The sequence below is a fragment of the Eleutherodactylus coqui genome, chromosome 7 (assembly GCF_035609145.1).
Source record: "Eleutherodactylus coqui strain aEleCoq1 chromosome 7, aEleCoq1.hap1, whole genome shotgun sequence".
Taxonomy (NCBI): domain Eukaryota; kingdom Metazoa; phylum Chordata; class Amphibia; order Anura; family Eleutherodactylidae; genus Eleutherodactylus; species Eleutherodactylus coqui.
The window spans coordinates 76075433-76147521 of NC_089843.1; positions in this window are offsets into that span (position 1 = coordinate 76075433).

The window sequence follows — 72089 nt, forward strand, 5'->3', positions numbered from 1 at the left end:
AAGCATGATCAGGAAATTATACCCAGGTACACGGGTAGACCATTTGGGGGTGTTCTGGGGCCTGTACCTTCATGACTTTGGATGTGTTTTAATCGGTTGCCCTACCCGATTCAGAAAATATAATTCATATTGGGCTAGGACCTTCACATGACCAATAATCCTTATTAAGAGATTTTTCCCTTAATCTGACTCTTGGAGCCAGGGTGTCTGTGATAAATACTAGAAGTGTCAATCCTCATTAGCAGGGGGTAATTAGCATCCTCCTGTCATTGGCTAACTTTATTGTCATCTAGACAAAGGACTTCCTGAGGCCAAATACATATCTGAGACCTTTGCAGATTTGAGGGTGGAAGGGGGAATTAGAAATATTGAGGAGTTACTCTTTCCCAGTATCCAGAGCGTCAAGTTGCTATGGACAGTTGGGTGACACTATATCAATATGCTTATACCACGGTAAGCATGGAAAACGTGTATTGTTTTGGGAAATTAAAACATTATGTAAGTTGTATTTAGGTAACATATTCTAAAATGTCGGGCTGAGTGAATACAGGTCATCTACTGATCATGCCCCTATTAGCACCATAGCCTCATTTCAGCAATAGGTTCAAGATCTGAATTTATCTATGGGTAATTCTTTCTCTCACACTCTAAAAACATAATGAATGCTAATAGGTTAATTGGCTTCCGATAAGATGATCTCTAGAGTATATAAGAAGTAAAGAGTGTATATTTGTACTGTATAACTAGTAAACATGCTGGCCCATAGCAAAACGTGGAATGGTACTTGGACTATCTTTACTAGCAAGTAAAGTTGTTGACATAAAAGATATCCTTTTTTAGCCTCCCAGCAATCCTCATTAAGATTTCTCTGTCCTTTCCACTCATCAGTCCGTCATCCACAGTAATCTCTAATTGCAACTGATCTCTGAGTTGACATGGCTGTGATTAACTACTGGGTCCCATAGAAGCTGCAATGTCTGCTACTCTGGCACTGTAGTTGCACCAGAGTCTTGCATATTTATATACAGTAGATAATTTCCTACTTTGCAACCAGCAATATGCCAGGTCATGGTGATAACTACATATAGGTGGTCATTATCTACAGCATATAGTTGCATGAAAAAGTTAATGGACCCTTTGGAATTAATTTGATTTCTGCATTGACTACTAATAAAACGTGGTCTGATAATTATTATCTAGGTCACAATTATAGACAAACAATCTGGCTAAACTAATAACACAACAATTGTACATTCCATGTTTCTTATTGAGAACATTGATTAAACATGAACACAGTGCAGAGAGAGAAAATAACTGAACCTTCATATTAATGACTTGTCCAAGAGCTAATTAGCAAAAGGCATTTTTAGTTAAGGAAATGAGTTTGGAAGTGTGCATTTCACAAGTGCTTTGCCATTACATGAAGACACACAAAGTATGGTTACTGATAAATCTGTTCTTTTAAAGAGAGATTTGTTAGTTTGAATCATGCCTCAGTAGTGACAACTTTCAGAAGACTATAAAAGATGTGTTATAGAGATGCATGACAAGGGAAATATCTATAAGGCCACTTCCACATGGGCTATAACGATATGGACGCTAGAAAATCGCAGCGATATCGTATTGGTGGTCTGTGTGATATTGCTGCAATTTCTAGTGGCAATATCGCAATTTTGTGATGCTACAAAGTCCCCGGCAGTTGCCTTCAGGCAACTCTTCTGGTCAGGAATTGGAAAATCCCCGCCTCCAGGAAGCGCTGCCTCTGATTGGCTAAGCACCACAGCGCTCAGCCAATCAGAGCCAGTGCTCAGTGAACCAATCACAGCCATTCAATGAATGAATGAATGTCTGTGATTGCTTCATCGAGAGCTGGCTCTGATTGGCTGAGCCAGCGCTCGAGAACCAATCACAGCCAGTGCTTCCTGGAGGCCGGGAATTTGATCCTCCAATCAAGGTAGGGCTGCCCGCTGTCTACAGAAAAGTGTCCCGTAGCCTCAGGGGAGAAGCGCACCAGAGACGACAGCACCTGATAGGTGATGTATATATATATATATTTTTTTTTTTGGATGCACATAAAGCTTATTTAAGGGTTTTGACAGTAGGATTTCCTACTGTCAAAGTTGCATCACACCGCATGAAAACCACAAGATGCAACAAAAAGGAAGGGTCCATAAGGAAACATAAGCTACAAAATATTGCAAATCGCAGCTGTATAGAGCAGGCCACTATTTTGTAGTCTTGCAATGTCACAGGCTACAAATTATCGCTGGTGTGAAAGAACCCATAGGAAAGCATGGGCTTCACATACATGTGATTTGTCACACTGTTGCATTGTGACCAAATCACGTGAGAAAATCGCCTGTGTGGAAGTGGCCTAAAAACATTGCTATAGACCTGGTGGTACATCAATCCATGGTTATACAAATTATCTATAGATAGAGAAAACTACTCTCCCTAGCAGTGGGCATCCTGTTAAGATCACTCCAAGAGCACAGCAGGCAATCCTGAAAGAGATAAGAAAGAACCCCTAAGGTAACAGCAAAAGACCGACCAAAGATCCAAAATACTGTAAAACACTTTTGTTCACATGTTCACTATTAGAAAAACACAGAACAAGAATGTTTTTCCTGGAAGAACACCACAAAGGAACTCACTGCTTCCTGAAAGAACATTGTGGCCTGTATCAAATTAGCCCAAGACAACCCACTTCTGGGAAAATATTTTATGGACAGATGAGACAAAAAGTGAAACTTTTTAGCACAAATTCACAGTGTTATGTTTAGTGGGAAAAAAACACTGTACACCAACACTTCATCCCTACTTTGAGGCATGGTGGAGGGAGAATCATGTCTTGAGGCTGTTTTGTTGCTTCAGAGCCTGGACTTCTTGCGATCATTGAAGGAACAATTAATTCTCAGATGTATCAAAACATTTTACAGTCGAATGTAAGGGCAGTAGTCCAGGACCTCAAAAAGAAAAGATGTTGGGTGATGCTACAAGACAATCACTCAAAGCACACATGTAAATTAACTAATGAATAGTGACATGAGCTGAAGAGAGCTGTGCAAGCAAGGCATCCCAGAAATACTGATGAACTGAAACATATTTTCTCAATGTTATGCAATTCTTACTTGCAGGTGCAGGAAATGTGTTGCCAGAGTTGTTTGCTGCAAAAGGGGATCTACAGGTTATTACATTTAAGGGTTCACTTACTTTTTCTCCCTGAACTGTTGATGTTTACCCATTGTGCTCAATAAACAATATGAAGCTGTTTGTGTTTTATTAGTTAGATTGTGTTTATCTATAATTGTGGCTTAGATAACAATCAGATTAGTCATCAATTGAGAAATCCAGGTGACTCCAAAGGGTTCACTTTTTCTTGCAAGTGTACATAATTCCCAATATTTTTATTAAACTTGTATTAAGCAAATAAGAAACAAATATACATTTGTTAATGTGATTTATTATTCCCATAAACAGTTGTTAGTGTGATAATACCAGACAGAGTGGGCGTCCGCCGTTCCATGTGCAATATGTAAGACATAGATAACTCAGAAAAAAAAATAGACAACACTTCATTAATTTGTCTGGGAAGGACGAGTTCAAATTTTGTCACAGCATCAGCTCTTGAGACAAAAAGTCTCAGGCATCCATTATATAATTTAATCCTGACATAGCACATTAAGACCTGAGAAATGAGGACTATTATCCTGTAAAGTCAGCAAAATGCAATGGAACTAAAAACCCTGCTTGCATTTCAGTGGCCATTTTCACAGAGTTTAACTGCTGCATCAAACCATTTCGAGCCCTAATGTGAGGACTTACAAGAAAAGCATTATACAGGTTATTGTGATCCAAAACTGTGGGGTTGCTAAAAATCAGTCATTGGCTTCCTAAAGCGTTAATGCATTTAGTGATGGCACTTTACAAATATAAATTGTGAATCAATTATGTATAATGTCTTTAAGTAAATTAATGTTGATGTTATCTGAATAATCTCACCAATTAGATATAGAATAGCTTAGATCAGTGTTTATAAGCCAAATACCCCCTAGAAATCACTTAAAATTACCCCAAGACCATGATCATGCACTATTCAGCCTATTAAATGCACAGTACACGTACTTAGAGTGAGATTTCTTAATTGGTTCCCATTATGTTCTCATGGCAACCAAGCCTTGCTTGCAAACCGCACCCCTCCAGAAGTACGCTACAATACATCGGGTATCCCTATGCACAGCTATCCTGAAGCCCTAGGTCACATCTCACCTCCAGCTCACCACCAAATTTAATGGGCAAGCGACTTCCAGTCTCCAGTCCACCACCATTCCAAGTATAGAAGGTTGGAATAGTTTCTAACAATCCCCAATCTTCCAAATGAAACAGGCCCCAGGCCAAGCTATTTCACATCCCAACAGCAGCTTCCTTAGGCAACACACGCTGAACATCCACACTCCCCATATTGGCAACAAGCATCTCCTTTTATTTTCTCCCCATTACACCTTCAAGTATCTCTCTGTCACAGAGTGCTGTGGCAGCACATCAGTGTCATAATGTACACTTCTTCATCAGGACAAGGACCTACTCCACTATCCATACCTCTGTAGATGGCAGCTAAGATTGGCTTTCTACAGCCAGCCACAGTAACTTACTATAGAGGCGCCACAGGACAATGCAACCTGCAAAGTAAAGACAACATAAATACAGTATAATCAATATATATATACACACACACAAGGCAACAGGAATTAAAGTACTGAGTAGTTCCTCAGATAACTAATCGGCCTATTTAAAGAAATAGACAACAATTTGTGATAAAAATGTAACATCAGTGTACTGGTTTCGAGAGGAAGCCGGATGCAAATTGAACCATTCAAGTCAAGTAGCCTCCATTACCAGCGAGGGAAAGGAAGTAAAATGATATGACTGTTAAACATTTATTGGATCAGCCCCCTTGTTAGCTGGTATCTTGGTTGCAAGTGAGGTATTTGCTTAATGGAACAAGGGGAAGGTTCAAGGTGGAAATTATAAAAAGCTATGCTAAGCAAAAGGTCACATTTCATAAGGTATGCCTCCTCTTCAGGGAGGCATACCATATCTCCTAAACAAAACCCCTCAGTATTCAGCCTGATTACATGCTTCCTGTCCTACCTATTGCAATCCCTGCTAGCCGTAATCAACCGCCGCCTGCAGTCACACCGATTTGGCCACTATACAGCTCAAATTGACCAATGTCTATGTGTATAGAATCCCTCACTCTCCACCTTACCCTACTGTGCACATCTCCAGCCCCTTTACCTTCTGTATCCCCCCATTATTTGTAGTATGTAAGCTCGTTGGAGCAGGACCATCACCCCTACTGTTTCTATCAACTGATTACTTGATGTAACCGTGGTTTTGTTTCTCTTCCTCCTGTTTTGTAAGTGCTGCAGAATATGTTGGTGCTATATAAATACAGATTATTGTTATTATAAGATCAACCCTGCAGCTGGAATGTGCTTCATTTTTTCCTATCCACCCTCAGGAACACAAAGACTTTAGAATGCCTTGCAAGGCCTCCTGCACACAAGCAGGTCGGACTCCGCATCCAGGATTCCCACAGCAGAGTTCAACCTGGTGCCCGGCCAGTGATCCCTGTGTGACTGCCTGCACACGTGCGGCCAGACCCCCATGCGGGATTCCCGCAGCGGAGTTCGACCCACTGCAAGGCCTGTCCGGCGTTTTCATTGTCTTCTTCTGTGCTGCTAATGTGTTGAGCCGCACATGAGCAGTACACGGGATGCCGCACCATCTCTATGGTGATGACGGGGCCTACTGTGCTGCGAATGTGCCTACCGGTGCATGCGCGGTTATGAGAACGCCGCTCCGTCACCATAGCGATAACTTGGCTTCTGCAGCCATTCTGCAATGATGATTGCAGAATGGCCGTGACACGGACGGCTTCGATTGACTTCAATGGAAGCCAGCCACGTGTATCCTGCGGCAAATCGCAGCATGCTGCGATTTCCTTCCCGGGGGCGGAAAACAGCAATCGTTTTCTGCTCGTGGGCAGGAAATCACGTTTTTCCATAGAATACTATGGGCTGGATTTGCTGCAAAATCCAGAGGCTGAATCCTGCTCTGGATTTTGCAATGGAAATCCCCCCGTGTGCAGGAGGCAAAAGTTGTAGGTTTTTATGATTCTCCATTTTATTTTCATAACTGTGTATTTGTATGTCATTTTATTTTGCCTTCTTTCTGTGATTTTGTAAGCACTGATTTTTTTTTATTAAAGCTTAAAACTTTAATACGCTTAGTCCTTGTTGCACTGAACCTTAAGCCTATGATAGTGTTAACTCTTTGACTGCTAGCGAGCAGTGTGTGAGTACATTTGGGGGACTTCTGGCCTCATATTTCATGCGCCATGACAGAAAGAATCTGGGAGTGTAATGACTGTGTTGGAGGGTGGTTTATGCTCAGTTTGCAACTTGAGTGGAAGGTGAGTGCAAGATTGAGTGAGTGAGTGAGTGAGTGAGATAGATCAACCCTTGCAGTTTCACCCACATCCTGTGCTAGGAGAGTGCATACATGACATCAATAATAAAGGAAGGATACATCTGCAGTCCATGCACTGCAATTGGAGAGCATAAAGTTCACCCTCCTTACAAGTACACTACAAGCCCCCTTTAGAGACAAGGCACGTGTCCCCTGGAGTACATGTACTACAAGTTGAATACCAGCCCTTGCTCCAAGAGCATAAGCAACTGATTGTCCAACCATTTAAATTGTATTATTCTAGAGCTATTTGTATGGCATCCAGACAATTTCTAACCTAGAATACTAAAGGCTATTGATGTAAGGTTGTTGCCATAAATCTCTGTGGTTTAGTTGCATCTTATAAGAGTTTTTTGTGCATGGTTGCTGTCATGAAGCTTTGAGTGTTTACCCACAGAAAAACTATTGGCCAAGGTGGATATTTCCTTCTTTCTAATTCATACTATTTTCTTTGAAAATAAGCAATATAGAAATATATACAATTAAAATAGCAGTGGTATTGTTGTAAAATCGTTCATAATGTGTGTCTGGCTGTAAGTTGGATGGTTCATCAACTGGACACAGTGTCACACAAAAGATGGAGCAGAAGCCTGACAATACGTTTAAACATAGTCTTTACTGGTTGCAGATACTTGAAAGCATGGTCACAACAGTAAGGTAACATTTTTTTTGCACACAAGGCTAGTATAATGAACCAAGGGTGGCACTGATATCTTGCAAATATCAAATCCAGATAATTACGCCAATTTGTGCAACCCTGTAAAATAAGGAAATATAATTCATAATCACATCCTTGCTTGCCCCCTCATCCAGCTCAGGAGCCTCAATCCTGCTGCTCCAATCCCTGAAGAAACGGATAGCAGTCACATGGTATTCATTATGCATGCGACTGCTCTGGCAATTAGAATGAACAATATGTGAGCACTACCAGCATTTTCTGGGTGTACAGCGGTGGTGACTTTGGCTCCTGCAGTGCATGGGGTACACTTTAGATGTAAGTATGGATTATTTCTTTAGTTCATACCATTTTATTCCATGCTTTAGTTAAGATCATTTGTATGAATGATCCCAAGGAATATCTGCAGCCAATCAATATCTTATGGGTATATCCAGTTTTACCTGCACACAAACATAAGGCCCATTTAGACATAACGATTATCGCTCAAAATTCGCTCAAAAGCCATCTTTTGAGCAATAACCGTTGCATGTAAATGTGCCCATCTTTCAGTTTTCTGTCGAATGGCAGTTCTCAGTTTGGCTTAAACTGATAAGACGGACCACACACTGTGCTCTGCCCAGGGACTGCTGAGAACAGCTGATTGCATTCTCTCAGCTGTTCTTAGCTGTCAGCCCTGCCGGTACAACAAAAAAAATGTATTCAGAGAACAGCGGATGGTCCCCGGTTGCTCACACACTACTAATTGGTACTAATAGGCATTAGTACCAACTAGCAGATTATGCAAAATGATTGCTCAAAATCCATCTTTTGAGCGGTCATCTGTGTGTCTAATCGGGCCTATAGACATAAGTGTTCAGTAGGATCATTACAACCAGGAAAAGACAAAGAAGATTGCACAAGACAAAGGGAAGGGTGAGTGTAGGGCAATTAAGGTAAGAGTCTATTATAATTGAAAATTCAGCAGGGATTATAGAAAAGAGAGATATGAAGTTATTATGATTAGAGATGAGCGAGCACCAAAATGCTCGGGTGCTTGTTACTCGGGACGAAATTATCGCGATGCTCGAGGGTTCGTTTTAAGTAACGAACCCCATTGAAGTCAATGGGCGACCCGAGCATTTTTGTATATCGCCGATGCTCGCTAAGGTTTTCATTTGTGAAAATCTGGGCAATTCAAGAAAGTGATGGGAACGACACAGCAACGGATAGGGCAGGCGAGGGGCTACATGTTGGACTGCATCTCAAGTTCCCAGGTCCCACTATCAAGCCACAATAGCAGCAAGAGTGGGCCCACCCCCTCCCAACAACTTTTACTTCTGAAAAGCCCTCATTAGCAATGCATACCTTAGCTAAGCACCACACTACCTCCAACAAAGCACAATCACTGCCTGCATGACACTCCGCTGCCACTTCTCCTGGGTTACATGCTGACCAACCCCCCGCATGACCCAGTGTCCACAGCGCACACTAAAGTGTCCCTGCGCAGCCTTCAGCTGCACTCATGCCACACCACCCTCATGTCTATTTATAAGTGTGTCTGCCATGAGGAGGAACCGCAGGCACACACTGCAGAGGGTTGGCATGGCTAGGCAGCGACCCTCTTTAAAAGGGACGATAGCCCACAATGCTGTACAGAAGCAATGAGAAATATAATCCTGTGCCACCGCCATCAGGAGCTGCACACGTGGGCATAGCAATGGGGAACCTATGTGCCACACACTATTCATTCTGTCAAGGTGTCTGCATGCCCCAGTCAGACTGGGGTTTTTTATAAATAGTCACAGGCAGGTACAACTCTGCAATGGGAATTCCGTGTGCACCCGCAGCATGGGTGGCTCCCTGGAACCCACCCGCTGTACATAAATGTATCCCATTGCAGTGCCCTGGACAGCAGAGCTAACGTCAGATTAAATGCAGGTGGGCTTCGGCCCAAACTGCATGCCCCAGTCAGACTGGGGTTCTTTAGAAATGGACACATGCAGTTACAACTCCGTGTGCACCCACAGCATGGGTGGCTCCCTGGAACACACCGGCTGTACATAAATGTATCCCATTGAAGTGCCCTGGACAGCAGAGCCAGCGTCAGATTAAATGCAGGTGGGCTACGGCCCACACTGCATGCCCCAACCTGACCGGGGTTTTTAATTCATAGACACAGGCAGGTACAACTCCCTATTGTGAAGTCCCTGTGGACCCACAGCATGGGTGGCTCCCTGGAACCCACCGGCGGTACATAAATATATCCCATTGCAGCGCCCAGCACAGCTGAGGTAATGTCATGTTTAATGCAGGTGGGCTTCGGCCCACACTGCATGCCCCAGTTAGACAGGGGTTCTTTAGAAGTGGACACATGCAGTTACAACTCTGTGTGGACCGACAGCATGGGTGGGTGCCAGGAACCCACCGGCGGTACATAAATATACCCCATTGCAGTGCCCAACACAGCTGATGTAACGTCAGCTTTAATGCAGGTGGGAAAAAAATTAATTGGATTACACTGTAGGCGAGGGCCCCAAAAAATTGGTGTACCAACAGTACTAATGTACGTCAGAAAAATTGCCCATGCCCAACCAAGAGGGCAGGTGAAATTAATTTAATCGCTTTGGTTAATGTGGCTTAATTTGTAACTAGGCCTGGAGGCAGCCCAGTTAAAATAAAAATTGGTTCAGGTGCAAGTTTCAACGCTTTAATGAGCATTGAAACGTATAAAAATTGTTTAGAAAAATTATATGACTGAGCCTTTTGGGCCTAAGAAAAATTGCCCGTTCGGCGTGATTACGTCAGGTTTCAGGAGGAGGAGCAGGAGGAGGAGGATGAATATTATACACAGATTGATGAAGCTAAAAGCTCTACGTTTTTGATGGTGATAGAGAACAATGCTTCCATCCGCGGGTGCAGCCTACGTATTGTTTAGGTATCGCTGCTGTCCGCTGGTGGAGAAGAGAAGTCTGGGGAAATCCAGGCTTTGTTCATCTTGATGAGTGTAAGCCTGTCGGCACTGTCGGTTGACAGGTGGGTACGCTTATCCGTGATGATTCCCCCAGCCGCACTAAACACCCTCTCTGACAAGACGCTAGCCGCAGGACAAGCAAGCACCTCCAGGGCATAGAGCGCAAGTTCAGGCCACGTGTCCAGCTTCGACACCCAGTAGTTGTAGGGGGCAGAGGTGTCACGGAGGACGGTCGTGCGATCGGCTACGTACTCCCTCACCATCCTTTTACAGTGCTCCCGCCGACTCAGCCTTGACTGGGGAGCGGTGACACAGTCTTGCTGGGGAGCCAGAAAGCTGTCAAAGGCCTTAGAGAGTGTTCCCCTGCCTGTGCTGTACATGCTGCCTGATCTTTGCGCCTCCCCTTCTACCTGGCTCTCGGAACTGCGCCTTCGGCCACTAGCGCTGTTGGATGGGAATTTTACCATCAGTTTGTCCGCCAGGGTCCTGTGATATAGCATCACTCTCGAACCCCTTTCCTCTTCGGGTATGAGAGTGGAAAGGTTCTCCTTATACCGTGGGTCGAGCAGTGTGTACACCCAGTAATCCGTAGTGGCCAGAATGCGTGTAACGCGAGGGTCACGAGAAAGGCATCCTAACCTGATTTCAGCCATGTGTGCCAGGGTACCTGTACGCAACACATGGCTGTCCTCACTAGGAAGATCACTTTCAGGATCCTCCTCCTCCTCAGGCCCTACACGCTGAAAGGATGACAGGCAAGCAGCATGGGTACCCTCAGCAGTGGGCCAAGCTGTCTCTTCCCCCTCCTCCTCATCCTCCTCATGCTCCTCCTCCTCCACCTCAACGCGCTGAGATATAGACAGGAGGGTGCTCTGACTATCCAGCGACATACTGTCTTCCCCCGCCTCTGTTTCCAAGCGCAAAGCGTCTGCCTTTATGTTTTGCAGGGAACTTCTCAAGAGGCATAGCAGAGGAATGGTGACGCTAATGATTGCAGCATCGCCGCTCACCATCTGGGTAGACTCCTCAAAGCTTCCAAGGACCTGGCAGATGTCTGCCAACCAGGCCCACTCTTCTGTAAAGAATTGAGGAGGCTGACTCCCACTGCGCCGCCCATGTTGGAGTTGGTATTCCACTATAGCTCTACGCTGCTCATAGAGCCTGGCCAACATGTGGAGCGTAGAGTTCCACCGTGTGGGCACGTCGCACAGCAGTCGGTGCACTGGCAGATGAAACCGATGTTGCAGGGTGCGCAGGGTGGCAGCGTCCGTGTGGGACTTGCGGAAATGTGCGCAGAGCCGGCGCACCTTTCCGAGCAGGTCTGACAAGCGTAGGTAGCTTTTCAGAAAGCGCTGAACCACCAAATTAAAGACGTGGGCCAGGCATGGCACGTGCGTGAGGCTGCCGAGCTGCAGAGCCGCCACCAGGTTACGGCCGTTGTCACACACGACCATGCCCGGTTGGAGGCTCAGCGGTGCAAGCCAGCAGTCGGTCTGCTCTGTCAGACCCTGCAGCAGTTCGTGGGCCGTGGGCCTCTTCTCTCCTAAGCTGAGTAGTTTCAGCGCGGCCTGCTGGCGTTTGCCCACCGCTGTGCTGCCACGCGCGCGCAACACCGACTGCTGGCGACGTGCTGCTGCTGACACATCTTGATTGCGAGACAGAGGTTGCGTTGGAGGAGGAGGAGGAGGGTGGTTGAGTGGAGGAAGCATACACCGCCGCAGATACCACCACCGAGCTGGGGCCCGCAATTCTGGGGGTGGGTAGGACATGAGCGGTCCCAGGCTCTGACTCTGTCCCAGCCTCCACTAAATTCACCCAATGTGCCATCAGGGAGATATAGTGGCCCTGCCCGCCTGTGCTTGTCCACGTGTCCGTTGTTAAGTGGACCTTGGCAGTAACCGCGTTGGTGAGGGCGCGTACAATGTTGTGGGAGACGTGGTCATGCAGGGCTGGGACGGCACATCGGGAAAAGTAGTGGCGACTGGGAACTGAGTAGTGCGGGGCCGCCGCCGCCATCATACCTTTGAAAGCCTCCGTTTCCACAACCCTATACGGCAGCATCTCCAGGCTGATAAATTTGGCTATGTGCACGTTTAACGCTTGAGCGTGTGGGTGCGTGGCGGCGTACTTGCGCTCCAACACTTGACGGCTGGACGGTGCGCTGAGAGACATTGGTGGATGGGGCCAAGCACAGCGTAGGTGAGGGTGTGGGTGCAGGCCAGGAGACGGTAGTGCCTGTGTCCTGAGAGGGGGGTTGGCTTTCAGTGGCAGGTTGGGGCACAGGGGGAGAGGCAGCGGTGCAAACCGGAGGCGGTGAACGGCCTTCGTCCCACCTTGTGGGGTGCTTGGCCATCATATGTCTGCGCATGCTGGTGGTGGTGAGGCTGGTGTTCGTCGGTCGTCTGCACTCTCAGTGAAAAACTGCCAGACCTTTGAGCACCTCGGCCTCTGCAGGGTAGCATGGCGCGAAGGGGCGCTTTGGGAAACAGTTGGTGGATTATTCGGTCTGGCCCTGCCTCTACCCCTGGCCACCGCACTGCCTCCAACCTGCCCTGCTGCTGCCCTTGCCTCCCCCTCTGAAGACCTGTCCTCAGTAGGCGTAGCAAACCAGGTGGGGTCAGTCACCTCATCGTCCTGCTGCTCTTCCTCCGAATCCTCTGTGCGCTCCTCCCTTGGACTAACTGCCCTTACTACTACCTGAGTGATAGACAACTGTGTCTCATCGTCATCGTCCTCCTCACCCACTGAAAGCTCTTGAGACAGTTGCGGAAGTCCCCAGCCTCATCCCCCAGACCCCGGGAACTTTCCAAAGGTTGGGCAGACTCACGACAAACTCCTCCGGTGGGAGAGGAACCATTGCTGGCCATTCTAGGCAGGGGCTTGAGAACAGTTCCTGGGAGTCTGCCTGCTCCTCAGAATGTGTCATTGTAATGGAGTGAGGAGGCTGGGAGGAAGGAGGAGCAGCAGACAGAGGATTCAGAGTTGCAGCAGTGGACGGCGCAGAACTCTGGGAGGTCGATAGATTGCTGGATGCACTTTCTGCCATCCACGACAGGACCTGCTCACACTGCTCATTTTCTAATAAAGGTCTACCGCGTGGACCCATTAATTGTGAGATGAATGTGGGGACGCCAGAAACGTGCCTCTCTCCTAATCCCGCAGCAGTCGGCTGCGATACACCTGGATCAGGAGCTCGGCCTGTGCCCACACCCTGACTTTGGCCTCCGCGTCCTCGCCCGCGTCCACGTCCTATAGGCCTACCCCTACCCCTCAGCATGCTGTATTACCAGTAGTGCAGAAACAGAACGCTGTAATTAAATGTGCCGCTTATTGGCCTGTGGTTGGAGGCTGACTTCAGGAAAGAATTTTGCGCAAGCCTGCTGTCACACTTAGCTGGCTGCGTATGAATTAGGACAACTACCCCCAGCGGAGACCCAGTACACTTGTGGACAGGAATACAGCGGTGATGTAAGAGGCAACACAGAGGCAGAAAAGAATTCTTGAAGCCTAAAATAACTCCTAACGCTCTCCCTATAGCAGCTCCGGCACCAGCAGCACTGTCCCTGATCTCTGTCAGAATGCATCTGTGGCGAGCCGCGGGAGGGGCCGATTTATATACTCGGGTGACACCTGATCTCGCCAGCCACTCACTGCAGGGGCGTGGTATAGGGCTTGAACGTCGCAGGGGGAAGTTGTAATGCCTTCCCTGTCTTTCTATTGGCCAGAAAAGCGCGCTAACGTCTCAGAGATGAAAGTGAAAGTAACTCGAACATCGCGTGGTACTCGTCTCGAGTAACGAGCATCTCGAACACGCTAATACTCGAACGAGTATCAAGCTCGGACGAGTACGTTCGCTCATCTCTAATTATGTTTCCATGACTAAGTAGAATAAGTAATCTGCATTTATAAATCATACCCCATATAGAACTATAACGGTAGCCTATGGTTTATGATACTTTTGGGACCTTCTGTTATTAAAATGCTCTTACATTGATTATTCAACTTGGAAACCCATTTTTAGTATGGCATCTCGCCAGAGGTTTGCCCTTAACATTATTGACTTTTAATTGATCCAGGGTTAATCTTTAATTGATATTTAGGGTTAATTTAAAGTGGGATTTATAGAGAAAATTTTCTTGTAGTCCATAAGTACAAATACTACAGTACACTGATTCACTTTCCTCCAGAAATATACCTTTGTATTGCTTTAATAGCATGTTTGTATGAAATCAGTAAACTTGCTTAATTGGTAGACCATGACAAACTATTTTCCATGACTCATTTAATAATAGGTTTGCAAGGAAAGCAAAAATTAACCTATAACAAATAATCACTGGACACATATGGTTTTGTGCAATTTGGCATAATTGCAGAAAATCTGATCATGAAAATACATTTTAAGATAAATCAAACGGGTAAATTGAATCATTATGGTGAACTTACGGGACTTCTCAACTCTCAGTTGGGCAAATATTAAGGATTCCTTTTTTATACTTTCAGAAGGAAACTGTAGGAAACTAATTACTTGTTCTCCTCCTTTTGAATGGAAAATGTTCTTCAAAAGCTACTTAGCTTTACTTACTCAGGGTAATGTTCACTGTTTCTAAATCATCTACTCATCTGGGTGATACAGTTTAAGGAAATTGATTTTTATCATTCTGCTTTAAGTCAATAAACATAGCTAACAGGGCTCACTGTGAGTCTTCTTCACTGACAAAAAAGAGATAGTCAATGATTTCTTTATTGTGCACCATCCAACTGACCAATTGATTGACTAAATTAATGTTCAGCCACCAAAAGCACGATTTAGGGACTTGCATAGTTCATATGGTTAGAAACTATCTATATAGACTAGCGTTCCTCGACTAATGGCTTTAGAATCATTTGTGGCACCTCAGCTGCAGATGCTATGCCACACTACCGATACCGGAGATATCATAGCAATACTAGAACATAGTTGTCAAAATCACATCACTGGTTGTTAACAGTACCGTAAAAGTCATATTAATTGGTCGTATCTTTAGTAGGTTTTTTGCTTTTTAATATTCAGTATGGGTCATCACTAGAGATGAGCGAGCGTACTCGGAAAAGCACTACTCGCTCGAGTAATTTGCTTTATCCGAGTATCGCTGTGCTCGTCCCTGAAGATTCGGGTGCCGCTGCGGCTGACACGTGAGTCGCAGCGGGGAGCAGGGGAGAGCGGGCGGGAGAGAAAGATCTCCCCTCCGTTCCTCCCCGCTCTCCCCTGCAGCTCCCCGCTCCGTGCCGGCACCCGAATCTTCAGGGACGAGCACAGCGATACTCGGATAAAGCCAATTACTCGAGCGAGTAGTGCTTATCCGAGTACGCTCGCTCATCTCTAGTCATCACCATATTTAACTGGATTTTAGAAAGTGTCTCACGACCTATAAAAGGTTAGGCCTCAAATATAAAAACTGGGCAAAACATGCATGTCAGACTTATCTTTGCCTTTATTCTAATAAATTCTAAGTTTAAACATAATATTCTGTATAATTACATATAATGCCAAGACAAACAATAGTCAATAATTTTCTTGTAATTACTGTACTTTTTTCCAGTAATCTATTTTAATACTAAATTCTGAAGCATAACATATTCAAGTCTGATCCTGTAACCAACATCTCGGGCCTCAGGGCTCCAACAGACCTCACATGTAGGTACCACCCTAATTTACATGTGCCAGTCGATGAATACATGCTATATGTCGAAACCTGTACAGGAGGGCACATGTGTAGGCTAAGTCGCAGTCACATTACTATTTTCATGCGCTATGAAGATGTTAATAGGACATCTGCCTATTCCAACAAGCATTGTATTAGTTGTACTGTATATTTCTAAAAATGTTTAACCTTGATTTTGGGGAAAAATTAAGGAAAAAAATCATCCTATTCACATAACTCTGAGAAGCTCCAGAACGTACAATTTCCCATTATGAGGTCATGTTAACGAAGTGGGTCATGTTAAAAGATTAGAACTCCACAATTTCCATCCTGATTCTCAGCCTATTTTAATGGGTAAGTTTGACAAGTTGCGAGTCCTTCATGTTTTATACCTTAGAATGGTTAAGCTTGTAAGTTTCCTGTTTCCCCTTTGTAAGTCACAGTGTCACAGTACAGACAGTCCCAGGGCACAGTTGTAGATCCTGGCTGACATCATGGTGATTGCGTTGAATGACATGATGCGTATTCTGGTGCATGCTTAGTATCATTTGGCAATGGACACCAAAAAATGAACATCTCTCTTCTGTCTCTTGACTGATTGGCTGGATCGGCTGTCCGTTATCCCAGCCAGCCAATTAGTAACTTTATCTGGATAGTTATACTGGCTCCTTTGTGCAGAGGATGCCAGTTATACAGTTTAATTTCCCTGTATTCTCGGTCTAATTGTGGTAGTGCAGAATAGTTACTTTTGGTAAGGGTATTGTTTTATCGCTTATTCAGCATCAGGTTGTACCCTTGTTTCTTTGTGTGGTTTGTGTCGTGTTAATGTGGCAATCTTTCAGCTCTCTATCTGCCCTCCATACACATAAGATCTTTAGGTGCTTACCAAAATTGGCTTTTTGGTCAAGTTTTGTCTAAGATGTATGGGCACCTTAAGGCTTCGTTCAGATGAGCGCTGTTTTAGCACAGTATAGGTGCGTGAAAATATCATGGCTATACTGCACTAAAGATCGCGTGAATGGGTGAATTCCAGCTATTTAAATTAGCCTGCTCACGTGATCCGAGGTGTGTGGTGCGTGTTTTCCAATTCCAAAAGGAGTCTTTGGAAAGCATGCACCAAAGATAGGTCAGGTCTAGAGATGAGCGAGTATACTCGCTAAAGGCAATTGCTCGAGCGAGCATTGCCCTTAGCGAGTATCTGCCCGCTTGAGATGAAAGGTTCGGGTGCCGGCAGCGGGGGAGCGGTGAGTAGCGGCAGTCAGCAGGAGGGAGTGGGGGGGAGAGAGGAAGAGAGAGATCTCCCCTCCATTCCGCCCCGCTCTCCCCCGCAGCTCCCTGCCCGCCGCCGGCACCCGAACCTTTTGCCTCAAGCGGGCAGGTACTCGCTAAGGGCAATGCTCGCTCGAGCAATTGCCTTTAGCGAGTATACTCGCTCCTCTCTAGTCAGGTCCTATCTTTTTGCACACCATGGACCTGTCCTATCTTTGGCAGGTGGCAAATTTGGATGCTTCTATAGGAAACCATTGGTTCTTATAGAAGCACTTTCTGCGTGCACAGCACTCGTGTGAACGAGCCCTAAGTAAGCCATTACTTTTTTTTTATATAAAATTATGGGTTTTAGGTAACTTTACGTTACTTAATAAAATGTAGGAAATAATGTCATTTGTGTTTGTTCAAGTCCCATTTATCTAATAATGTTTTTTGCTTAAAGATCAGAAATCATTCAATACGACAAACACAATAATAGGGGACATGTTTATAGGGACAAGTTGTCTTTTGTGGCACTGTAATTACAATTGGTCAGTAAAATACTAATTAAGAAAAAAATGACACATCCTCTGTGTTTACGGGTAACCGCTGTGTCCTATTTACGCGTTAAAGATCCATCAAGTGCACATCTTAATGAGGCTCGTTGGAGTTAAAAAGACGTTCTACTTGCCCTGAGCTGTATAGATCATTAATGATCCTAAAGTGGAAAAGCGGCTGAGACTCTGTTGAGATGAGTCCTGTAGGGAAGAGATAACTGTTTAACAATGAGTACTTTTTCTGCGCAAATGTCCCTTAAATAAGTTATGTCCTGTTTCTTAAAACTATTACAGAGCAACCACCTGCATGCGCTCATATACAAAGCTAGTCTGCCTTGCCATATGTAATCTCCTCCAGTGTTTCATTTAGCAATCTGTTTCAGATGCACAAGGGAGCCAAGAAATTATGTATTGCTCATTTTATAGAGTCATCAATGATGACAATTCCGGCGTCAAGAGACTCATTTTATTCTGCAGATGTTTTTTTACAAATAGAACATAAATCATGGGTTTTCCAGCCTTTTCGTGTTGATGCTTGAGAGATAATGGAAACTATTGATAAATATAATTTGATTTTCTATCAGATATATGTGAACACGTGGAGTCAAGAGAATCTTCACTTCAGGTTTCTAATTTGGAGTTTGATGACAGAAATCATTTGACGTTGCGCTGAGAAATTTGATGCACCAAAAAACTGTATTTTTTTCCCCATTTTTAAGGCAGTTTTTCGTGTTTGCGTGTCTGACAGTATTATAGTGCAGGATATATAATTTTTTTTCCTCTAAAATGTGTATGCAAACATTCCCGGAGATGTAAAAATCTAGTGATCATCTCTTCAATTAGGCAGCCCTGGAAGAGGCACAAATAAGGGGACATCAGCTATATTCTTAAACAACATCTGTTGCATTCCTCGCAATGACTTCCAGTTATTTGTATCTTTGTTCTGTTCTGCGACTAACATTTGCATTTTAATGAATATGAATATAAAGTGATTTAAATTTTGTTATCTTTGTGCTGCTTTAGTTTCATTGTTTCACTCCAAAAAATAACTATAATTCTGTTCGATAGTCTTTTTTATATATAGCCTTAAACAGCATACATATATACGAACCAGATAAGGGGTTCCAAATAAGAGGGGTAGGCACTGATTGATTGATGTAGATATACAATAGATTGCTGCAGCTGTTCTCTCGTAGAACTGTGATGAAAACACGACAGAAAGCCTTGATTGTGGTGGAGGATTTTCATAGGTTGTAGTTAGGGACTTGAGGAAGGATTTGGGACTAGTCATTAAAAGAGTTGCCTGGGCCTTTTACTATTGATGACCTATCCGTATGATAGGTCATCAATAGTAGATTGTGGAGGGGGTCCGCCACTCAGGATCTCCACCCAATCAGCTGTTCATCCGGTCTGCTGTCAGTGCAGACAGCTGGTAACACTGTCCACACTGCAGTGGCTTGGGTTGGTACTACAGGCAAAGCTTCCATTGAATTTAAATGTGTTCTTCTCTCAAGAAATACTTGTTAGTGTGAGTCATGTCATGATGTGATTGTTCTCAGTAAGAGAAACCAAGTAATCTTGTAGCTATGATGACTTTTAATGGCTAACAAAAATACATGATGTTATAGGGAACTTTTAAGACTACATAGGGATCCCTGAATAGGTTTGAAAGCTTACTATAACATCATGTATTTTTGTTAGCCATTAAAAGGTATCATAGCTACAAGATGACTTGGTTCTCTCACATTTTTGCTCTACTGGCTTGTAACACACTGCCAAACTTTTTTCGTCATGGCATAATGCAAACCACTTTTGGAAGATGTGTTATAAAGATGCATGAAGCTTTCAAAACGCTAAAACAACATTGCTAAAGACCTGGTTATACAACAGCAATCTACGGTTAGACAAATTATCTACAAATGATGAAAATTCAAGACTCTTGCTACTCTTCTTGGAAGTGAACATTTTGTCAAGATAACTCCAAGAGCACAATAGGCAATCCTAAGAAGGAACTCAAATCTAACAGCAAAAGACCTACAAAAAACTCTACAAACTGCACAAAACTCTATTTATGTGTCCACTATTAAAAACCACTGAACAAGAATGGTGTGCATGGAAGAACACCACAAAGGAAGCCGCAGCTGTCCTAAGAAACTGTAAGTTTAAGTTTGCCCAAGACTTCCTGGATGTTCTGTAATGCTTCAGGGGAAATATCCTATGGACACATGAAACAAAAGCAGAATGCTTTTGCCCAAATTCACAATGGTGTGTTTAGAGGAAAAATAACACTACACACCAACGCCAAAACCTCATCCCAACTGTGAAGCAAGGTGGAGGGAGCATCATGGTTTGGCTGCTACTAAGGAAATTATGAATTTTCAGGTTTATCCAAGTATATTATAACAGAATTTAAAGACAGCAGTCCATGAACTCAAGCTGAAGAGACTTTGGATGATGCAACAAAGCAACGATCCAAAGCACACAAGTAGATCAATTAAAGAATGGTTTAAAAATATTTGTGTTTTGGAATGGCCAAGTAAGAGTCCTGATCGTAACCCTACCTGGATGCTGTGACATTAACTAAGGCCCAATGCCCATGGACGGATTTTTGCTGCGGAATTCGCGGCCAGACACCCGCAGCGAATTCCACAGCAATGACCATCCATAGACATGCTGTGTTAAAAGATTCTTCCCTGCCCATGAGCGAAAATCAACTGCGATTTCTGCTCGTGGGGAAAAATCGCAGCATGCTGTATTTGGTGCGCAAAATCGCATGGACGGCTACCATTGCAGTCCAATCTGCGGCGATTCCAAAATGTCAATTTTGAAATCGCCACGGACCCACGTCATCGCCGGCGCGTCATACCATGCACTGTGCATGCGCGCTGGTGCGATGGCCGAGATCCGAACAGGTGCGTACATGTCTCTGGCTGGGTACTGGGTCTGATTCTTCTGCGAGATTTCGAAGTCTAAATCCGACCCTTCCATGGGTATGAGGCCTAAAGAGGGCTGTGCATACATGGTATCCTGATTTATTAATGAACCGAAACACAACTGCAGGGAGGAATAGTTAAAATTCACCTTAAATGTTGTGTAATTCTAATTTGAAACTGCAGGAAATGTTTGTTTTGTGTTTTGGGATGACCAAGTCCTGAGCTTAAAATAGATATTCCAGATACTTGATGCTTTTTCAAGTTTTTACCCCTCCACTTCATTAATTCAGGAAACTTTGGGACCCCTGTTCTGGCAATTGGTGGGATTCCCAGCTTTTAGACCCCACCAATGTATCCATTTTCACCTATCCAATGGATGGGTGCAAACTTTAAAAAACATAGTAACCAGAATAGCCCTTTAACCCTGTTTAGATGCTATAGCGTGACCCGAATAATGCTTTGAACACAAGATATCCCAGAAATACTGATGGACTGAAACATATTTCCAGGAACATAATGGTCCAATATTCTTCCTAAACATTTTTCAAATCTTAATTGTGACTACAGGAAATACCTGGTGGAGGCAATTACTGGTAAAGGGGGAGATGCATATTATTCAAGGGTACACTTTATCTTCATGCACTGTGGATGTTTACTCAATGTGCTAAGTAAAATAAATAAATGGTACAACTGTTTGTGTGCTATTAGTTTTTGGTTAGATTGGGTTTGCCTAGAATTGTGATATTTTATTTGCAATTGGTGCAGAAATACACTTAGGCCGGCTGCACACGAGCGTGACGGGCTCCACCGCGAAATTCCGCGGCAGAGCCCGTCACAGCACCCCCCAGGAGACCCCATACTTACCTGCAGATCCGGCGTTCTCGCTCCTGCATGAGGCTTCCCCGCCCACCTCCGCCACGTCATGTGACACGCCCACCGCGTCACATGACACGGCCGGCCATGTCATATGACGTGCCGGCCGTGTCATATAATGCGGCGGCGGTGGGCGGGGAAGCGTTCTCACGCTATCTTCCGCTGTGCTACAGCGGAAGATAGCGTGAACGGACGGCTTCCACTGACTGCGATGGAAGCCGTCCGTGCGTACACCCGCGGCAAATAGAGCATGCCGCGGGTGAAGACGGGAGAATTCATGGTGCGGAATTCCGCGGTGGAATTCCGCATCGTGAGCACTGAGTTATTAGGTTCAATAGAACCTAATAGCTACTGGCAACGCAACGGATTTCCGCCGCGAATTATGCGGCGGAAATCCGTTCGTGGGAAGGAGGCCTTACTTTCTCTTGCAGCTCTATTAAAATCTACTTTATAATATGACAGTGGTATGCAGTGATCCTAAAAAAAACAAAACCCTAAAAACTAGTTCCAAAAATCAGGTGAGAGCTCCTCTTTAAATATGATATTGTGTTCTGCTTTCTATCTGCATTTTACGAGTTAAACACCTCTGATATGAGATATGAAATATCTGAACAATCCTTATTTTCCAAACTGAGTTAAGAAGCACAATGAGATCAACAACCCAAGATGCGCTGTAACTGTAATTATATTTCAGATTGGTAAACAATTGCCTTTTTCGAAGCAATCTCCAGTCTAAGTACACATAACTGCTGAGCCAGTATCAAGAGCAATAATATTAGCTGTTTCTATAGTGACATAATGCTGTGTTAATAATGTTTCGGCTTAATCTATAAACGTTTAACAGAGTCTATGATGTTAGACTTGCCAAGATGTAGTCTATAATGTACATTACTGCACATTAAAAAGAGCAGACACTATTATAATAATTTACCATGCAGTATATCTCTCGAGCTAACCCCAAGCCAAAGAATGCTGAATACGAGTGTAATTGTGCAACCTAGTGGACAATCCAAAATAATGACAAATACCCAAGATGCCTTGTAAAACCACCTACCTCTAGTAGCTAAATAATAAATTAACTCCCATAGTGTTTTGCAAGGACAAGATAATTACTTCCAGGAGCAGTGTTATGTTAGTCAAACAATAAAGAACGAGATTGCCGTATTAGAAGAAACCCTTGATGGGAAAACCGAGACATTTATCTGTAGGAAAGCCTCTATTCAGCTTCACTTGGTACATTATTAGCATTATTTCAATAATTATTATTATAGTGATGGCATCTCCTGTAGAGATATTCAAACTTAAAGTTACAAGCTGGAAATTTATAGTATTTCCGTAAATTAAAGCCTCTTATCACAGAGGCTACAATCGATATCAGAGCGCTCCCCCAAGGCGCACAAAGGTAAAATCATCATGTACATGAATACAGTACATATAATGGTATATATAAGACCCCATTTACACTGACTGGTGATCGCTCAAAAGTCGCTTAAACAATAGTTTGAGTGACAGTTTTGAGCGATCATCTTTGCATAGTCTATAGTAGCTAGGTAGCTACTTAAGAGCTATGCGGGCGTAGTGGGACACCGCCACTATCGCTCGGTGAACAATACAGCTGTTCTGCAGAAGTAAACAGCTGTTTTGTTCTCCGCGCTTACAGCTCACGTCCTGCTGTGAACTACCAGCGGGATATGGGTTGTAAAAATTTTATCAGCGCTGCCAACTGTGATAACAGCCTGCACAGCTGATAAGAGTTCATTGCTGTATTCAAGAAAACTAGAATTGAGCGAGGAACGACTCATGAATGAAAACTGCATGATCTCTATGCATTTAGACCCAACAATTCTTGCTCAATAGATGGCTTTGAGGGAATTTGAGCGAAGAGTAGTTGGGTCTAAATGGGCCTTAACATTATTTAATGATCATGTATTAACTCTGTTACATTTTGTAACATGCATTATGCAAATTTGAAACAATATATATTCTATGTTGGGGTATCATTACATGTTGGCTTGTGATGTGCCATTTTTAAATAGACCAGTTAAGAAATCTTAATTAATAGAGGGGGTTTTCCTTTGAAGAACCTAATGTTACGACTAGTTTGCACAACCAGAGGTGAGAAGTTTCGAATATAAAGACGGGGTTAAACCGATGGCAGATAACATGGGTCTTTTCCGAATAATTAACAATACTAGAACTAAGTACAGGGAAGTATTGAAAACTACATGGACAAGTATACCACAACCACCCAAACAGGACCGAATGCTCAAGTGGAGAACCCGCCCTGAAAAGGGTGACTCTACTGCTGAAGAGAGACCAGGAAACAGTTTGAGTCACACTGGCAGCATGCAATGTACAAACCTGATTTAAACACAGGTACTAAACACTATAATGTCTGTGTGACAACACAGTATACTCTGACACAACATTTGGACAGTACACTAAGCAGTATAGCCAGCACCTTTAGAACAAAAGGGACATTTTATATACCTTACAATTACAACTCATAGACTGGATTAAAAGACAACCCATCCAACCTATCAGTGCAGGCACCAGAGGTAGATGTTACTCTCTCAGTGTTTGGCGCTGAATGAAGCGTGCATGCACCGCCTGGTGCATCACATGGTACGGGGTGCCATGCTGATGTCACCCAGACCCAACTCAGCTGAAAAAATGGTGCAGTTAGCACCGTGACACTTATATTATTAGCCAGAATGGCAAGTATCTACAAAGAGTGCCTCTAGCTCTGGAGGACCCAGAGTATCGACACATTTCCTGGACAGCCTACTGATTTCAATGGGCACACTCTTATAATTCATTTCTTTTAAGGTAACATTGATGGGGAATTGAAAACAAGTTCCCCTGCATATTTTAGCTGACTGTTGGGAGACACAGCAGCAGAATACCACGAGGTGTTCATACCTACACAGATTTTGGCAGGAAGAAGCCAACAGCACTCAGAGTGAGTAATTTCCGCCCTCCCACACTCATGTCTGGTAGGCTCCTCTCTGGTGGGTCGTGTTAAAGACTGTACCTCTAGCAGATGTGTCTGGTAGTGATTAGCAATTAGTGGAATATCAGTTTTTGTTGATATTGGGCTGGTTTTTACAAAAATCATTGTGAATTGGGATAGCTGATTCCAATTCCCATTAAAGTCAATGAGAGTAAAAATTAAATTCAGTATTTTGCCCCCAAAAGGTCCCCAATGCAACCAAAACCCCCAAATTGCATGGCAACACAGATACATATCTGGGGGACACTGTGCTCTTCCCAAAAATTGATCAAAGTAGTATAAGTGGTGTAGGGGTCAATCGTAGCAAACAAGTGTCACTGAAAACAAAAGAAGGCCACATAGGGTCTCCTAGATCAAAAACTGTGTCAAGGAAGACAGCAGGTGGGATGCTTGTTTTAAAAGCAATATCATAAATATTACAAGGACAAATTCTGGTAGTTGAAGACAACACTTAAGCATGGACTAGCTCTAAGGAACAGCTGTAGAGCTACCAAAATGTTAGCCACGCAAGACAGCAGGTCTGCTACTTGTTTCTAAAGACATGGCATCTAGAAATCTGATACTGTGGGTTAGCACAAAGCATCATCTTGCAAAAGGTATCTGTGTCCACTAGCCTGAAGGGCAGCATTTCCATTGCAAGCAGCTATGCAATGCTTGCATTCAAGCTCTATGCTTGTGGATGGTTGGGGTGGTATTTTTTTTTTCCTTTGCCATAGCTAGGTAATGGAGAGTTGGCTGCTGACCTGGGACACACTGGAATATAGGGTAGATGTTAATGTTGGTAAAGATGGTGGTGATAGTGGTGGCTCAACTTTTGCTCTCCATTTGTCACTCCTGGCTCTGAAGCCTGCAGCCCGATCATCAATTGCAGAGGAGAGGCTTGAGGTAGATATGCCACTACTCTACACAAAACTGCCCCTCTCTGCTTAAAAGTTACTGCATGAACAGGGAGGAAAATAGATGAAGAGTGTGCTAAAGCTGCAGACGTGGGAGCAGGGTGAAGCCGAGTCTTCTACCTCTTGCTCAGGTGGACTCTCCAAGGCAGGGGGTGGTGAGAGTTCATGTGACTGTTCATGTTGTGTTGAGGTTGTTTAGATCCTTGCCACATTTTAAATCCTTACCGTAGATCTTATAGATAGCCACTATCATCACATGCGGTTTCAAAGAATGTCCAGGCTGCACAAGTCCTGTGAGCAGACCCAGTAGCTGATGGTGACGGTACAGCCATTATGTTTGCTTGCGACATCCTACTTCCTGTCTTAGCATGGTGCTGCCCCTCAACGTCCTCTTTTCCCTGCAGCTGCTATCATGACTCTCCCTATCTGTCCATGTTGGGTTAAGCACCTCATCATCTTTCATCTCCTCTTCATTGTCCTTCTCCTGAGTGGACTCTATGTCACAGTGACCACTGGGAACTGACACCTGCATTTCTACATTCCCCTGACTACACATTGCCTGTGAAGGGCTGATCATGCTCTGACCCACCCTCATTTTCCTTTTCGGAGGAAAAAATGGTTGGGCATCAGTAGATTCAATGTCTTGATCTTCTCCCTCTGATTGCTTGGACCGTTCATTTTGCATCTATGGCACTGAATGATCAAACAGCTTCTCAGGCTGATCCATGTGGACTGCTTCAGAGCGTGCACTAGATTTAGCACAAGATGAAGTAGAGAGGAGATGTTCATGGCCAACTGGTGCAGACTGACTCCTGTGTGACTGTGACTGGGAGGTGGTGGTATTTGAACCATGCTGTGTTATCTACTGTATGACCTATTCTGTATGCTGTGGATGTAACACATGGGCAGCACAACTTCTAAGGAATGTCAGTGGACTTCATTGCCCAAAAAAACTTTGGAGCACTGAAGTTTTGTGGCACCCCTGGCAGGTTCTCATGGTACCCAAGTTGGGAAATCTATACCTTGGTGGGGCACTGTATATTGCAGTCTATACAGCATACATACAGTCACCGCAATATACCTATAGTCTTTTACTCAAGTGGGATCATAATACATTTACCTCCCGTACAACTTGCTACTACCCAAAACCATATACAGTATGTATTTTTTTACTCATTTGTGAGCAATCCTAGTTATGACTTCTGCTGCTGTTTCATGTTTCAGTGCAGTAATCCCTCCATGTTACTCAGATCAGTGAGTATTACATCTAAGTTTTAGTTTGAGATCAACGAATGCTCTCTCCACTACTGTTCCTCATTCGTTGGAATATACCAGTTCCCCTATTGCACCCCTAGTGACCAAGAAATGTCACTACATAATGGTACTGAAGGTTCTGGGTAACTGCATAAATGTGACTTCAAATGTACTTTTAATATCTTGTGAAATGTCTCATCTTGGAAGTAGTGGCTAGTTTAGAATTTAGTTTAGATAAGGATAAAATAGTCTAGTAACTCAGCCACACACCCATTCAGCATTAGGCTGGTGGGAGGAGTGAAGGTTATATAAATTCATGTCATATTCTAGAGGTTTTCAGTTTAGAAGAAGAGAACAGGCAATGGAGTAGTGCAATGTGAGCAAGACAGGCGGTTTAGGGGACAAATCCTCACAGTTCCTAGCAGCCATTTCTGGATCTGACTCCCCACCACCTTCAGGATGGGACTTAGAAAACTGGACTGCAAAGGACTTGAAACTTCATCATTTGAATGCTGAATTCATCTAAGTTAAAGGGGTTGTCCCGCGAAAGCAAGTGGGGTTATACACTTCTGTATGGCCATATTAATGCACTTTGTAATGTACATTGTGCATTAATTATGAGCCATACAGAAGTTATTCACTTACCTGTTCCGTTGCTAGCGTCCCCGTCTCCATGGTGCCGTCTAATTTCAGCGTCTAATCGCCCGATTAGACGCGCTTGCGCAGTCCGGTCTTCTCCCTTCCGAATGGGGCCGCTCGTGCCGGAGAGCTGCTCCTTGTAGTTCCGCCCCGTCACGTGTGCCAATTCCAGCCAATCAGGAGGCTGGAATCGGCAATGGAGCGCACAGAGCCCACGGTGCACCATGGGAGAAGACCCGCGGTGCATCGTGGGTGAAGATCCTGGCGGCCATCTTACTAAGGCAAGTAAGAAGTCGCGGGAGCGCGGGGATTCGGGTAAGTACTGAACGTTTTTTTTTACACCCCTGCATCGGGTTTGTCTCGCGCCGAACGGAGGGGCTATTGAAAAAAAAAAAAAACCCGTTTCGACGCGGGACAACCCCTTTAACTATCACCCTTCCTGTCTCCCTGATTCCCATGAGACTGGGAGTTTCACATTAAACCAAGATATCACATCAGCAGAGACCAGCCCATACCATCAACGCCCCCCCCCCCCTCACCCCCACACGTGTAGCAGGTGAGAGAGGGTCATTTACCCTAATGGCCACCATGAATATCACCTTCCACTGTAAAACATTGCACACGCTGCTCCTCCATCAACTTCTGCCTTAATACTTCTCATAGCCACTAAAATTACGATCTATTAAATATAGTCTCTTCCCCAACTTAAGAAGCTCAAAAGTAAGTGAACATGCAAAAGAAAGCAAAGCGAAAAGTATTGCCATTTTTAATATGTGATTGCAAATCCTTTTCATGTAAGAACTATTTGAAGTCTAGAACCCATACAGACAGATAGAAAGACAGATAGATAGATAGATAGATAGATAGATAGATAGATAGATAGATAGATAGATAGATAGATAGATAGATATGAGATAGATAGATAGATAGATAGATATGAGATAGATAGATAGATATGGGATAGATAGATAGATATGAGATAGATAGATATGAGATAGATAGATAGATAGATAGATAGATAGATATGAGGTAGATAGATAGATAGATAGATAGATAGATAGATATGAGATAGATAGATAGATAGATAGATATGAGATAGATAGATAGATAGATAGATAGATAGATAGATAGATAGATAGATAGATAGATATGAGATAGATAGATGGGATAGATAGATAGATAGATAGATAGATAGATAGATAGATAGATAGATAGATAGATAGATAGATAGATAGATAGATAGATAGATAGATAGATAGATAGATAGATAGATATAGATATGAGATAGATAGATAGATAGATAGATAGATAGATAGATAGATAGATAGATAGATAGATAGATAGATAGATAGATAGATAGATAAGATAGATAGATAGATAGATAGATATGAGGTAGATAGATAGATAGATAGATAGATAGATAGATAGATATGAGATAGATAGATAGATAGATAGATATGAGATAGATAGATAGATAGATATGAGATGGATAGATAGATAGATAGATAGATAGATGATAGATAGATAGGAGATAAATAGATAGATGCCTTGATTTCCTGAAACTAAAAGCATCTTTCTTCAGTAACAACAAATATCCTCAATTTTTTATACTCTCAGGCCTCATGTACACGGGGAAAATCAGGCCCGCCGTGGATTCTTCATGGAGAATCCCACAGCGGGTCCTTCCTTTCCCGCGGACAGGAGGCCTAAAAAGAAGAATTACTTACCTGTCCGGACACAGCGGATCTTCCCTCCATTGCGGCCGGATCTTCTTTCTTCAGCCCGGCGGATGTGCTCAGCACGCCAGCAGCAAGCCGCACGCATGCGCCATGCACTCTTCTATTTTGAACTTCTACTTTCCCGCGCTCTCGCGCCGGAGAGCAGGAATTCAGCTGCGGGTGTGCCGTGGATCCGGATGGCTTCCATAGGCTTCAATAGAAGCCTGCGGGAGCCGTCCCCGTGGGAGACCCGCACTAAAATGCAGCATGCTGCGGGTGTTTTCCAGCACACGCAATTCACGCCTCAAGAGAAAATGACATCCGCAGTTATTTAACTACCTGCGGGTGTCCAATGCATCCCTATGGGGTGCGGATCACGCTACGGGTGATCCGCTGCGGATCTGTCCCCGTGGACATGAGGCCTTAATGGTTTAAATCTTTCTCTGTCTACAAACAGCAATACTTTTAAGCTTTTTATGCTAAACATTAATATATCATATTCTATTCATGATTTGATTAGTTGAATTACGATACATCTCTGGAGTACACATTATCACTGACTTTCCCAATAAAAGCATTGCAGCTGCATTAACTATTACTGTTTGCTTACAATTCGTTAAGAATGTTTACGAAAGAAGGACATAACAACATCCAGCGAATGTGGTAGCTGGGCAAAATGTTTACTAAATGACATCCTGTAATACTATTACATCTTCATTTCATTGGAGCACAGTAAGATGATCTCTTTAAGGCTGCTTTCACATCCGTGTTGTAACCGCCACAGATCTGATTCAAAATAACGAAAGATAAAAAGCTGCGTACAGCGCTTTTCCTTCCATCCAAAAGTTGGGCAACTGCGGGGATTCCCCTTTCCTGCTCCCCGAATAGAGATGTGAAACCACCCTAACTTTTTTGCATTAAAATGTATTTACAAGTGTATAATGGAAGATCCACTCAGTACAAAAGTATTATTATTACATGTGCAGTAAATCAGCAATTAGTGCTTGACTGCTCTGTAGATAGTAAAAGTTTGCTATGATGATGTTTGGCTCTGATTGGCTGAGCTAGTGGCGCTCGTGAGCCAATCACAGCACTCGCTTGCTGGAGGTGGGGTATTCAAAGTACCGTCACCACGAGGAGAGTGCTATGTCAACACTGAGGACAGGACAGCCTCCGGAGACCAGCGCAAGAAACTCAGACACCACCGGCTAGGTGAGTATTGCAGTGTTTTTTCCATGTAGTTTAGCTAGGGCTTATTTTAAGGGCGTGTGTGTTGGGGGCTGATATTTTAATCGGAGTAGGGCTTATTAACGGGTAGGGCATATTTTCAGGCAAACGCGTGTTTATATATATACACATACATAAGGATCCGTAATTTTTAGTAAATATCAATATACTTCTTACTAGGAAATCCTAAGTATATAGTTTATTAAATCCTGTATCTAATAATATTACTAATGCAGGACTATATATAAAATAAGTCAGTCAGTTTTCATGGCCTGAAAAATCTGTGACAATAGTAATTATTAACAACAGTGCCCTTTTGGCTAAATTAGTGAGAATATGGAATTGACTTTGACACTTTGATATATTTGTGACAACATTAAAGGGAAGAAAATTACTATTTTCAAAGAATAACTTAACCAAAATCTCAAAATGCTTATTTTCTGTGAAGTGTAATTATAATGAGCAGCACAAAGTCTGTCAGATTCTTCTTTTATTTTTCTAAACTTTGAACTTTTCTCTGACAATTTACACAGGATATTGTTTTAAGATTTGTATGTAGAAGATAAAGGGATTGTCAGGCCTGGAAAAACTTTTTGGAGACTGGTATTTACAGACATTAACGTATCACTAGGGGAAGGGGTGCAGGATTGTCCTTCTGCTTTGTAAGCATTGCTAGGCCCTATATAAAGGGGGGATCTGATTATCGATCGCCCTCTACCAAGTATATATGATCTAATAAGAGAATAACTAGGCATTTTCTATGGATACAATTTCAATAAAAATATAAGTATCATTTTTAATATCTCATTTCCATTCTGAGATACGAAGTTTGAAATTACAGACAAAGTCTTGGGCTGCACTACTCAGAAAATCGGTTGACAGCTTGCCCTTTACCTTCACTTCTTTGAAGAGTCGGAGAAGAGGAGTTGATAGGGCAGAAGTACTGAAGATGCACAGGGTTCTAGGTCGTGCACCGCGATGTGAAAGGTGATTACAAATCTATTGATAAGCTGAATTTAGGATTACCGCTAGTGATGAGCGAGTATACTCGCTAAGGGCAATTGCTCGAGCGAGCATTGCCCTTAGCGAGTACCTGCCCGCTTGAGACAAAAGGTTCGGGTGCCGGCGGCAGGCAGGGAGCTGCGGGGGAGAGCGGGGCGGAACGGAGGGGAGATCTTTCTCCCCCCTGCTGACTGCCGCTACTCACGGCTCCCCTGCGCCGGCACCCGAATCTTCTGTCTCGAGCGGGCGTACTCGCTAAAGGCAATGCTCTCTCGAGCAATTGCCCTTAGCGAGTATACTCGCTCATCTCTAATTACCGCATATTATGCATGTGATGAATATGCGTGTAAATGTGATATGTGGTATATCGCAGGCTATCCAATATATTGTCTTACGCATTTCCGCTCACATTTGCATGTAGGAATTGCGTAATACGCAAGTGCAAAAAATAATGGAGCATATTTTTCATTTTGCCCCGTATTACACACGAAAGAGCCAATTGTTCTCTATGGGCATGTATTCAACTCCACCCATAAACAATTACATTGCGTATGGGAGGCGTATATACACGCTGTTGTAAAGTGACAGCGCGGGAAATTTAATCAAAAAAAAAAGGAAGACTGTGCATGACAGCGTGCGTGAGATATACTGTCATACACAGTACAATATCGCTGCCATATGCAAAGACTCCACAGCGGTAAAACACTGCATGGCTCAGGCAACATTTTACGCATACGTCTATGTGAGCCCAGCCTAAGTAAGGAGATCATGAAAAAAATGTCCCCATCAGATCCCACCTATGTAAGTGCCCCTTTCCCCATGTAGTGGGTCCTGGGACCTGCTGTGCGGAATTGCCGGATGCTGACGTTGGTCCTGCTTTCTGCTCTGGGATACAGGTATACCTGATCTATATAATGCAGCATCATCTCTGCAAGTTACAACTGTTCAAAATGCCAAATGGCACAATAATCATTGAAATACTATCTGTTTTGAATAGTAGTAATGTTATATATCTACATGTGTGAACATTAATGTGGATCCAGCCTACAGGTGGTGTACATGGCTGCTTGCAAACCTTGCTGCCCTCTACCAATGGGGAAAGAGTGTTGGGCATATTGGATTTGTTTTGATACCCCTTTTTTTTCTTGGAATGAGTAGAAACCATTCACGCATATGCAACATAACTAATATACTAAATGTACAGAGGGGGCGTTGTAAATGTAGTCAATAGAGATGAGAAAGTATACTCGCTAAGGCACATTACTCGAGCGGGGTAGTGCCTTATCCGAGTATCTCCCCGCTCATCTCTAAAGATTCGGGGACCGGCGCGGGTGACAGGTGAGTTGCGGCGGGGAGCGGGAGGAGAGAGGGAGAGAGTGATCTCCCCTCCGTTCCTCCCCGCTCTCCCCCGCCGCTCCCCGCCCCCCGACGGCCCCCGAATCTTTAGAGACGAGCGGGGAGATACTCGGCTAAGGCACTACTCACTCGAGTAATGTGTTAGCAAGTATGCTCGCTCGTCTCTAGTAGTCAACTATTTTTCATGGCCAACTTAGTTTATTTAGACTTTGGGGGAACTTTTGGTCACACATGAGCTGCAGTACAATAGCAGATTGGCACAGTACACTGTTTCCTTATGGAAGAAAATATAGAAATAAACTGTATTATAATTCCAAGAGGGTCAGAATTTTTGCAAGAAAAGTTTGGTACGGTGTTAGCCAGTAGAAAACAAAATAACAGCACAAGCTTTTGATGCTACCAGGGATCAGCCATGGTATAACAATATCAAGGTAATTGCTGAGTTTATACCTTGTTTCATCAGTGGCCAAAAGCCGCTAAACTTAAAGCAAAGAATTGCATTGGTTTTTGTGCGTAAAGTTTGCATAATGAAAAAACAAACCTTGCATAATGCCGTCGTTGTCATTTGTGGCTTCGTAATTTATTTCCGTACATGAATGGATATATAAGTAGTTTATATCTTCATTCTTCATCAGCACAGAGGCATTTTGCATGCAGACATCAGAAGGCATTACAAGAGAATCGTCAGTCATTTGCCTTTTGTTGGGTAAAATTCTTTGAGCTCTGCTAATGTCACTTAATGGGAGGATGTTAGCGGCTTGGTTTACTTTGCTTTGAGTTATTTCTCACTAATAATATTCAGCAGTTTGCCAATGTTCGAAAAAGAACTTACACTTTGTGAACTTTTTGTCATGTGATATTTGCTTCAAGGAAATAGTGCTTTTCTAATGGCACCACGCTGCAGATTAGCATTATTTTCTGGCAATTTTGCATAGGCTTTTGTAATAATACTGAAAAATGCTAGAAAGTAATATATTTTAAAAATAAGTGATTAAAAAAATGCCAATACGGTATCAATTGACCATATGGATATACTTTCCAAAGTTATAAATGATAAACTGATCTGCCGAACAATCTCATGAATCACTGAAATTGATAGAACATAAAGCATAACCTTTGTTTCCTAATATTTAACCTCCCTACAGCTTAGGGCTCAGTCAAACGGGCGCCGATCCGCCCATGTTTCTGGACAATAAGACGTCCCCACCGCGTGCGGACGAATCTCCGCATGAGCGGCTCCATTGCCGGACATATGTTCTTTTTTCCGTCCGGTGCATAGAGTCGTCCGCACCTGCAGTGCAGCAGTCGTATCGTCCAGAAACACAGGCGTATTTGCGCCCGTGTGACTGAGCCCTTAGGATGAGCTCCGTTCTTTCTGCAGGAAAGGACATCACAGTTTTGGATGAACAGAGTTCGTTCTACTTTAAAAGCTGTAGCTCCGGTTGTAGCAGCGCTATCAAGATACTTTTGTCATTTTAGGATTTTTGGCCCTAAAGTACCGAAGGTACAGCAGTTTGAAGTGGGGTCAGGAATACTGAATTTACAGTTGCAACTTTTCAGTGTGCAGAGGTGGAAGTGGGACAAGCAGGCATCAGAGGAGGATCTGTGATTCTCCTGTCTCTCTTTCCTGGTACATGGCCTTGTTTGCACATTGTATGCCAAAAATAATAACACAAATAGTTTGGAAATGGGTTGGGGGGTGCAGAAAGAATGTATAAAACGGACCACCTATTGGGTTGGGCAACCATGCACTGTTAAAGAGTTTTTAGAGGATATGACAGGTCCTTTTATATCCCTTAATGACCAGAGTGTTTGGGTCCTAAATGACCAAGAACATTTTAGTGATTTTCTGCATGTGAGGATTTAATGGCCCCATTTTTGTATCTTGGTCTACCAAAATTATCTTTGCTGAGTTTTTCTTTTTTAGGACATATAGGACTGCTTTTAATATCTTTTATTTCACAGACTTTCCCCGCCCCCATTTTTATTGTTTTATTAGGGGTAATGTGTACAAAAACTAAGAAAAAAATCTTTGTAGTTATTTACTTTTAAAATTAGTACATTAATGCCAAAACAAAGTAAAGGATTGAGTTCCCCATTTTATTTTGGTTGTTTTGATATATAATTTGTATAAATTTGGATTACAGGGTGGCTATGGCAATGGATTAGGTTAGTGAGGCGGTTGCCTTTCTTTCTGGTTTTTTATATATTTGCATTTTGCATTTTACTCCATATGTTTTTTTACTTATTTTTTTGTGTGTGTATATATATATATATATATATATATATATATATATATATATATATACATATATATATATATATATATATATATATATATATTCCCAATATATATGTTGTAAATGAAATCTGGGGACATACACAAGGTTATTTTTTTCTTATTTCACAGTTTTCGACTGTAACTGGTCATTTATAAGAGTAGAATCCATAGGAGCCCCATGACAGGGAAAAACATCCCCCTAAAGAACAAAGCTCAGATGTGGTCTCCCAAGACCCAGTAGTCCTGCCATGCCAGGGGTCATCAATCATCATGTGATCCCTTGGTCCCATAGAGGGAATAGCATTGCCGCTTCCGGTATTCACTACGTAGAGCTCATTGACTGGTTATAAACCACTTCTATCTTCTCCTTGGGGTTCCCTGCTGTCTCACACCCAATGTGCTTCTGTAAGATTGCAGGAGCTTTAAATCCTTGCCGTACATTTATATCGGTGGAGCTTTAAAGCCCGGGACAAAGACATGCATGTGCAAAACATGGTCAAAATCGGGTTAAAGAGAACTTGGTTAATTTCCCCTATTCATGCACTGCAGGAGAATTCAAAACTTACATCCAGGGTTCCGCAAAAATATCTGCTAATTGCTACAAGTCCCAGAAGACCCTTTTGTTATGTATTTATTGTAGGGGCCCTACTAATAATTAGGGATTTTCCAAAGCAGAGAACCCCTTTAATTAAGAAATTGGTTACTATTGTTGATCAAAGTTGTGTTCTATATTTTTCATATCTTAAAATATCACAGAACATCAAGAATATTCTGCCATAAAGAAAGAAACTGAGGAGACGGGAGAGAGTTTGAGGAGGATGAGGAACCAGCAGTCATTTCTTATAATGCATTTGTGTGACTGCCAGAACATGCAGAATTGTATTCTTTTGTCCTTTTTCAATTCAATTACATAAATAACTCCTGAATGCATCCCATAGTCTCAGGAGCCAGTCACCAATGCCAGTATTTTCTTCTACATATTGTTCTTCTAATTGTTAATTTTTAACAATTAGTTGGGTATTCAAATGCAAATCACTGTGAATAGACTTGGGATGGAGATGCTAGCACTTTTTTTTCAAGAATAATAAATCTTTATAAACTGAGCACATTGTTAAGGAACAACACAAAAAAGTCGGAGATTCTGTAAATTAGAAAAGCTTGTTCTTTTATTGTGGGTTTTAACAGAAGAGATTGGTGAATTATTCACTTTGTTCAAATTTGCAGTCATTTGTATTTCTATAAAGTGCATTGTGACATTAATGCTGGGTATTACTTGCAATGTTCATCTCCATTGCAGATGTGTTTGCTTGGCCGATGGAGCCGGTGACATTTTGGAATGACCGCAGTAAAGAACCTTCAATTGGCAGGGAACAAACCAAGACAAAAACAAATCACTGCACATGAGAATAATCGTGGATGCTTTGTTATAAGAATAGGAAGATCAAAGGACACAAAGTAGAAAAGAAATATCTGGTAATAATGGATCCTTTTAGCATTGCTCTTGTTCATAGGACAGTTCCACTTTACAAAGGAAAAATGATTGTGTTAACATGAACTTGTCTTTCTTTTCTTGTCCTTTCTTGTCCTCTTAGGCTCTAAAAATATTTGCCCACGTTTACTAAGACTAGTGTGTTAGGGTTCATTTACATCAACTTTGGAAGTTACATTTCGAGCCTCACTCACAAATAGCACTAAACTATCAGAAAAAGTAGCATATCATTCAGTGCTGTTTTTTTCTGGAAAATGTTGGATACTGTAAAGCAAACCCAATGGACCCCATTATTGTTAATGGGGTCACTTGGGTGCCATTGGTGTCTATCTAGTATATACTGGATCCAAGGGCGTAACTAAAGGCTCAGGGGCCCGGGTGCAAAAGTTCGGCTGTGCCCCCCTCCCTCCTTCTGTACCCATACCCAGAGTCGTAACTTGAAGATTCGGGGCCCCAATGCAAAACCTGTAACAGGGCCCCCAAACTATAATGCTTTATTCATAGTACTGGGCTCTCTACATGGTAAAGAGAGGCCTTATGGGCCCTCTAAGGGTCCTGGGCCAGGGTGCAACCGCATCCCCTGCATCGCCTATAGTTACACCTCTGACTGGATCTGAAAGCACTGTTACTTCTATTGTTCTGCTCCTATAAAACTGCAGGAATTTCCAGATTCTTGGTCATGTGGTAACACTTTACTATATGCATGACATTGAGATTGGTTGCGCCTACAGTAGGTTTATATAGGCATTAGGGGCGTAACTATAGGGGTTGCATCCGGGTCTAGGAGCCTAAGGGGGCCCATAAAGCCTCTCCTCTCCATATAGAGAGCCCAGTACTATAAATAAAGCATTATCGTTGGGGGCCCTGTTACAGATTTTGCATTGGGGCCCAGAAGCTTCATGTTACGCATCTGATAAGCATGATTTTCTTTGGGAACTGAGGTGATGTATTTCCCTTGTATAGATATTGCATTTCCTTTAAGTTCTGCTTTTTAAATGCTTTTATTTTATTTGTATTTCTCAAAAAACAATTTTTAATGATACATTTCTACAGTCCTGTCTTGGACATTTATTTTTGGGTCTGTCCTAAAAACAGAGCAGAACAATGGAATATTTTAATGGAAATGTCAATGAGCCTGCAGTTGGAGACATTGGCACCAAATCTATTGCAAGGCACATACGCCTTAATAAACTGCCCATGCATTTGAGATACTGATCGTATGACCGTTTATGCAATGGATATCACCAGCTACAGTGAAGATCAAGACCTGTCCCAAATGTGTGTCAAGCTTAAAATAAAAAATAAGCTTAATACTCAACTTTTAAAGGTGTCATCATGGCTAGCTCTGGAGCTCAGTTCACTGCCATGCTGAACCTAGAAGAAGCTGGTAGTGGTTACGTGCACAATGAATGGCACTTGACTTCTACCAGCTTCTTCTGGGTTAAGAGTGGTGGTGACTGGGGCTCCTTTATTGTAATCACTTTAATTTTTATTTCACAGGCTTCCACAGTATGGCATCATTGGCCAGATTCAGCCAATCATACCATACACTTGCAATTTTGATCTAAAATTTCCAACAGCCCGGATCACATTCCACGGGTTATTGTGAACGATTATTAACATTAATGTTACAGCTGATGGTTATCCAAAATAGCTCAAAGTGTCAATTTTTTGCAATCATTCTCTTACGTGTATGGCCAGCATAAAACAGAAAATCTTTCTATGCATGCTATAAGCAGACATAGACTTGCGTCGTGTATTTGCACCCTTTTCCAGTTAATAAATGTTACCTAAACTACATCTCTTGGTAGCTATGCCAACTTTTATGAACACTCCAATTTTGTTGAAAGAGAAGAAAATGTGCAAAATTGGGACACGTTCCAATTGATAAATGAAGGGCTATTGTCATGTCCATTATTTTCTAATGGGTTACTTTATCTACCAACACCATACACAGAACTCCAAGTTCCCAGTAGCAAAACTTAAAACAGCCCAAAGTCACCATTGAGAACTTGCCAAACGAACAACCCTATTAAGTATTCTTTTTTCCTTAAATTGATTTAGGAATAGTTTTGCACTGATTAATTTAATAATTTTACCTCATGGTCAGAGCTTTTTCTTTAAATCATTAACATGCCCTCACACCATTTACTAGCACTGTACCATACTTCACAACAAAACTGTCCCATCTGATCATAACTAGACTTGAGCGAACGTACTCTGCTGAGCTTGATGCTCGTTCGAGTATTAGCGTACTCAATGGTGCTCATTACTCGAACGAGCATCAAGCCATGTTCGACCCCGCCCCAGTTTTTGGCTCCTCCCCACTGTGACGTGCCTGTTTTGGTCTCTCCCTGCCATGATGCAGCACGCGTCATTGGCAAATTTTTTGTCTGGCAGGCGAGAGAGAGAGAGAGAGACGAGCCTAGAAGAAAAAAAAAAAAAGCTTGGCACCCGGCGTCCCACATACAAAAATGCTCAAGTCTCCCATTGTTGTCAATGGGGTTCGTTACTCGAGTAGAGCTCTCGAATTTTACGAAAAGCTCGACTCGAATAACGCGGACCCGAGCATTTGGGTGCTCGCTCATCTCTCATTATAACATTAACCTGTTCTCTACAATATGTAACACATTTCCATAGCTTTTAGTAAAAATCTTATAAATAGCAAGCTGTAGGCCAGTATACGATGCCTTACATGTTACAACTTACATCATATACATGAAAGCACAATCTACTACCGGTAATTAGAAATGGGCATTTAAAAGATAATAATTTGTATCACTCCATTAATTGGAAAAAAAAAAACTACTACTAAATCAGTGCCTTGAATTGTGTAGACTTTCTATCTAACTAGCAATTTAAAAATGTATATTTACAAGCCAATATTGATTTCTTATTGCAGTAGTGAGCATAAGAAATCATGGTAATTAATGATCCAGTACAAATGTATGAACCCTGTAGACTGCACAAATAAATCACTCTAAAACATGAAAATGTGTTATGATATTGAAGTGTCTACCCCCCATCATGAAATAAACAGTTACGGAATAAACATATTAAATTCACGTGTCATTACATCAATTGACAGAATGTTTTAAAAAGTTACTTTTGTTAAAAAAAACTATCACTATATGAATAAAGTCACTATATGACAATCAGTATATCACTCACTGTCCCCATAGATGAAAGAGGAAAAAAATCCTTCACTGCGCTTCAGGTGGAAGTGCCTTAAATATATCTCTGCCAATGGGTATATTCCACAAAAACAGGTTTTATTGATTAAAACTAGAGATGAGCGAGTATACTCGCTAAGGCACATTATTTGAGCGAGTAGTGCCTTAGCCGAGTATCTCCCCGCTCATCTCTAAAGATTCGGGGGCCGGCGGGGGAGAGCGGGGAGGAATGGAGGGGAGATCTCTCTCTCCCTCCCTCTCTCCCCTGCCGCTCCCCCCCGCTCCCTGACGCAACTCACCTGTCACCTGCGCCGGCCCCCGAATCTTTAGAGACGGGCAGGGAGATACTCAGCTAAGGCAGCATCATCTCTGCAAGTTACAACTGTTCAAAATGCCAAATGGCACAATAATCATTGAAATACTATCTGTTTTGAATAGTAGTAATGTTATATATCTACATGTGTGAACATTAATGTGGATCCAGCCTACAGGTGGTGTACATGGCTGCTTGCAAACCTTGCTGCCCTCTACCAATGGGGAAAGAGTGTTGGGCATATTGGATTTGTTTTGATACCCCTTTTTTTTCTTGGAATGAGTAGAAACCATTCACGCATATGCAACATAACTAATATACTAAATGTACAGAGGGGGCGTTGTAAATGTAGTCAATAGAGATGAGAAAGTATACTCGCTAAGGCACATTACTCGAGCGAGTAGTGCCTTATCCGAGTATCTCCCCGCTCGTCTCTAAAGATTCGGGGTCTAGCGCGGGTGACAGGTGAGTTGCGGCGGGGAACGTGGGGGGAGAGAGGGAGAGAGAGGTCTCCCCTCCGTTCCTCCCCGCTCTCCCCCGCCGCTCCCCGCCCCCCGACGGCCCCCGAATCTTTAGAGACCAGCGGGGAGATACTCGGCTAAGGCACTACTCGCTCGAGTAATGTGTCTTAGTGAGTATACTCGCTCATCTCCAAACCAATTGGAGATGAGCTATTAAAACCAATAGCTTAAAAGGACCCCTTATAAGGTCAAACAACAGAGTAAAAATAAAATAGAAACGAATACATGCAACGCGTTTCGGCGGAAAGGTCCGCCTTTCTCAAGCATACAAATATCGCACATACAGTGTCTTAAATAGTACTCAAAACATACCATATGGATAATTAGCCCAAGGGAAATCCTCCATCTCTCTTCTGAATGCAGCGCCATTAAGGTGCATCCTGATGATGCTACTTACATCTGCGTCATCAAGCGGTGCCGTCTGAAATGCACATCGCATTCCATACTACGTGGTGACAGACACCATGCGCGATGACGTACCCCACACAACGGAGTCTTCAACAGAAGTCCCTTACGTGTGTCATGTGAGGACGTGATGACGCGGTACGTCTGTTTTTTTCAATTAACTTTATTAAAATGATCACAATCACGTTACCAACTAAGAGATGGTAGGTAATACCACTAATCCATTGTTTCCAATGCGGTAGTATAGTATTGCCAATTCAACCTACCCTAGAAAATTAATATCTAAAATTCATATATAAATACCTACAAAATAGCACAGAATAAGTACACCCTACAATATACCACATATATCATGAAATTATAAAATTATTATCCACTTGGATTTTTGGTGCAGGCGTGTTGCTGTGGTAACACGCCTGACAGCGGGTGAGTTAAATTGTATCTCTCAAATCTTCTTTTATGTGCCAGGCGCTCTCCCTGATTACTGTCCCCATAGAGGAAGTTTATGTCTTTTTTCTCACCAATAATTTTAAGTATACTACTAATTATTTATAATTATTAATGACTTTGAATCATTCTTTTACAATTCTCTGCAGTTATGTAAAAGTAGAGTCAGGCATGGAATATAAGTAAAATATCTCTAAAGTAAAAAAAAAGTGAAAAAAAAAAATAAGTAGATAATCCATCTGTTAACATTTATAGGCTATCAATGGGTCTGACAACTCTGAGAGGTACTGAAACAGCACTTGGTTATTTCTATACCTCCGATAGATTTTTATGGAGTGACAGTGCATGTGCTCGGACTAGCACCCTATACAAATCTTCCTACTTGGTTGAAGGATAGGGGTCTGGGTTATGTCATTGTGATAATTACAAAGGTCAGACAACCAACCATATGATGGATATGTTTTTAGGGAATTGCTGCCTACATTTATATAATCCTTTACTGTTTTATGCAAAGTATCTCCAATGCAGATACACCAGCTTCTCTGACTACCTCATTCACAGTGTGCAATAGTATGCATCATTAGTCTAAGACAATACACCTGCTTTGAATAACCAGTGCTACTCACATGAACACTGCTGGCCAGTTAGAGCAGCATGTAGTGTCCTCGACTAGCGATGCAAACTAATGCACAGTGCGCATCAGATAGTCAGAGAAGTGGAGTGGCTATGTTTGTTTGTACAGGCCCAGAGGGTCACTTTAATTCTCCCTACCTCAAGCTATATTGTCTTACTGTACTACTGTACTCACCATGATGCCACCACAGCATGCGATTCATGACATCATTGCATCTTTTGGCCTCCTGTAAATAGGTCACATGGCCTAGTAATGTAGGAAATTACTGATGATGCCCTGTTTTAAGGCCTCCTATTGGCTGCAGTGGTCATGTGGGTAAACAACCACATGGCTACTGCAGCAAAAGTAAAAAAGGATCATCAGAAGAGCAGCAGAGGAGAAGCAGTTCAGTAGAGAGGTAGTATTGACTTTCATCCACCTCCCGACTGCCACTAATATATTCATTTATTGGAACTCTTTTAGAGACTTTTCACAAAGGACATAATTTGCATGGACATATTATCTTATGAAAGATGAAAGGAAAAAAGAGGGAGCGGAGCAAATGTATATACCGATGAGAATTTTGTTTTTCTAATTATGGGAGTGAGATTGATCGATTCTCGACGAGTTTGAGAGGGTGCCAATCCATGAAATGTCACACCTTCCAAGGGGGACGTGCAGAAAGAAAATGTGGTAGTAGGTGCAATCCTTTTTGACTCAAAGAGGCACGAGTCATGTTTTTAAACTTGACTCCTCTGCTTTTATTAAAAGCTAATCAAGCATATATGAATTGATGCGTTTCAGGCCCGTGTCCCCCCTACCTTAGTATTTCATCTGGGGACACAAAGCCAGCATTGGTGTGTTCTCTTTGCTTCACACCTCTGCAAAGAAAATACACCAATGCTGTCTGTGTGTCCCCAGCTAAAATACTGAGGAAGGGGCATAACAGCCCCGAAATGCGTCTATTATTATATGTTGGATTAATTATTAATAAAAACCGAGGAGTTTAGCTTAAAAACACGTCTAATGCCTCTTTGAGTCGAAAGGGATTGCACTTACTACCACATTTTCTTTCTACATGTATCTTATGTACTTGCCCGTCCTCCTTGGAAGGTTTTGGGTCAAACTTTGCTAAAAGCTTGGTTCAAGTTCATGCCAAACTAGAGTTTTAGCGTAGTTTGACCCAAATCAGAGTTATACGAGTTCAGTTTGCTCACCACTACTCAGGATAAAAATTGTATTTAAAAAAACTACAAACAGAAATAGGACTATCAAACTACAGCTGCTCGTTTTATAAGAGAGCTGCTGTGTCCTTATCAGCACGTATTACATATTGACTTCATGGTGAGAAAGAAAATAAAACATGGTCAGATGCCAATTTTATCTCCAGTTTACCAATCAATTTTGATAACATTTTCACTGGCAAAAATACAGCTCTTTTAATAAGGTCACCCATCAACAACACATGGGAGGAAAATAAGTCAATCCTATCAAGATATTATCCTGTTCAATGGTACTTGAGTAAACAAGTCAGAATTCTAAGAAAATATCTTACTTGCTTTTGTATTTAGGGCTCTTTTAAGGCATCTATACCTTTATTGTTTCACTAAATGATAAGATCACTATTTCTCCATTCATTGGGTAATCTATTCATGTCTCGTTATCTTTTTCCATGCTTCTATTGTCTAATCATACAATCATACAATTTTTATAGTTTACCAAGCAAAGGAAGATAAATTTAAATATTATCTAATTTGCAAACCGGGAGTTAGAAAGTGGAATGAGTAATTGGAAATTCATATTCACACTCCTTTGTCTGGACTCCTGAAATGTAGATAGACAATATTGAAAGACGCAGCAATTCTACGTTCTCACACTGCTGGAACAGAACATAAATTGTGCCACCTGATTGTACTGGAAATGAATGGTCTTTTCTTCCTAGAAAGGTTTTAAGAACAGACAGGTCACACAGATTTATTTAAACAGTAGTTAACAGATAGCCATTATATTACAAAAGCTACAATAAACCCAAGGATGGACTGACTGTTCAAACATTAAAAGGGTTGACCTCTGTCCAGGGCTCCCTGGACAGAGGTCATGCAATCTTTCCGTTGGCCAGTCGGACACTGACTATAACCATGATGCACTTTACATTTGATAACCTGTGACATGAGTGCGAGGGAGGCACCAACATGTCACTGTGTCTTTGCTAATGTACACAGATACAAGACTATGTAAGTAACTTATAGCATTGCTGAGGGTGATGGAAATCCTAGTTCCAACTAGAAATAGAGTTCAGATGAGAACATAGAGGGCCACATAGCATTAGTATGTAAACACAACAAGAATTTATCAAGATAGACAAATAGAGGCTTACCTATCAGTAGGAATAAGAAAGCATATTGACCAAATATATCCAAATCTAGTCTAGACGGCCAACACTGCCAATACAGAAACTTGCCCGTATGGGATGCTAAATCTTTCTAAGTGATCATGAACCAGTATGAGACAATGCTCAATGCGCATACATTGTAGAATTCACCACTTCTTTACAAATTTTATTTGAAAATCCACAGTATAACTGTAAATCAAACAACACATTTTGGGAACTCGTATGCCTTTTCCCAAGCTATGGAAAATAAATGTGCAAACGCTTTTATATACACTTAAAAAATGGCACTTAAAAGTAAAAAAAGAAACTTTTTTTACCATCTTTATTATCATACTAAAAACATTGACGCTCATTAAAGGGGTTGTCCCGCGAAACAAAGTGGGGGTATACACTTCTGTATGGCCATATTAATGCACTTTGTAATATACATCGTGCATTAATTATGAGCCATACAGAAGTTATTCACTTACCTGCTCCGTTGCTAGCGTCCTCGTCTCCATGGTGCCGTCTAATTTTCAGCGTCTAATCGCCGGATTAGACGCGCTTGCGCAGTCCGGTCTTCTTCTTTTCTGAATGGGGCCGCTCGTGCCGGAGAGCGGCTCCTCGTAGCTCCGCCCCGTCACGTGCCGATTCCAGCCAATCAGGAGGCTGGAATCGGCAATGGACCGCACAGAAGCCCTGCGGTCCACCGAGGGTGAAGATCCCGGCGGCCATCTTCACAAGGTAAGTAAGAAGTCACCGGAGCGCGGGGATTCAGGTAAGCACTCTCCGGTTTTCTTTTTTAACCCCTGCATCGGGTTTGTCTCGCGCCGAACGGGGGGGCTATTGAAAAAAAACAAACCCCGTTTCGGCGCGGGACAACCCCTTTAAGCAAATGGCTATATGTAATATCCAAAACAGACAAAAACATGAAAGTATACTTGGACATCCTCTGACCATGAAACTTTGAGTACTGTCTTAAAGGTGTTGATCACTTCTGCTTATTTTTAGTATGTGTAGAGATGTTATATTGACAGATAGAATGGATGTGCTTTACCAGCGCCATCCCTTCCTTGAGCACTGACAGCACAGTGCTCCCATTCATATCATTGCCATTGATGAAGGGGCACATGTCTGTCAGTGGCTGTACTAATAAAACACATCTATTCCAGTGCAGATGTAGTACAGGTGAACACATCCATTCTATCTGTCAATATAATGTTATATATTAAAAAAGGTGGAAAGTGTCCCGCCTTTTTAAGACAATGCTTTATGGCCCAAGTCATAACAAGGATTTTACTCATGGCAAAGCTTCAGCTAGCTGACATAGTCTTGTCTCTGTGTACAGTGGCAAAGGTAGAGTGACTTGGTGCCTCCTTTGCACTCAGTACTGAGGTCACATGCCAAGTGTACCATGGTTATAGTGGTTTAGGGGTCTAGGTCTGGAGACCAGAACCTCTCAGTCCACCCCTGAACAGAATCTTAAGATTTGGGAATAAATACTATGTATGGCTCACCACCTAGGATGAACTGTCTTTATTTGCTCTCCATCACAGTTTATGTTTTAGATCGTGAGTGTGCAATCTGCAAACAGGATAGAAACTCGTAGTTTGTGATCTAGTCCTGTGTGGCCCCCCAATTTTAGGACAGTCTTTGTAAAAGGATTGGTAGCATTGCTATACTAATAAGGAATAAATAACTGAACATGCTCTTGTATGCTTATAAATTGAGTAATTTCCTGTTGTTGGATTTATATTGTAAGTATAATAAAAGTAAAGAAAAGTAAAGGTTGCTTGCAAAATTGGTAAAATAGACTTTCTTAAATAAATATTCCCAAATCATGACTTTTGTTTCAATTCAGGGAGTTTTTACCATTTATCAGGTATTAGCTGATATACCCGGCCTCTCCCGAGTTAATTTGATACAGGTGTTTACGTGTTGTTTGCACCGAAAATTTTATGAAGTCAAGGTTACTTTGATTTCAATGGTATAATATATAACAACCAATCACAGCGCAGCTTTCATGTTACCTCAGCGGTATAATATATAACAACCAATCACAATACAGCCTTCATGTTATCTCAGCGGTATAATATATAACAACCAATCTCAGCGCAGATTTCATGTTACCTCAGTGGTGTAATATATGTTTGTACGACATTGGGAAGTTAGAGAATCAGATTTCGTACATTACGCAGGGGCGCCAATACTTTTGCACTTAGCATTGAAATTTCGAGTTGTGACCCCTTTACTTTTCCTATTTAGGACCTAAAGAATGCTCCTGCCAAATTTAATGTTTGTACGACATCTGGAAGCTAGAGAATTAGTGGAGAGTCAGTCAGTGAGGGCTTTCACTTTTATATATATAGATTACCTGCTACTGTGAATCCATTCTGGATATCTATCATAAGAGAAATCCTGCTTACACACTGTTCCAAGGTAAAGATAGGTTTACTTCTCTGTTATCTGTATTGTAAATGATATGGATATCAGTACCATTATTCTAGTCATACCTCAAATTATTTTTTTCTGGGATTGTTATTTGATACTTTGCTAAACTAGTCATAGGAAAATTAGAAGATTTACATATAGTGAAGAATTATCATAGAGGTAAAAATAGGCTGCACATTTAAGGGCCTTCAGATATCTTGGATCCCATGGACAGGATCTGACATACGGGCGAACCAGGGGCAGTACAACTACATGTATCACTGAACTCTCCAATTTCAGAGTTAAACACGTCTCAGAGTCAAGTAATCTCATGGGGGCTTGAGTAGTCTTTACTTCCTCCAGTAAACTAGGCCCTTAACTGTGAATGCTGGTAATGAGCCCAGTCACACGGTTGAGGCATTATGGATAGCCTTCTATGTAACAGATGGAATACTAACTCTGAAGACTTTGTGCTGACAAATCTTAATAATAACACAACAGACTAGTCCTCATTCGAGGGGATAGCTTAATTAGTAGATAGGCAATATGTGCAATAATGCAACAATAAAGTAAGTCTCTATTGAAGTGCTAACTATTTCAGCTATCATGCATGGCCACATTGAGGATTGTGCAGGCTGCATGGGTGGGAGTGAGACCACAGGCCAAGACGATTTCCATAGAGGTTACTTTGCCCCTGGCTATCAATTGCAGTATTGAGCCTTAAGATACTGCAGCATCCCACCTGGTTACCAGAGTGTGGTACAGCTTCATGAACAGTGGTCTGAGACTGTCCCCATTTGCCGTATTTCCTCTTCACTTTGGTTTCTCAATGAGTCACTGGGGAGGGCAAACATATTGTGCAAAGTGAGATAAAGCCTGGATAAGACCTGCAAGAATTGTGATAGTTGATGTCTACGATGTCAGGTGTCTCAGTATCATAGACACAGCCCTTATGGGGTAAAAGGAAATCGGTCTAGACAAAAGTTAGCAGCATCAGCAATGGCCAACGGTCAGTACATGTCTTCTAGGTGATTTGTTGGGCCCTGGTCCGAGACAATTGTTATATTATGCAATGTTTAACATTTTAGTAAGCAACCTTGAAGTTTTACGTACCCTCCAATGGAATGAAAACCCTGTTTCACATTCTTTAAGTAAAGTTCTGTTTTGCAAAGAAATGTCTGCTGCCTCTGTCTCCATCTTGTCACCATACATGTAACATCCACCTCCAACACATGCAGTATTAGACATTGTGAGGGATTAGCGTTAGGATAGGTAGCAATCTGGGCATAAACAGTCAGAGACAGTGACAGTCTGGATAAAGTTCGTAGTCCAGGCTTCGCCTGGGTTTATTTCAGCACAAAACAAAGCAAAAACAGGCCTTAACTCCAGGCCAACATAAAGTAACTCCTGCTCGGTTGAGCACTTACTAGACATAGACTGACCCTGACTACTCACTGGCAAAAACAAACGCTTACTGCGCACAGCCAGGCTGGCTCTCAGACCTGCAGAGGTCTCAGCACACCTCTCCTAGGACCGGCAGGCCCAGGCTTTATAAGGCCTGGTACCAGCCTCACCTGGTACGTGGGAGTGGCCATCCCACCCTTCACTTTGACCACTCCAGGAAAAGCCGTCCCGGACTATGCGGCTTGGAGCCACTTACCAACTACAACGTGTCAGTAACTTAATGTTACTGACACTCAACTGCCGGCTTCCTCCACCGAGCATCCTAGGCGAAATATATCTGCCATCCAGTACTTTGCCCGCCACTGTCTCACAACATGTACTGATTAAAAATAATTTAGCCAGATGGGACTTATTTTCTAATAGTTCTATTGCTTTCTGCAACTGCTTAATGGATATGTTAATAGAATGCGGAGGGAGCCTTAAATGTAATTGCAGACAAAATGCATTTACTCTTTAAGATATACAGTGGTACTATATAATTATCTTCTCTTTCTAGTTCACCAAAAATGGAGTTGGTTATTAAAAAGAACAAGCAGGTATTATAGGCTATGCAAATCTGACCAAAAGCCAACCATACCACACTGTAATTTCTTTTGCTTTCTAGTCATTAGAAGCAGCGCAATATCAGTGTCACCATTTATATGTTGAATGTTATTGCATCCATTAATTATGAGATTATAATTAAAATGATGTTGACATTAAACTTGATTAATTATAATTTCTTAGAAGCTATCTTGCAGGGGTATTTCCTCCATAAGTGCCAAAGAATAACTCTTCATTAGTTAAGAGTTTCCCAGTTTTGTACTTCCGCTACAGATAATCACAACTTCAGCTATAGTTCTGCGATTGAGGAGCAGTTGTACACAAGATAAAACTTCTATGCAATGATTCACTAAAAGAAGACAGAAAAATGAAGTAATGGCACGTTCTCAAGTACTATAGGGCCCAAGCATAATCCTGTCTAAGCACAGAAAAAGTATTGCAGTTACCTATTATAGTTTTGCTTATTAGAAAAACTCTAAAAGTAGGTCCAGACTCAGCAGAAAATTTCTGCTGTAGATTTTGGCACGAATCCACAGCAGATCAACAGGGGAAGGAGGGGGTAAGGGACTTGTTATTTGTATAGCGCCAACCTATTCAGCAGCCCTTTCAGGTAATGTATTTATTACCCCCCCCCCCCCCCAGCAAGCTGGGTACTCATTTTACCGGCCTTGAAAGGATGAGTCAACCTTGAGCCGGCTACTAGAACCAAGCGGGGATTGAATCCACAACCTTCAGGTCATGAGTGAGAGCTTAGGACTGCATTCTGCTGTCTTAACACTCTGTGCCACACGTAATGACAACAACAGTAAATTAGTGGATCTTTGCTACAATTTAGCTGTGTTTTTCACCCCTTGCATTGCAAAAGGTGAAATCCATGGTCAAAATCTGTGGCATTTCTGCAGAATGTGGGTCTGGGGAAAAATTTCATGTTGGAGTAGGGAGTCTTACATAGGTCATGCAGTGTTCCCTAAGGACAAAAAAGGCATGCAAATACGGGACATGAAGAATTTCCACAGCGCCACTTATTGCAAGGTAATTTCCCTACAAGTCAATGTCTAGGGTTTTAACAGGCCTTGCAACATGGCTAACAGTATAATCCAAACAGCTCTCTCTATATAGGTGGTTTCATGGTGTTTATCCTTCATCAGAGTACTGTACTAGTTGGCAAGGTGATAGACTTTTAATGTGGGTTCAGGGAAGTAACGTTTCCCCCTGTAGAGAGCGCCACCTTGGCATAGGGAATCTTAAATTAGGCATGCAATGCTCCATGGGAATAAGGTATCCAAACAGGAGATGGGAAAGTTTGTCCACAACACCATCTATGTCTTTTTCCTTTGGCGAAAACTCTGATTTGTCTTATCTATATATATATAAAGCCGAAAGCCCTCACTGACTGACTAACTCACTACTAATTCTCTAACTTTCCGGTGTCGTACAAACATGAAATTTAGCATGACCATTCGTTACGTCCTAAATAGAAAAAGTAAAGGGGTCACAAGTCACAACTTGATTATTCAATGCTAAGTGCAAAAGTAATGACACAACTATGTAAAGTACCTAATCTAATTCTCTAACTTCCTGATGTCGTACAAAGATGAAATTTGGTACAACCATTCTTTAGGTCCTAAATAGGAAAAGTAAAGGGGGTCACAACTCGATTATTCAATGCTAATTGCAAAAGGAAGTGCACCTCTACGTAATGTAACGTACTGGTGTGGTACAATTGTGAAATTTGGCATGAGAATTTTTTAGGTCCTAAATAGGAAAAGTAAAGGGGTCACAACTTGATTAATTAATGCTAATTGCAAAAGTAAGTGCACCCCTATGTAATATGACTTACCACTGTCGTACAAGCATGACATTTGGCACGAGCATTCTTTAGGTCCTACATAGGATAAGTAAAGCCTTAACCTCCAGGCTGGGGTTAAATTTGAATAAAAGGGGTGTTACCTTTAATGGTAAAAAGTGAGTAGAGTGTGAAGAGTGGCACATTTTGCAGAGGGACATCAGTACATGCAGTCTGAGGAGAATCTAATGCTCCTCTGTGTGTATACATATTTTATTCCTCGGTTCCTCTGAAGTAACCACAACTTCATAGAATTTTCTGTGCGAACAACAGGTAAACACCTGTACCAAATTAACATGGGTAAAGCCGGGTATATCCGCTAGTATCCTTATATTGCAAGGCCTGTTGAAAGGTTTGATATTGACTTAAAAGATAGCTACCGTTCAATAGGTAGCACTATGGAGGTATTGTTCCATCCACTATTTGCATGCAACAGAATGAACATGCTGCAGATTTTAAAATTCTCAGAATGCTCTGATTTCTGTGTGGACATTTTCTGGTACATGCAGACAGGGTTTTTTGAAAACTATCATTACATAGATAGATCTGTCTTGGAGAATTTGTGAGTTCAAGAAGTAGATCTTTTTGTTTGAGTGCTGTTTAACCAAGGAATGATATATTTTTCTTCAGTCTGCTGGGACGATTCCTTTTATCATATTACCTGTCCTGTTGATTACTGTATGTTTGGTTTGTTGGGCATTAATTTCTGTAGAATAAGGCCAGGGACCAAAATTCTCCAATGTTTTTCCAGTGTTTTCTGTACATATTTGTTCCCAGATTTGTAGGTTGCTAAAGTTACTTTTGAAACAAATATTTGTTTCCTTTTTGTTCCTTTTCACGAAGCAGTTGGACTGGGACATGAATTCCTTTTGATTGCTTTTTCAACTAAATTGTTCAAATAACCTGTTTGTAAAAATGGAACAGCAATGGGGACTTGGGTTATTGTCCCAGTTTGTGCTTCTCCTCAGCAATGAGATTATTTATTATTGTAATTGTAGTGGCCCAGAGTTGGGCACTACAAAAGTAAAAATGTTTACTTGTATTCAAAATTTGTGTATGTGTCTTTAGATTGATTCATGCATATTTATTGCTCATTATTTATTCTACTGGACAACCTGCAGCCATCCTGATTGGTTGTCAGGAGTCTTACTCTGATTGGGCATTTCACCACCCAGTAACAGGTCTGTGATTAGTGAAGGGATTGCAGTTAGAGTAAATTTCAAGTGTGTATAAGTTGTCAGTTGAGAGAGGAGAGTTGAGCCATTGAGGAGAAAGGAGAGAAAGAGAAAGACCTTTAGGGTGGCAAGAAGCCAGTAGTGTGAGTACTAACAAAAGACAGCAAGAAACACGATTAGAGTACAGATGGGGTTCCTCTTGAAATGAATTAATATATTGAAGACTGCTCTCAAAGAAATAAACTGTTGTTTTGGTTTACTGTTTATTCCTGCGCCCTGGAGTCCCTTCTTGCCACAGTAACACCTGCACTACAAGTACCACACTAATACCATCGTCCAAGGGAAAGGACTGTCCCCAATATTTTTTATTTAATTTTTTTCTTTTTCTTTCATTTTTGCCTGGAGATGGTTGGGGGCTGGTGAAAGGCCTGGCATCCCGAGAAATTCATTTGCCACCATAAACTGTCGTACTAAGGTAGTACCGCTAAACTAGAGATTGACCTTTATTAGCATATGTCTGATCCTGCGGCCCTTGGCCTTGAAGCTGGCCCGCCGCTTGCAACACATGGAAGTTAAAATTAAATGAGTTGTCTGTTTACCCAACAACATCTCTACTATAACACCAACTGTGCTAAATTAACAAAATCAGCTGTACTTACATATCTTCTGCCATCTCCTGGGATTTGTTGTTGAAGATGATGATGTCACCAAATATCAGAGGCTACAGTTTCACCATTCTGAACTCCCAGCATTATGGTAACCAGGATGTTAGCAGTGATGCCAGGAGAACGGTGGTGTACTGCAGCCTGATTGCAGAAGTCATGTAACATAGTAGGCTGAATAAAGATGTATGTCCATTCAGTTCAGCCTATTACCTCCTAATGTTGATCCAAAGGAAGGCAAGAGAAAAAACGCAATGCGGTAGAAGCCAATTTTCCTCAAAAGTCAAAAAAGTCCTTCTTGACTCCAATCTGGCAAGATCTGGAGATGTGATATCTTGTTACATCATGTTCAACAACAAACACAGGTAGAACTGCAGTGCTACAGCACTAGACCCTGGCCGCAGAGGATGGGTAAGTACAGCTGATTTTGTTATTTTAGCACAGTTGGTGTTTTTAAAAGGGATGTTGTCTAGTTGTGGAACAACTTTTTAATTATCACAATATCAAAATACAGAGCCAGAACATGAGTGGTCTGTGTTTGTGATAAAAATGCAGTACGAGCAAGTCAAAACTAATAGCCATTTAATCCACGAGAGTGCCGCTAGAACAAATTGATAAAAAATACATCTTTCAGCCAGTTTTGTAGAATTCTGAAAAGTTGCATGAAAACCGATGATTATATAGATCAAGCAAAAAGAGTTGAGAAAAGATTTTTGCAAAAGGTTATCCATGCAATTTAGTTGAAAAAAGCATTCAAAAGGAATTTGGCTGTGTGCTAGTCCAACTACTTGATGAAAAAAAAAAGAAATAAGGAAGAAACAAATCATTTCAAAAGTAACTTAATAACAGGATACAAAGCTGGAAACTAATATATATGGAAAACATAGCAAAAATATAGGAGCTTTTTTCTTACTGATTCTACTCTATAGACATTAGAGAGGTTGTACCAGAGTAGGCTTTTAGCACCTATCCATAGGATAGGTGGAAAAAGTCTGTTAAGTGGGGATCTCTCAGCTGAGACCCCCATACTGATCCTGGAAATGAGGGTTATGTGTCCCCTTTTTCACATTACATCCAGCTTGCTGTTCCCAACAGTAGTGCCATTAGATTGAATGGAATGGTGGTTGCACATGCACGGTGCCACTCCATTTATTTATATGGGGCTGATGGAAATAGCTAAGTAGAAGCGCTAAGTTATCTAAGTTATGATGCGCGACCCCGGCTGCATTTAATCTCTCCTTGCAGTGGTGGAGTGAGCCCACAGTGAGGAAGAGAGGGGGCACTGGACTCCCTGTTCTCAGGATCGGTGGGGGTCTCAGGTACAACAAACTAGATATAACCTATATGAGGGTGAATATGGTAAAAGGGATAACTGTCCCTAGCAGATTGAAGAAAAGTATATTGGTTAGAAGCAGCTAATTCCTTTTCTTTTCTAAGTCTTATTAAAGCATTTCATTTTTGCAAGACAAGACAATTACAAGTGATAGGAGCATAGAGATGGCTAATGTTAGCTCTGATGAGTTTTAAATACATTTTTGAACTATAGCTCCACACCAATGCTTTATGTATATGATTGAATGCCAATGCAGAGTGCAATGCACAGGAAGAATTATTCAGACTTGGTCTTATGAAACAGTCTATTTAGAGCAGTGTGCCTATACCAATAGGATTCTTGTGGGAAGTGTCCTGTAGGTCCTTGCGCTGTGGATTTGCAGGCTGTTGGGTCTCGTTTGGATATTGTTTCTGGATCCTAATACTATGGATAAGCGCTGACAGTTGCGCGAGTGCTGGGAGTTCTCGCACATGACGGAGAAGCTGGTCTTTGAGATCGTAAGCTTTGCTATTGAATGTGATACAACATGTGCCACAATGTCTCTATCCCCAGAGGGCATTGAGCTGCCACACCTGCTGCTCCTACCTGATTGCTATAGTATTCACCTGTGAGTAGGTGATTTTAAATTTATGCTTGTGATTGGTGCTGTTTTGAATTTAATGCTTGCGTACTGTGCCTGTTCTATGTTGAGAAAATAAAGTTTTGTACTTCTGATGTGAAGAACTTTCCTGCACCTTTTTTGCTTCTCGGTCTGCATATTTACTATGAAACAGTCTATTGAGACATCGAAAAGGTAAAGGCACTACTTCACAGGTCAATAATCGGGCAAAAACACTTGTCAGGAGACTCGTTTGCATGATCGTTGACCCAATCAGCAAATGAATGAGAAAATCTTATTTTTCCACTGACTTTATATTTTCTGCAGACTAAAGGCCCATTTACACTAGACAAATGTCGAGCAAAGTATTTCCCACACTCGTCCTTGCACGTACTTGCTCCTGTGCTGCTACAGAGGAGCGAGTATCGCTGGCTCGCTCACAGGGCAGCCAGCAGGGGGGCCAGGGTGGCTGGGGGAGATTTCACTCCTGGATTTCCCTCGCCCCTCTCCATTCACTTTAGCAGCGGCTGTTCAGTACTGAACGTCCGCTGTGTTAAGTTAATAGGAGGGGCGGGAGAGAGCGAGGAGTGAAATCTCCTCCAGCCGTTCCAGCCCTCTGCTGAGCAAGCCAGTGATGTTCGCTCATGTATGACAGCATAGGAGCGAGTATGTCCAGGGACGAGTGTTGGGCATCATTTGCCCGAAATTCGTCCAGTGTAAATGGGCCACAAGGCCTCTTTCACATGGGCATTGCGATTTTTGGCTGCCGACATCGCATGAACGAGAGAAAGCCATGACCAAGTCGTGGCTAAACCTCATGTTTACTTGCCCATTCACATGGCTGGTTGCGGCGTATATATACCGCAGCCCGGAATTCCGTCGGCTGAGGGTGGAGAGATTAGCAATGCTGAACAATGATATTGTCCATGAAACAGGGCTTTAACTTTGAGAGTCTCTATTACCACCCAGAGACAGGTATCTATTTCTTTTCACAATTAGATTGCGTATCTGAATAAAGGAGAATCCTTTTGGATATACAGTGGTAAATTCTAAGCATCAGTTCCAGACAGTTTCCACAATCTCTTTGAGGCTGTCTAATGAACACTTACTTCACACTTATTAGCATTATTTAGACATACATAGATAAATATGGGATGCTAAGTTATTGCAAGGCAGTTGATTATCCATATGCTCCATTTTCACAATTAGGGCTTGGTGTTATTTTCAGAAGGCCACGATGTCTATTTATTTTAGAATTTTACCCTATCCAATATTGTATAGAATAGTGATCCATGTTAGGGCTTCTGTGAAGACATTGTCCCAACATAACCTGCATATGTGCAGCTAGATGGGCGTTGAGGAACCTTTCGCACCACCTTGGCTTCTGTAGACAAGATAAATGAGTTTATTATTAGGAGTAAGTAAAACAAATGTATGAAATCATTTATCATAAATACCTTAATAACTTCTCCTAGCTTTGCTTTTTGTGGATCATCATGGTTGATCCTAAAAGAGGTTGTTGGGTTGTAATATGGCATTGTGTCACAGTACACTAGATCGGAGAATTTATTAGCTACTTATTTGAAATTACTTAATGATGAAATTTGGGTTTGTGATCAATGGATTTTAAATAAAGTAGGGAGGTTTGTAATTGTACTCATGTATTTGAAACTTCCTGCCAGGTAGAATTCTCCCATATTCTAAAGCCACTCCCACTTCACCTGCTGATATTTATTTATCATGACCTGTATATTCATTTTGTATCTAATGAAACTCCAGTTCAGAGATGAAAGATGTTGAAACATCTACAGCTCATAAAATTTCCATAGAAGATCCTATTGATTACTGAAGGTTTAGGCATTACGCCAATGTAAGAGGTTATTTTGGGCTTGTTTTTCAACTTCTGAATAATGATGTTACAGTTCATAGTGAGGAACAGGCTTGGCTTCTCATTAGATACAAAAAAATGGAATAACAAGATCTTCTCTAAGTACTGCCGAAAGATGCGGATTAAGAGAAAGTTTCAGCAAAGTTTAACTTGACTTTTTTAACAGATTTTGTCGTGTCAATTTAGAGTTTGCTGAAACTGTACAAAGCATATAGGATGGTCTGACTCGGTCTTGGGTTGAATATTTGATTGTGTCTTAACAGCCAAAACGGCATTTACCTGTTATTTTTGTAATAAATAAGATACCCCATTGGCTTTAACACACTGATGCACCTTGGCATAAATGTACATCATGGAGTACCTTGCATGAGTACAGGAGCTGGTAGTAAACAAAAAAAATTGGATACTACTGAATTATTAATGACATGTAGAATAAAGTTACCATATATACTCGAGTATAAGCCTAGTTTTTCAGCACATTTTTTAATGCTGAAAAAGCCCCCCTTGGCTTATACTCGAGTGAGGTAAAAAAAACAACAAAAATCATGCAATACTCACCTCCCAGCCGGCGTCTGTGTCACTGGCGCGATGGTCTCCCTGGCGGTGCAGCAAGCTGCTTGAGAATTCTCCCTGCTGTCATCTCCCTACTCAGCTTTAAATTCCCTCGCCATCAGCGCTGTGTAGGTTAGCGCTGTGATTGGATTGAGTGCCAGCCAATCACAGCCGGAACTCGATCTTTCACAGCCATTCAGTGGATGACATCACTGAATGGCTGTGATTAGTTTATCGAGCACCGGCTGTGATTGGCTGGTGCTCGATCCAATCACAGCACTTACTTACACAGCGCTGACGGTGGGGGAATTCAAAACAGAGCAAAGAAATGACAGCGGGGAGAATTCTCAAGCAGCTTGCCGCATTGACGCGGAGACCATCGCACCGGGGACACAGACGCCGTCTGGAAGGTGAGCATTGCCTTTTTTATGGTAAAACTAATTGACTCGGCTTATACTCAGGTCGGCTAATACTCGAGTATATACGGTAATATATAATTTAAACTACAAGACAACAATTTTTCTATTCCTCTAAAAAAAAATTTACAAAATTAGTCAATATATATTTATTAAACTTATGTGGTAAAATACAAGCATTAATACATTGGTGGGAAAAAAAACTATTTGTCTTTGGTATGCTCGTATTTATACCAACACGTGAAATAAAATTAACATGTTATTTTAACTACACGGTAAGCAGTGAAAAAAAAAGCACCCAAGTTTGAGGTCATATGGTCGGAATGGAAATCTAATTGACCTAAGTTGCAACAATACCCTGGCTATACAATATGTGTGACTTTTATAAACATTATTGGCCACACTAGTCAGAATAATTCTTTGGCTTATGACAACTGGTCTATTATGGGTTATTCTCCTGATTTTCTTGTTAGGATGTTCATTTTTTTTTACCCCCCCCCCCCCCTACACACACTGGGACTTAATTCTCTATTTCAGTGTCTTAAACTGTGAAATCACTCTGCGTAGTCAATTGTTCCCTCATATGTGGGACTCAACTGTACTTTAAAAAAGTTCAATAAAGGGTTTGAAAAAAAAGCACAAAAACAGTGGAGGAATTTTTTTGCTTTTTCCTCCATTCTCCCACTGAAAAAAATGGATAACAGTTACAGTAAAGGGAACCTTTTAGGTCTCCTATAGTTCCCTGGTTGCAGGCAGAATGGTATAGTGATAGACATAATGATTTCAGGGGTCTTTCATTTACACCAATCATTTCAGCAGTTTTATAAATATTAGTTTTTAAACAGTGTAGCGTCAGGCAGGGAGGGGTGTGAGGTGGCTCATTCATATTCATATATTCACGTTCCCCCGCTCTCACCCTCCCTCTTTCCGCTGATTGACAGGTTTCTCTGTGTTACTGTGCATAGCTCTCTGCAAATTTTATTTAGGACTCCCATTTTTGTATTATATAAATTTAATATATTCTTGCAACATACTCAATAGGATGCAATTCATATCACAACCACTAGAGGGTCACAAACAGGCACATAACATAAACAATTCCTGACACCATAGCATGAAGTCATGTTTTTTTTCTTTCCTGAGCTGACCATCTTTTGCCACATCTCAAAATACGAGAGCGACGAGGAAGGGTAAAGGTGCTTTTAGATGGAATTATCTCATTCAAAATGCGATAGCGTCACTTACTCGTTCAAACGAGAATCAGCTCGTCTAAAAGGACCCTAAAGCCGCTTTCACACAGCTGAGAAAATCTTGCACAAATATTTACCCCATTTTTTTTAAAAGGATCATATACATGAGCAATTTGTCCCACATCCCGGTGCTGGAAAAAATCATGGCCTGTTCTAACTTTGGCCATTCGCTCGAAATGCATCGCCCATTGTTTTCAATGGCCCAGCAAAAGCATTGCGTGGCATGTGAAATGCACACGAGTGCAATGTTTCCCATTGAATATAATGGGGAACACTTGCCTATCCTCTGATGCAGCTATCAGCTGCTCCAGAGGATCGCTACTTCCCTGAAGTGATGCGAAGAGTTTTTGACACAAAAACACCTTGCATCTGAGGGGAAATTGCATGTTGGTGAGTGTGATATTGGGCTGAGTTTTACTGCCTGATATGAAATCGCCCATGTGAAATAAGCCTAAGGAAGGACACATCTGTATTATCACTAAAATCCATATATATAATTTGATGTTCAAGATATTCAGATAGATGCATTGATTTTCAAGCAAAACTAAATTTCAAAGGAAATTCTTACAATTAAAATTGGTTAAACAGTATTTTAAATGGCTTGTTCCAAGAAGACAATCCCCTATTACATGCCCTATTAGACCATAGGGACCTCATCTAAACGGGTCCCCCATTTCAGATCTCACTCTATGACATAGATCAGAGCCCAGCCTGGTAGACTTGAGCAGCCCATCCATTACAAGGATGGTCCTTCATCTGAATGGCTGTCATGTAATATTACATTTATCCGCTTCAGGGACAAATGTGTGACTCGCCACGTCTTCCTTTGGCAAAGTTAACTATTTTCCAGGGGAAGTGCTAGGAGCAGGACCTAGGGCGATCAGCTGATCGTCACCGATGCCAAATACTAAGAGGAGCCTTTAAAGATCTGCTCATCTCGAAGGAATACTCTCTTATGAGCCACAGAGTTTAGAGCTGCTGACGTGTTTGCCACCGGCTTGGCAGAGTAAATATGCATATCGCAATTTAGACAAAAAAAAGGAAACAGTTATTTCTGCGACGCACACATGTTACAATGCTGTCTGTCTCCATGTTTGTTGTTTCCTTTTTGTTTTTGTGCTTTTTTTTCTATAAAAAGAGAATTAATTATTCAGCGAAATAATTCAATAGCTGCTGGCACCTCCGGACTCTGTTCAATTATTTCATGTGTCAGGCATACACTACCGTTCGAGCGCTGTTTATAGTTTACTTGGACGAATTGACAAAACAATTGTATTTGCTTTCATGTTACATTCTATCCACAGCTCCGAATCTCTACGCAGTTCTTACTATGCCAAGACACTCAGAATATCTTATATCTCCCTCCCAGATTCAGAACATCTCCGCTGCCAAAACAGAAAGAGCTCCAGGCTTAATTAAGCAAGATAATCCACAATTACATCAGCTCTGGTGCATTTGTGGCCTCTGCTCAGCTGCCAGAGTCTCTACAGGAATACCCACGTGACCATGAAATGTTTCACTCTTACATGCTTAATCAAAGGATCATGTAAAATCCTACAGGCTTACATGTACATCCCTTTGTGATCATGTTAGACATTATACAGTATTATCTTTTCAGTATGGCCATAAATAAAGTACGCAGGCCCTTTACTCATCATGGCCTTAAGACTATTACAAATGGCAAGACATCTGCATTGTGATTTTTATCTATAGCAGTGTATATCAATGTATACTTGCCGTTGTGGTAGATACGAAATGCAGATGGGCAACAGGAAAGGAAGAAGAGAAATAAATAAAGTACAAACTATACAGGAGATGATTGAAGATTGCTAAAAAAGTAATAACATTATATAGCCTTACGAAAGCAAGTCAAGATAATATAACTTGATATATTGGCCTACTATAGGTCATAAAATGAACCAAGCACTAGCAAGCCAACCATATTTACATTATCCTATCAAATGTAATTGGACAGCTGAGAAAGAATCAAAAGTAGTATTTATTTCCATATATTATTACATAATGGGGCCCTAATGACATCAGATACTGATAATTTCTACTAACGACTGATAGACTTCAGCTGGTATTTCCCTCCATTCATACTGCAAAGGTCTGGTGAGTTCTCTCAAAGAAGATGGACACATTTTGTTTCCTGACCCAACGTTCTAGTTCATCCCAGCGTTGTTCAGTAGGGTTGAGTCAGATTGTGGGACATTCATATCCTCAAATCTATGTAAAACAGCATTGGGTTTGTGACTAGGTGTATAGTCTTGTTGGAAGTATTGCTGACTATTTTCGGAATTTTTCCATATTGTCGTCAGCATATTATATTCTAGAATGTCAAGGTATACCTCCCTGTTCATGGTTCTTGCCACTACAACCAATGGGCAAGTGTTCCCCGGGCACCCTTCACACCCATATATGTCCATCAGATTTGAAGATCGAGTATTGTGATTCGTCACTTCCTATACCGTTCTTCCATTGCTCGGCTGTTCAGTAATGATGTTCCTTGTACCATTGTAGATGGGGCAAAACATCTTTTTGAGATGAACTTTGAGAAAACTTGCAGAATGAATGGAAGGAAATACCAACTCAAGTGTATCAGGCATTAGTGGAGAGTATGCCACAGGGTCTCTTTAGGGCCAAAGGTATCCAATTACTTCTGGTAGGATATTGAATACTGTAGGTAGACGTCAGGGTTTTTTCACTGTTGGACTCTCTGTTGGACTCACTGTTTGTTCTGCTAGACCCAATGAATCCCAATCTAACTGAGTTTATGGGTTTTTTTAAATGGCATTTTATTGATTTCCATATTAGTGTTGTCTGTGAAATGGGAGTTTTACATTCTGCAGCAATTCTAGTCGTATTATAAGTATTAGTGTTGTTTAGAATTCGCAAGACATGTACTGAAATGAATATTAGACTAAAGACTGTACTGGAAGTGTGGTGAGCTGATAACAGTATGAAATGTAAAACAAAACAAGTACAAATAAAAAATAACCAAAAAACAGTACTTCAACTATTATAGGAAAAGCTGTTCTTTCAACCACAGATGTGAATATTCTGATATATAATGAGAGCCCAAGGCTCAGACTTTTCAAGAGATGCACAGATAATTTAGGTTGAACTTTAAAATACCCTACAGGTTTAGGCTTGAACCTTACATAATCCTTCAGAGACTCTTCTGCTCATGATTCCTTTTCTTCATATCTATCTATCTATCTATCTATCTATCTATCTATCTATCTATCTATCTATCTATCTATCTATCTATCTATCTATCTATCTATCTATCTATCTATCTATCTATCTATCTATCTATCTATCTATCTATCTATCTATCTATCTATCTATCTATGCACACTAGGAACAGTTACGCTTCAAAATATAACCCCAGCTTCAAGTAGAGGCAGAAACCAAAATTGGCAGCAGCACACAAAATAAATTCACTATCAGAGGTATAGAAAACCTATAATCTAACCACATTAAATAATGCAAGGTTCTTAGTATATAATTTGATCAAATTACATTGGCCCATCTACCAACGTCCAGGTGACCAAGCTCTCAGATGGGTCCTAACATTAATACCAGGTGGATATCTTAACCTGGGAAAGCTGAGTTCCTACCTCTCAAAATGCTCCTCTCTTGGGACTAAGCCTACAAATAAAACCGGTGAGGGTAGGATACTATATAGATGTTCTAATAGGAGGGACAGGAGGTAAATGGGCGGCTGGTGTGCACGACCCAGTGAAGGCAGCCAAAGCTTCACAATATTTGTATAGAAAGAGAAAAAAAAAAAAAGGGGGGTCAGCACTACCCATTGGAAATATATCCCAATAGAAATGTATAGGTGCATGCTAAACCATGGCTGCAACATACAGTAGAGGCAGAAACCAAAATTGGCAGCAGCACACAAAATACATTCACTATCAGAGGTATACAAACCCCAGCTTCAAGGAAAATAAATAGAGATGAGCGAACGTACTCGTTTAGGACAATTACTCGATCGAGCATCGCTTTTTTCGAGTAACTGCCTACTCGGGCGAAAAGATTCTGGGGGCGCCGGGGGTGAGCGGGGGGTTGCACGGGGGAGTAGAAGAGAGAGAGTGACCTCCCCCCTGTTCCCCACTGCTACCCCCCGCTCCACCCGGCGCCCCCGAATCTTTTCGCCCCGAGTAGGCAGTTACTCGAAAAAAGCGATGCTCGATCGAGCAATTGCCCTAAACGAGTACGTTCGCTCGGACAATAGCTCTCTCCTTATTCTTCTAGATTAGCATTTAGCATTTTGTAGTATCCTTGTAACTACTGGAAGTATGAGGTGGTGCCTGAATCCCAATCGGGTTGCAAAGGTAGTCCTGCACCTCCAGGATGGCACGTCCATATATGTCATCACAGGAAGGTTGTTGTCCAGGACTAAAAGAAGGCCCTGCTCCATTTCCAGAAACAGTACCACGTCTGTCTATGAGCTATGTCTGGTATTGCAGTTCAGCATTATTTACTTTTTTCTGGAAAAACAGCAATTTTCTCACAGCTTGCTGGCTGTGTTGGAAGAGCGGGACCTAAGTGACATCATGGCATCAGCCCCAGCCCTTATGATCCTCACACCAGTGCAAGCTCAGTTCATTTTGGTGCTGGATGCCAACGCGGACACTTCTCTGCCCGTTTATGGAGTGATAGGTTGGCTTGGAGGTGTGCATCCCATGGGGACAATCAACAGTAGTCTGTACACATTTATTGCAGTTCCACCTCACAGAGGACACCGGTAGTACTCTCTCTCTCTCTCTCTCTCTGAAAGTGTTTCCTTGTCAAGTCAGTGGCTTATGGTTCAGTCCTGCATCTCTACTCAGATAAGTCCTGTCTGATATTCTCATTTTGTCTGGTCCATCCAGTTCCCTGTACATTTGTGGTACAATTAGCTGAGTAACATCCATCTTCTGCCACATTCCCTGTCACCAAGTACAGAAAGTCAGGGTTGCTGCCAGGCAACGACATGGGGTCACTCTCATCATGGCAAGCGCTCTGTTTTTAGTTAGGGTCTCCTCACATTTGAAGGGTAAGATCATATTCCCTGTTTCCCCACTTTTTAGATTCTTTATATTGTATTTTGTATTATTTGTGTTTGTACCTTGAGCATATGTTCGTCCTTTAGGGCTTATTCACATGGACGTATATCAGCCGGGTTTTCACACCCGGCCATTATACACTGCCCCTCTCTGCAAGGGGAGGAGGTGGGAAGGGGCGAGAGCTAGTGTGCTGAGCTCCTGTCCACTCTCCGCCCCTCCCTGCTGTTTGCAAAGGGAGGGCCGGGATGGGGCGGAGCTAAGCCCAGTCCCGGCCCTCCCATTTCAAACAGTGGCAGGGGGCGGGAGCTCAGTACACTAGCTCCAGCCCCATCCCGCCTCCTCCCCTTGCAGAGGGGCAGCATGCATATTGGCCGGGTGTGAAAACCCGTCTGATATAAATTCATGTGAATAAGCCCTTATGGACATAAAATTTACGTTCCATTCAGACATCTCAATTGCATTCCTTTTTTTCTTACATACCCTTACAAACAGCTTTAAAAAATTTTTGTCTACATATTCACATAATGCATGTGCATGCTGAGATGGAATTTTTTGATTGGTATTATTTTGGACAACAAATTATGTAGGGTATGATTATTAGCATTTTTGGGTGAACAGAGTGAAATAACACATCAATTGTGCCATTTTTTTTATGGCGTTCACCATGGGGCCTAAATAACATGATAATCTATTTCTGTGAGTAAGTATGATTATGACAATAGTAACATTATATAATTTTTTTTAAGTTTTTCCACTTTTGCACAATAAAACCCCTTTCTTTTGGAAAAAAAATACATATTTTTGGCATCACTGCATTCATAGATGCATAACTTTTTTTTACTTTTCCATCAATAGAGTTGTGGAGGGTTTTTTTGTGTGACAAACTATAACTTTTAGGCACATTATTTTGGGGTACATTCTTTGGAAGGCAAAGTGGACAAAAACGGTATTTTGACTTAATGAACACTAAAAAAAGAAAAAACTATGTGGAATAAACAATACATAAACTTCATTCTATGTGTTGTTGTGAATGCAGTGATACCAAATATGTATTATTATTTTTTTGACATAAGAAGTGATAAGTGCACAAAAACAGATTTTTTAAATGTATTTTTACCTGAATATTATCTTTGATCATTTTGTAAACTGTTTTTCTATGTCCCTGGAGGAGACTTGAATATGCAATTCTGTGATTGCTCAGATAAAGCACTGCAATACTTCTATTCCTAGCTGTTGCAGGAGAACCTTGGCTGTCAGGGCCCAGTCACACGGGCGCATCGGCACCCGTACACCAGCGCCGATGCGCCCGTGTGACTGACAGTTAGAAGACGGCCGTACCTGAAGATGGACGTCTCTCTGCAGCGCTGATGAAAGAACACATGACCGGCAATGAAGCCAGTCACATGTTCTTTCCTCCGGCGCTGCAGAGAGACGTCCGTCTTCCGGTACGCTGTCTGCTACCTACAGTCACACGGGCGCCGATGCGCCCGTGTGACTGAGCCCTCAGTTATAGCCAGATCCTGATGAGAATGGTGCAGGAGTTTTATGTGAACCATGGGAAGGGGTTAATAGAAGGGGGTCATTTGTTCAGGAACATCATCTCTTAGCCAAAGCGGAGAAGGCTTACAAAGAGTATCTTTTTCTCTGGAAGACCCGTCCTGGCCTACATCATACAGACAAACCACTGATTTGAATGGACACTGTTTACACTGTGGACACTTAGCAACCCGTATGGTGGTGCTGCAGGGAAACTAAACACTTACTGACAGGTTATTCCACAGATTGCAGCTGATTGCTTGAGTTCCCAGGAGGGGGAAACTAATCTGTTTATTGTCAAGGGACTTGAATTCATTTAAGTTAGCTATATGTTCCCTCACTATCTCTCTGATTACAGATATCCTGCATTCTTTTATTCCCCCAATAGCACAGGGAAGATCAGCTGATGTTCCATCTACTTTCTGAGAGAAAACAAATACAAAATAGGAATTTAAAAGTTCAGCCTTCTCAACATCATTCTTAACCAATTCACCATTTTCATCTTGTAGGCATCCAATAGCATCTTTGGCTTCCCGTTCTTCCTTCTTTTAGGGATTATTAATGATTGTGCTTTGAGAATTTCATTTCGCAATATTTCCCAACCTTCTTGGGCATTTCTGTCCTTAAGAACATCCAGCCATAGGATTCTTCCTATTCTCTTTCTGAGTTCATTAAAACCTGTCTTTCTGAAATCCAACCTTATCAATGAAAGAAAAAAGATCCCCGCTCTCCGGAATCCAGAGAGATCAGCCGTGAACCCGTATCACAAAGGGTTAATTTATTAATGCAAAGTGTTTTGGCAATCTCCACTTGCCTTTCTCAAGCATAAGACATATAAAATACAGTATATGTATAGATAAATTAAGATACACTCACATTCTTTTCAAACTTGTGCTATCGTGCTAACTTTGAAATCCAACCTTGAGGTTTGGATTTTCTCAGGTCTTCCTCCTTTTTTTAATTTAAAATTCAAGGCTAGCATGATCACTGCCTCCTAAGGACCCAGCCACCCGTACTTCCTCAACCATTTGAGGAAATCAAGAGTTTCTCCTTCATAACAATCATATTCAATTAAAATAATAAATCCCCTTTTAAAATACTTTTCTGATATTTCATATATCTCTGACCCAAATAGTAATATAAATGATTAAAACATACAGTTAGACCTAAACTTTTATTGTTTTGACAAAGGAAAAATGCCATTGAAGCCTCATGTCCACGGCATGCATGGATTCTGAGTGTGGAATCCCTAACAGAATCCACTCGTGCCCACGGCCATGGACAGTTTTCTTACCTGTCGGATTCGGTGCAGGTCTCCTGTATCCTGGCCGGATCTTCTTTCTTCTGCATTTTTAAAAAAATCTCCTGTTTTCCTGCGGATCCGTGGCACATCCATAGTGTCAGCTGAGGGTGTGCTGCGGATTGGACAGAATCCGCAGAAAATGGAGCATACGGAAAAATGACACCCACATGGTTTTAATTGTTTTGCAGATGATAAGGTATCCCTATGTGTGACTTGATTTGCGGATCTCCATTGCAGGTGCCCCGCGTAGGTTCTGCAAATCAAATCCACCCGTGGACATTGGACCTAAATCATGGTGCCTGTTCGTAAGTTTAAAACATACCGCTACCTTAAAATGGTTAATGTGGTTTATGTCATGTTTATTAAGGTTCTTTGTTGATTTGGTTAAGTTCACTGTAACCTGTGTTATTTCATTAGGTAAAAAGGAAAGAAAAGAATTATAAGCGACTAGGTTTTTCTACTGAGTGAAGCAGGGTGAAGTCAATTTAACTGAAGTCACATAATGCACCTATTATTCCTTACCAAATTGCAGATTTGACCAAATATCCAAAAAAGCCGGCATACAACATGTTTACCTGAAATTCTTGCTTGCTGACCTATTAAAAATATAATTGTCTTTGACAACTACACACCTCTCCAGAAACAATTCCGCCACTAGAATTTTGTGCAACATCCTAAATTGGCAGCAAGGTTAATGTAAATGTATTCTTGTGTCTGAAATTGGCAGGCGGGATAATATAGATTTAATTTGTTCCAAGAAGACATATTCAGAAAGGAGTTCTCTCACATTCTTTGAGTCAGGCATTATAATATTCCACACTTTCTTCAAGCATAATTCATTTCCTGTTCTACCCATATAGTGAGATTTTTAAAATCTGGATAAATTAATGAAAAAAATAGTATAAAAGACTATAGTAGAATTATTTACATGGCAAAAACACCAAATTACTTCATGTGAGAAAACTACTAATAATGAAGTGATTTATGTAAAATGTATCATGCTGTCAAAGAAGTGACCAACACAATACATGTCACATTTAATAATTATTGTAGTCTCAGAATTATCCAAGCCCCTGAATAGAATCCCTCATAAGGATACACATTTGCAAATGAGGTGTTGTCTAAAGCATACTTGATGCAACTAATCAAGAGCTTCATTATTTGCATCAGGTGTGCTTGAGATAAAACATATCAAGTATCTGGACTGGCTAGTACGTTTTCGATTGTGACATTTGAATGCATATTAGAAATATGTCTAAGGCAAGAGAGTGGCCCAAAAAGTTAAAAAGAAGAGATCATTGTCTTGTACAAACAAGGAAAAGGATACAGAAAGATAGCATAGGCACTGAATATTCGTAGAGATACAACTGGTAGAAAAATCTACAAGTTCAAAGTTAAAGATAAAGAAGCATTGCCTACACAATATGGACATGGCAGAAATAGGAAGCTATCATTATTTGCCACCACATTCTTCAGGAGAAAGGTGGTCAAAAACCACTGAGTGACTGCAAAGGACCTTCAACAAGATTTGGTGGCACAGTAAGGTGCATACTAAACGCAGTAGGTCTTCATGCTCAAACTCCAAGACGTACACGTCTGCTGACTCAAAAGCACAAGAAAAGTCTGGATGAATATGTTCAAAAGCATATAAATAAGCAGTTTTGAGATTCTGTTCTGTGTAATGATGAAACAAAAACTGGAAATTTTGGGGCCTAAGGATCAGTATTATGTTTGGAAGAGGAAGAATAAGGCATATGCTGAAAAAAACACCCTGCCTACAGTGAAGCATGGCAGTGTCTTGGTGATCCTCTGGGGCTGCCCTGCTTCTTCTGGCACTGGAAACCTGCAACATCTGGAGAACAAGATGGATTCAATGAATTATTAGGAATTCCTAGGAGACAATGTGATGCCTTCTAGCAGGACAATGATGGAAACATACCTCAAAATCCACCAAGGTCCCGATGACCCTGGAGGTCCCTTCCAACTCTACCATTCTATGATTCTAAGGCTTGGTTTCAGGAGAAATTCTAGAAGATTCTGGCGTGGCCATCACAGTCACCTGACTTGAACCCCATGGAAAATCCTTGGTGAGATTTGAAGAAGGTAATTGCAGCAAGCTAACCCAAGAATATTAGTGAACTGGAAGTCATTGCACATAGTGAATAGGCTAGGATTCCTGAGGGATGCTGTCTGGTTATGCATCACATTTGTAGCAGGTCATAACAGCAAAAGGTGCTCTACTAAGTACTGAAGATGCTTGTCATGAAGGGGTTGAATTATTCTGAGACTGCAATAGCAATTAAAAGTCACATTTTGTGTTGAATTTGGAGAAATCACTCATTACATTAGCTGTTTTGAGCTTTTTATATTGTTCGTGTTTGTTTTTTTAAACAGTTGAAAGTTTATAAATATGGCAAATTAACCTAATATGCAAATGGGTGGGATGAATAATCTTGGTTGTAACTGTACATAACATCTCTGACCAACTATTTTATAAATCTACAACATTTCCCTTACCATCTAAAGTTTATCTCACACTTTACTTTGGAGTATTTCACACTTCTTTACAAAAAGAACTCTCCGAAAGTAAACTTTGATGAAGTATCATAAATTGTCAGGTATATATTATACAATAAGGTATACCTGTGAACTTTAGTGTTTGCATTTCCCACTGAAACTGATGACATTAACCCCCCTCAATGACATTTGGATATAATGCAGAAAAAATGAAGTTACACTCTGCTGGTTTTATAACAAGATGAAAGATTCATGAGCTGGCATTTTGCTTAACACGTATCAGCTTGACTATCAGGTATTGATAAGGCCAGAAGATCATATTGGAATACTAGGAGCATGAAACAAGATATACCTAAAGGAATGACAATGAGAGCATAACCTACAAAGAATCTAAAGTTAAGTTGTTGTAAAGTAAGGCAGAGCAAGTTTGCATTCACTGAACTTAGTGACAAATGTATAGTTCTAGGTGAGTTTGCACAGCTCTTGGATCATATCCATATGAGAGGGTGCACAAATTTTAATGGGCACAACTGAACCCATCTATTCAGAAACTTTCACACTAGAGATGAGCGAGCATACTCGTTAAGGCAAACTACTCGAGCGAGTAGTGCCTTATGCGAGTACCTGCCCGCTCGTCTCTAAAGATTTGGGTGCCGGCAGGGGGCGGGGACCGGCGGGGGAGGGCGGGGAGGAACAGAGATGAGATCTCTCTCTCACTCTCTACCCCACCCCCCCCCTCTCCCCCCAGCTCACTCCTGCAACTCACCGCTCTCCCCCGCCGGCACCCGAATCTTTAGAGATGAGCGGGTAGGTACTCGCATAAGGCAATACTCGCTCTAGTAGTTTGCCTTAGTGAGTACGCTCGTTCATCTCTATTTCACACATTTCAAATAGTCTACATGTTTTAAAATTATTACCCTTTCTCTTCTAAAACACTGTGCTCTGGAGCCCTTGCATAATTTAATTACTTATGATGTAGTGATTACTACAAAGTAATATTTTGATTGGCTGTGTTACTCTGAGTCGGTGACAGCATTGGACAAACCTGGGCAGAACTACTCTCTACTGGACATTGATGACCCATAGCAATGTAGGTACACACGGTTTACACAAGAATAGGGGTTCAACCATGACTGTATTGCCCTCAAAGGTCCACATATACATTCAGCTAATCCTAGTCTTGCCTAAAGCATTTTATTTACATTGATACAATGTCAACGAACTTTAAAGAGGGTTTCCAACAGTTTTATTTCCATCAGTGTAAGTTGAATATCACTAAAATTAAAAGTACTGCATGCTCCACTTTAAAATCTCCTGTCCGTTTCATGTATTTCCTTGGTTCTCTGCCTTTCATTATTTTTTAGGCTTCATAGATGATGTGCTCTGGTATACAACCAAGGGTGGAGTTTTACCCATGACATCTTCTAGTGGTTATGAATTAACACAATACTAATGTCTTTTCTTGAGATCCACTAATTTTAACAGCTTTCAATGTAAAACATGATACATTAATTCATTAAAGGGGTATTTCGGTTAATGGAGGAAATTATAAGTTTTCATCCATTCACTGGATGGGTGAAAACTTATAGATAGGTAGGTGTTCAACTGTTGGCACCCACACAAATACCAAAAATGGGTCCCCGTTTCCTCCTATTCCACAATATAGTGTTGCTTCTCCCTATTTCTGTAATAAAGTAGCAAATGGGCTGCTGGTCACACATGCGCAATTCCATTCTTTCAATGGGGCAGATAGATAGCCAAGTGTTATGTTCAGCTGTTTTCAATAGCCCTATTGAAGTGAATGGAGCAATAATGTTCCATTTCAATGGGACTAATGGAAATAGCTAAGCACTATGCCACTCTGCCTGCTGCATTCATTTCAATAGGGCAGACTAAAATAGCTGAGCATAGCGCTTGGCTATTTGTCTGCCCCATTGAAATAAATAGATCCATGAATGGACGTGTGCGATCAGTGGCCCACCTGCTGCTACATTACAGAAATAGGAAGAAGCAACACTGAATTGCGAAACAGGGAGGACAGGGGTCCCCCATTTTGGGAATCAGTGGGGGTTCCAGTGGTTGAAATCTTTCTTAATTGAAAATGTTCAGTTTCTAATATCAGTCACATAATGCAAGGATAGATGTATCTGTGAAAAGAATAATTGTCATATTAAGGTTATCCATAGTCAATTGTATAGTATCAGAACATTAAAGATACATCAGAACACCTTTTAAAACATTTAAAGAACAAAATATGAAGAAAGTGTCCAACAGGACATGAAAACAAGAATTGAGAGCACAGACCATGAAATAATAGTGTCTTTATTTCTAGAATAAGAAGCACCAGAAGGGATAATAGAGGTTGGGAGCCAGAAACATTACCCATGCTGAAAACATTCAGACGGCCAAATGTTCGAAAGAGAAGGGAGGGAAATTGTTAAAGAGTCCAGTTTAAAGCATCCCATCTATTCCAAACAGAGATGAACACTGTTGTTGTTTTCTTAAAACCCGTGAAGTTGCTCAATTTTTCCAAACCACTGCTGTGTAGTAGGAGATATCTGAGAGCATCAATCTTTTGGTTTTAATAGTTTGGTAGCTTTTAGCTTCTAGGTCATAAGGTTGTGCCTTCTTGGTGTAAACTTAGAGGTAGGGGCCCAGATTAAAATTAGTTTAGGTGGGAGACATGTCAGTCATATATACTTTTTTTTAATATAAACTTCACGGGACTTCAGAATTGTGGGAACACAGGGTATGAGAACCATGGGTTAAGGTACCGAGGGCTGATTGACATTTCCAGCAAGCATCAGTAGAAGATAAATGTGGTCTTAAATGGAAGACAGGAGTCTTATACACCCTTGTTAGAGTTTTCCAAGAATTCTCTTGTGTTCTGACACAGCCAGACTCGTAAGAGTGCTTGGGGATAAAATTGATGTCAACCTTTGTAACATTCCTGTTCAATTCAGACTCCATGGCCCTAATGTAGATCAGCATATAATGTGAGTCCAGTATGAGCTTGTATATTCTGGAAAGTAATTTAGAAAGATGCTTAAGAAGAAGAAGGAAGCTCTCAAGTCATTTGGGTGTTATATGAGGGGGTGCTGATAAGTCCTTGACTTTGCTATCTTAATTTGTTTTCACATAAATGAACGTTATATTATTTGAAAGCTCAACCCTTGTAATACTTTTGAGTAAGTTTTTGCATGATCTATGATTATGTGGGATTCTTATGTTATGCAGGCTTAAGGACAACATGGCAGATTCTCTGCCGATTTTACCTCAAAGGAGTTCTGGGAAATCTCCAGTGGTGATTGTTCCAGAAGTCATCCATGACATAACTATG